We start from the raw sequence: 60,930 nt of genomic DNA, 5'->3' as shown, positions 1-60,930 counted from the left end.
TGTTATTTATATTTCTTAAAATTAAAGGAAAATAAAAGTTACACCCACTAGTGGAGCCAGTGTAGCTGCATTCATGGTCAGTTAAGCTGCATTCATAGTTTGGATTATAAATTGAATTTGTCTCAACTAAAATAATTTTTTGACTACATCCCTGGCTCCAAGGGTTGGGAAAATACTCGTGTGCACCCTAGGTTTTTAATAAAGGATGCCCTTTTGATTATAATTCTCTTTAATTTTTTTAATCCAAAAAATTTGACTCTAATATTTATAATAATAGAAATATAATATTAGAATAAATGTAATAATATTTTCATTTAAAATAATTTCAATATTTAATTTTTTTAATATTTTACTATCTATTAGACATATGTTATTATATCAAAGTAATTTTAATAATCAATAGAAACATATTATTAAAATTAATATATAAAAATTAGAATTATTTTGAATATTATAAAAATCATTTTAATATTATTGATATGTGAGATATATTTTATTAATAGTAAAATCAATTTAACCCAGTGATTTAATTAAAATCTTTATAATAATTGCAAATATATTATTAAAATAAATATAATAATTGGAATTTTTAAAATTACTTTAAATACTTATTATTAGTCTATTGAATATTTTAAATTATTTATATTATACTTATTTGTATTTATTAAAAAATTTAAAGTCAAAATTTTTAGTTATTATATTCAAAGTCTTGAAGTTCTTTATTAAAAACTCGGGGGTGTAAATGATCACTTCTTTGGACTTTGAGGGTATAGGTATTCTTTTTCCTCAAATTAAAATATTCTTACAATTAAAATCACCAAAAGATATTTTTGGGTGATAAACATATTTTTAAAAAAAATTGATATGATTATAAGTATTAATTTTTTTTAAAATAAAAAATTTTGAAAGTGACATGCGCATTCCTTTTAAGTGTTGTGTACACACACACTCTTCTTCTTCATATTAAAAATTTAACAAGTTAATTAATGTGATCAATAGAAATTTTTTAAAAAATAATAAATTACACTTCTTCTCTTTGAATTCATCACAAAAATAAATATTAGCATAACATCAATAATCATTGTAATACTAAAACTACTTATTTATTTAATATTCAACATTCAGACTTCAAATAAAAGTGGACTATTTTAAAATTTTCCATTTAATTTAGATGAAATTGTTTGACAACTAAATATATTAAAACTTTAGACTAAAAATGAAAACAACAAGCAACTAAAATACACATAAATCCTTCTTATAATGTTCAACATACAGTAAAATCTCAAAAAATAAATATTTGATAAATTAATAACCTTGATTAAATAATAAAATCTTTTGGTGCTAGCTTGGGTTAGTGTATTAAATTAATAATTTTGCTAAACGCATAAGATAATAACTTTTTTTGAATGTGTTTAGAGTCCAATGAAAATATAAATTAAAAATTAACCAAATACAAAATTAAATAATGAATAAATTATAAAATTCACAACATTTAGGATCTTTTTTTCTTTGCAACTTTAATTATTTGAATTCAACTCTTTGCAAACTATACATTTAAGAATCTAAAATTATTTATTTTTTCTTTGTTCTTAAATTGACTAGAGCATTATCCTTAATTTTGTGTAGAGCATGCATTGCGTTTGGTACATTTTCTTTATGTCTTTCTAATATATTCCAAATTTAGGAATAAGAACAAATTGATGTATATTCCAATAAGCATTATTATAGATATTATATTAGAATATGTATGTAATATGTTAAAATGAACTAGCAAGCATGATGGTTTATAGCTGTTGGAGGAGAAACTGTTGAACTGAGAAAATACAATATGTGCTCCTTCATAGGTAAGTATGTACAATGTATTAACAAAACTCATCTTAAAATAAAATATATTCCTAAATTAACAAATATTTATTTATCCATAATTTGTTAAATTATTCATTTATTGATAAATAAATAACTTTGTTAAAATAATATTTTTTTTTGTCAATCCCAACAACTCTATATATATGTTGGTCTTTGGAAATTGGTAAGGGATGGAAAAAAGAAAAAAAGTCATTTACTGACCATATGGCTGCCAATGAACCAAAGAACCCATGCTACTTGTTGAGTTATTTTTCTATTTTCAATTCATATCATTCTCTTCAATTCACCTCCAAATTGGACTCGCAATCTCTAGTTTTATTCAATTTCTCTCATTTTCTTTTTCCAGCTCTTCGAGTCAAGAAGCTCGTTGGTTCCTCGTTACCAAGCCAAGAATATATTCTTTCACACGTTTATTTGAATAAGGGAGATAAAAATTATCACGTTTGTTTGAATGGTGCAATATTAAAGTCCAACGTAATTTATAGTCAAAGAAAAACTATCTTAGTTCTCACAGTCAAGGCCAAACTAATCGCCGTTATAAATAGCACACCAGGTTCTGCATGTTGCATATATCACACGCTTTCATTTAAACTTCAGCAAATGGCAACCGCAATCAAATCTCTTAGCTTATTTTTGGTTCTTCTTCTTCTTCTTCCAATGAGTTTTAGTTTCTTTGGGACAGAAGCCGCCCGCCCCATCAACATATCCATGTCAAAGAACTATATGAGTGATGGGCTAGAGGGTTTGTTTGATGGATTATATCTTGAAGCAATCAAGAGATCCGGGCCGAGTCCCGGTGTAGGACACAAGTATAACGACAGGAATACTTACGGAGACATGAAACAGTCGGGTCCAAGCCCCGGTGAAGGACACAAGTTGACGGACAATCATACTCTAGGAAGCATTAAGCAGTCGGGTCCAAGCCCTGGTGCAGGTCACAAGTAACCCTAATTTACCTGTTACTCTCACACACCTGTTGCAAGGAGAAGCAATCTAGCTAGCTCTCTTTCTGTGATCCTCAGTTCGGTTATATAATTTTTTTTCTGGGAACAAAGTCTTTGTTCAACGTCTATACTTAGAAACACTGTCAAAGGCAGGCCATTTAATGTAATATCTTCTACTTTAATTTCAAACTAATTCATCATTTAGGTGCTATGCTTCAATGTTTAATTTATTAAGTAATATCCTTTGTTTTCATTATAGCTTACGTGAATGGGATTGGTAGTGTACCTTCCGTTTCATACATCATATAAATACCTGTGTGTTGTTGCTTCAAGTTAATTGAATCCTTCACTAAAATATATCTTTGGTAGGTACAGTGGGGCCACTCTTTAGTTGATGGCATCAAGAGCCGAAAATAAGCAGAGAATATTCTTTAATGGAATAAAATTAACAAAGTAATGCTTTGCTATAATTTCATTAGTCTCCATGTGTTCAGAAGACCAAAAAGAAAGGCGATCAAACAAACAGAACAACAATAGAGTCAAATTTTTAGCATAAAGCTACAATATACGAATTGTGTGACACTATTCTGTGCTTGTCGTATGCCTCGTTTTATTTGTTGTCAATAGAAGGGTTGATTTATGTGTTTTTATTCATCTAACACTTACACGCATATATCATGTCAGTTTATTAAAAAAAAAATTATATCATTGACATTTTAAATTCTAAAGTATATTTAAAAGTAATCTTAATTTCAGATAATTCTTATTTTTGTTTAAAAGATAAGAGAAAAATGGGGGTTTATTGATGAAATTTGGTTATGCGATCTTAACAAAAATGAGATAAATTAAGATTTTTAAAAGTAAAGGGTGATTTAAAAATGATCAATTCACAACGGATATAATATAAAATTACTTAATACATATTAGGTTGGGGGTAAATAAATAGATTTTCAATTTTCTGATGTTTAGAAAATGAAAAATTAGTATTTTCGAGTATAATTGAATTTCTCATGGGAGAAGTTAATAAAACCTTTTTTCATTATCCTTAAAGTATCTCAATAAATTAAATTCTTTTAATTTTTTTTACGTATTTATTTATTTTGTGAATAAATAAATCGTAATTAAGTGTCTTTAGAAGCTAAAATGAAGTGCCTTAAATATTTCTCGTGTAAAATGAGCCCTAATAATAATGAATACACACACATATATATATGTTTTTATGTATGTATATAGTATAAAATTAGGTCAAAATGTCCAGCTACTATGAATATATGTGTGTGCGCGCGCGAGTATATCGAACCAACAATGTAGGCGTCAGCTGCTACTAATAAACTAAATACTAACTAACCATGAATTTGTCCGATGGAGACGTGCTAAATATATAGTCCAGTTCGCACAGCCGCCTAAGTTTTTGGTCCCCTTATTATTATTTTCGAAGGCAATTTTTGACAAGCAGGCATAACCCCAGGGTGGCCGAAATTTTAATTTCCAGAGTCATAATATTTTATTATATCATATTCTATTTTGTTGGGCTTGTATCAGGGAAGAGAGTGGGTACAGTTGTAACATCATCCCACTTATTCAAATTTCGTAAGGCCAATGTTAGTGAGGTCCAGCCGACGTTGAAGCGGCCACGCAACAAGATTTTGAAGTTAGACATATATCTGCACCTCCTTGTAACTCAAATTCTACAACTCGATCACCCTTTGACTAATGACTAATCTGACTTTGCAAATTCGTGCTTTTGTAGTTTGGTCGGATAATTTTCCTTCAACGACACTACAACCGCAAGCTTTTTTTTTTGTGTTCACAACGAAGGATTTTCTTGATACCTCTTTCATAACATATTTCTATGATCAATATCAACATATTTCTACGTAGTTTATATATAGAAATATCTAGCACACTCTAAGAATTACTAGATATGAGAATTCTCTTTGGATCATGAGAACTCTTTAAATTTAGAATATTTTATAATTAGTTAAGTCTCCCTATAAATAGACTTGCCATTTAAAACGTGCAACAAGTAATGAGTAATTTAAACACCTATGAGTAAACTCTTTTTTTTTACTTAACTAATTACTTTTTTTATCTAACTCTTCTGCAAGCAACTTAGCTAAGTTAGTTAAGAAGTTCAAGGCTTACTTAACAACTTTTTGACAATAAATGTCTAAGTGCTAAATAGGTTTTTCGCACAAAATGTTTATCTCATAACATAGAACTACCAAACATCAATAACAAATAGGGTTTCGACTATAAATTTTGATTTCATGTATACTCATTTTAATATGCATACTCATATTTAAACATATCGATGACTACACTTGGCTAATATAATATAATTAGTTTCAAGCCACTCTTTAGTGTAGTTTTTAATCATTCACTAAACTGTTCTTAATGGCTTTCTTCTTTCTCTCCTCATTCGCATTCTACGCCCTAGTTGAAAATTACAACTGTACCAAACTTCAATGCATAATCTGAGTTTTGATGATTGGATTAGAAAATAGATAAATTTAATTAACATAGATTCAGTAGTAATCGCCCATCTTCAATCTTCCATTTTGTCCTAAAGTTATAATTACACTATTTATCTCTATTATTTTTGTAATGAAAAATTGGTTTCTATTTTGATATCTTTCTTATTTTTTAATTACCTGGTCGTGCTTTTTTAATAATCATAATTACCGATATAAATTTATTAGAACTAACTTAGATCAAACTATCACATTTTTATAGGAGATGTATCTACTTAAGCCAAATATTTATATTCAAGGGAAAAAAAAATTTTAAGTCCAGCATCAATGTTGGACTACTGAATTGATTGTTTTTTACTTTTGCAGTTTTCCATCGTAATTTATGATTACTTCATCTATGATATTGCATAAGATCGAAGCAACCAAAAAAATAAAAAGGACAAAAACGATAAATTCTAGTACTTTTTTCTTTAAATAACGTTTAACAAATATTAGAGTCATTCGTAAACTATTTTAAACTGAAGGTCTTAATTAACAAAACATATTAAATTGAGGGGTTCACTACTAATTTTTCCTCTAAATCACAGCTACCGCGTAGCGATTCCACTTCAAACAGTGGGCGAAACGAGAGAATAGAGAACAGCCGGGCGACGAGTCGCGGCAGAAGAGAATGACCTGCAGCTAAAATTAACAAGTCAAAGAAGAGATCATCTTCAGTCTGTCTGGCGCTGCTTCGAATAAGCTCAAAATGGGAAGCTCATCGAAGGACGATACCGGCAGCGATGGCGACACTTCGAGCAGAGACACGCCTCCGTCCAATTCCAGCCTCTTCTCCGAGGGCGAGCGAGTCCTCGCCTATCATGGTCCTTGCATCTACGAAGCCAAGGCATTTCTTTCTTTTCTCTATTTCTGCTTTGTATTTCTTAAATTAACGTTATTTTGGTCACTTCTTCGTGTATCTTTCTTAAATTAACGTTATTTAACTGTCTTTATTTTATTTTATTTTTTAAATTTATTTTGGCTTTATATGAAGTTATGATTTGTGTTTTACGCCCGAAATCTGGGTCTTCGACCTAGCCCTTTGGTTCTCGATAAATCTTTAGCTCATAGTTTATAAATTAGGTATGTGATATGTACTTAAATTTGTTTTGCTCGTCATTCATGTTATCAATTTCCAAAAGCTTAATTTGCGTTCCATTGCAGGTTTTTGTGTTGTTAATTGAGTCAGTGGCTATACTGAGTACATTTGAGTGGTTGTTTTAGTTCTGGAATTCCTAAATTTGCCAATATCGAGTCTTTTGCCTGTGGGTGTGTTTGTGTGTGTCTGTGAGTGTCTGTGAGTGAGTGAGTGAGTGAGTAAGTGAGAGAGAGAGAGAGAGAGAGAGAGAGAGAGAGAGAGATTAGATATTCTGATGTGAGTCAAAATTAAGCTATGGTTCTTTGTTAATGGCTTTAGAGCTTGAGTTTTTTGTGACATATATAGAAAATGCTACCGAAATTTGATTGAAATGCTATTATGTGGAGGCTGTTGTCCTTCATTATTCTGTTAGGAGGAATTAAGGGTCAAGGGAGCATCTGCTGCATAAGTATAATTGTTTTATATTGTGCCTCCAATTATATGTTGCTGAAGTGGATGTTTGGTTTTACAATTGGTAAAACGTTATAATTTTAATCTTAAAACCTGTTCTTGTTTTCCAATTGATTAATCTTTTTCTCGATTTCTTGTGCACATTTCAACTTTAGTGTTTCTACTCTGATTACTCTGTGCTCAATTATTTTAGGTTCAAAAAGCTGAGCTTCGGAAAAAAGAGTGGAGATACTATGTTCACTACCTTGTGAGTCTTCCCACCAACTACGTTTCTCTCTTTTAGTTGGCTACTTTGAATTATGGTATACTTTCTTTGGGAGCGTCTTTCAGTTACTGCTGTAAAGACAATGATATTCTTGCAATTTAAATGCTTGAACCACTGATATGGTGGGGAAACATAGGATTACCTCATATATACAAGTGATGACACATTTTCTGTATTGCAGGGTTGGAACAAAAAGTGAGTATGCCTTCTGTTGTATTCGTCTTACTTCATATTTTAAGTTCTGATTCCAAAACATGGTGAGCAACAGAGTGCTTGATTTGGAGGTCATCTTCTCTCCTTTGCTTTCTTCCTCACTATAACATTACCGAAATATTTAGTGCTTTAACAATCTGTATGATACAGACTGCACTGTTTCAAAAGTGCACTCTTTTAGGCAGAAACACTCAATGTAATTGCTTCTCTTTTCTTCATCAACTGTCAGTTCTTCACATTAACCTGATCTGGTGGTTAAACATTTCTAGATTGCATCTTCATATGCGATTTAGAAGTGGTAAATGCTATTAAATGAAACTGCACCTTGCAAACTTACCAAAACCATGCTATCATGATGGATCACATCTTCTTGTATCCATTTTTTTTAATTAAATAAATTGAGAAATTCAGTCACACCAGTTTTATTCTTTCAACATTTAATTATTTACTGGCTCTCCTTAATCAGTTAAACATATGAAATTGGTTCCTTGTCTTTTTGAAAGTTTCATTTTGATGGCTTGGGAGGAGCTACAGCTGCTGGTACATGTGCTAATATTTCTCTGATACACTTTGCCCATTACTAAAATTTACAATAGAAGTTCCTTTCCAAAAAAAAAAAAAAATTTTATAATAAAGTTCATTGTATGGACATGAGGCAATTCTACTTGGATGGAACTACAATGAGAAATTTTATTTCAGAGAAAAATCTTTTCCCAGTGAGACCAGGAAAATTTGCTTTCATTAATTTTTATTGCCCTTTTCGGAAAGGGATACAGAAATCATTACTATCGCTTGGACATCTTGCCAACAGTTGGGACGAGTGGGTAGGTGTGGACCGGTTGCTGAAACATACTGAAGAGAATGTCATGAAGCAGCAAGCCCTTCAAAAAAAACAAGGTGCAGACAGGAGTTCAAAGTCTGGACGGTCAGCTCAGACTAAGCAAAAAAGTTCTACCGGTTAGCTTAAAGCCTTTTTATCTCTTACGCTTAAAAAATCCATTCAATTGGAAGTCTAAGTTCATTCTTTAGATATTATGTTTAGATATGGTGTCAGATGGCCAAGCTTATCTTTTCTATGGCATCACACTAATTGAATATAGGTTCATCTAGACTTTCCTTTCTCAATATTTTATAATTTATTTCAATTATCTTTTCTGTTACTTTAGTTTTTTGGGAGTTTCAAGTGTCGGACCAATTAATATTTGGTGCCTTTTATGCTAGTTATTGACTGCTTATATTGATTATGATGTTGTAGATGTGAAGGTGGAGAAAGAGGACATCAAAAGCTATGGTATCAACTTTTCTTTTCTCCCTTAGTTTTAAAATATCTCGTCATCTGTACCATTCATTGGAGATCTTACTGAAGTTATTTTTGTGATACTCATTTTGCCATGATGCATGCGTGTGAAGCAATTGCCTTACACTATATCATTTACATGATAATATTCTCATAATGTATTTCTTTTAATAATTAAAATAAAAAACAACCTTCAATGGGGAGATGGATATATGTGTCTAATCTTATTAATTTCACGATGTCAAATTCTGATTGGAGCCATGAAAACCTAGTTAAGTTTGTTGTCAGGACTTCACTGATAATTATAACATACTTTGCTTTTATGTTTGTTATGAGTTCAGTTTCAATGCTAACTTCAGATTAATATTTGGCACTCAATATAGTGGTCAACAAAGGTTTTGGAGTGCTATGTCATTCTGTGGGACAAGATTATTTGAAGATGTTGGGATTACAAGCAATTCACCATTATAATCCTTCAGCCTTGAGAGATCCATAATGTCTGAAAATTTTTCAGCATTCTCTGTAATATTTGGCACTCAATATAGTCTCTTCTCTTTTCTTGATAAGAATATAGTCTCTTTTCCGCTAAATGCATTTTGAAACAAACTGAAATTTCACAGGATGCTGAAGCACGGCCGTATATCTACCTTTTGCTTGCTTTGAAGTTTGTTTTTGTTTATCAATATGAAAATGACATGCTATAGGAGGACTCTGAACTTTAGTTGTAACATAAGCTAATTTTGTGGCAGTGGCAAAAGGGAAGAAGCGAAAGAGTGACTCAGGCACAGAGGTCTGGTTTGTAGATAATGCTTTAATATATATCTTTTTGTTTTCTGAAGACACTTATTGAATCCATTGCTTCTATGGCCAACTGCAGCATTTGAGCTGCTGTCCTATTTACTATTATTTTATGATTAACTTTTATTGAACTCCTTTCAATCCACAGTATGTATAGTAGTTCTACATAAGCTGTGAGGTTAAAAGTGATGCATAAATTGAGTTCTAGTTTCTATATGCTTAAATGTAGCATCTCGAATCAGTTGTGTCTTAGTTTCTGGATGTTCATCTGATGCACCAGTTCGCACCTGCTACCTCTATCGGTTGCTATATATATTATTTTTTTAACTTCCCTTGGATATGGTTATCTATATGTTGTAAGTTCAAATGTGATTATAGGCTTCAGAATACAAATAGGGATATTTATGATAAGGAATGCAATGCGATTTTCCTTGTTCAAAATTAAATTACTCAGCTACTTGTATTTTTGTCACACTGCTCAACTTAAGTTGAATCTGGCAAAAGATGTGTCTGCATACAAAAATGCTCCATTTGAGAGTGCTTTCTTGTATTGTTGGGCTAAGTGTGATTTTATATTTGTTAGAAGGACAACGTATCTGTAGAAAAGCTTGTCAAGATCCAAATCCCTTCTACACTAAAGAAGCAGCTTGTTGACGATTGGGAATTTGTTAATCAGCAGGACAAGGTATGTCTGTTACAGACTGTTGAAAAAGTTTCTGTTTTCCTTATGTTAATGGTGCTTGAACATTGATATAAAGTCTTGGAAGTTGAAAGCTTTCTTAACAGCTGAGTTTAAAATACATATATCTGATTCTGTGATAAATTTTGCTGATAGATTACCCTTTTTTCTGCAGCTTGTTAAACTTCCACGTTTGCCAAATGTTGATGATATTTTGACGAAGTACCTTCAATACAGGTCAAAGAAGGATGGCATGTAAGTTTTACTAGTAGTCTATACAGTAGTTTTATTATTTTGTGCCTGTGCTTGTCATTTGTACAGTTGTTGATTTCATAATCTGTTTCCAACTGTGACATGGATATGATTCAAATTTACCCAGTATCTTTTTGTTGACAAGGTAATTCTTTTCTTGCTTGCTGGATCCAGATATAAAAAGTGTTCATCTCTTTCAATTGTATAGAGAATAGAATCATCTTTAACTTCTTACTAAAAATCTTTTAAGATATTGAAAATACGTCCAGCTTAGGCTTTTGATTCTTTGGGCTCAGAGGTTCATTTACACACACACACACACACACACACATACACGTGGGTCAGCAGGCCCGTAAAAATACTCTCAATTTTACACATTAATATCCATTGGATTTAAGTTGAATCAATGGATGAAATTTACTGAAATTAAATATTCTAAATTTTTTATATTTTCTCTTTCCATGTGACCCCACCCCAAATCTTTCTTGTCTTGTATTTTCTCTCTCCCTTCAAGTGCTCTTTACCTACCCCCCAACACTCTACTCTTGTTTCTTTTAATCTCTTCCAGAAACCCAAAAACAGAAAGGTGGTGCAGTGGGTGAAAAGTAAGAGCCTATCAAGGTGTGACTCATTGGATGACAAGAAGTCAATTTGATTTTTGCAATCTTGTGGAGTTTTGTTGACGTGTTTGATTCTATCAACTGATAAGCTCAACAACGTTGCTTCCAAATTGCTCAAATCCAACCACTGGCACCGATTACCAAATCTCTCAATGGAACAAGTCAAATCACTGTTATCGGTCTTGAGCTTTCAATTGGCGATTTTGCGCTTTCAATTGTATGCGGAGAGAGAAAATAGATGAAACAAAGAGCTGGAGATGAATTTGGAGAGAGTAAAGAAATTTTGTAGCTGAGGGGGAAAAAAACAAAAAAAAAAGTAGAGATTATAAAAAACAAGAGAAGGGAAGTGGAGAGAGCACGTGAAGGGAGAGAGAAAATACAAGAGGGGAAAAGATTTGGGGTGGGCTCCACATGGAGAGAGGAAATATAAAAAAATTCTTGGATATTTAATTTCAGTAAATCTCATCCATTGATTCAACTAAATCCAATGGATATTAATGAGTGTAAAATTGAGAGTATTTTTTATTGGACACCCTCGTTTTCGTTTTTTTCTTAATGCGGACACTCTGTTAAACCGTGTAATCTAATAGAGTTATTTTTTAATGCAATATAAAATCATGCGTTTTAATACCATTAAAATCTAACTTTATTAAACCGTATGGCTTAAAAGTGTGTCTGCATAAAAAAAAAAAAAATGAGGGCATCCACTGTAGAGAAGGATACGCACACACACATTGGGTGAACCTCAATGGTACGGAAGCTTTATTAATGAAAAATGATTTTAGTATATATCAATTCTGTTCTTTACTGCTGGAGTTAGAACTTGGCTTCCTTCTCATAGTGAATATATCAACGCTATTTTTTACTGTTTTCTTCCTTATGTTTAGAATTGAAGCTTATTTGGATTAATTTTCTTAAGAGAAATGAAAAGACATGGAGCCCCTATCCATGGATTTAAATGGTTGAATCTGGGTTCCTCAGCTTATTGAGAGTCAGCCTGTACAAATTTTAAATTGAATGGAATATTTCTGAATTGAAATCAAGATAAGGGTATTGTATATTTAATACTGATTTTATGAGGATGCTGCTGTCCTCTTCCCTGAGCAGAGTTTGGTGTTGTCCTCTCACTCTATGCACTCACATAAACACAAACATTTCGATTCAAATGAACAGATAATTTTGTTGCCGAGGCATTAATTGTTTTCTTGGGCTTACTCATGTAAACTGCCTGCAGATGTGTCCACAAGTTTAGTGTTATGAACTTATTTTCTGAGTTTTGGCTGTACTGAATAAGTTGAAATCAAGTCGTCACTTTTAACGCTCCAGTATATAATTCTGAAGATTACACTTTTAATGGTCACATGGATCATATTTTCTTTCAGGATGACTGATTCAATTGGAGAAATCTTGAAAGGCATTAGATGTTACTTCGACAAAGCATTGCCTGTGATGCTCCTTTACAAGAAAGAGCGCCAACAGTATCATGATTTAGTTGTGGATAATGTTTCTCCATCAACCATTTATGGTGCTGAACATTTGCTACGCCTCTTTGGTAAGTATGCTTTTGGAGCAGTTTGAGTGTCATAAATATGCTGTTTTACATGTAATTCTATCCACGGCATGAAACTATATAGATTGTGAGATTTTGAACTACATAGATTATCTAAATAACTTAATGCTATCCACGGCATGAAACTAACTTTGTTTAAATGTGAGTTACTTAATGTTATAGTTTTCCACACGTTTGCAGTTAAGTTGCCTGAGCTATTGGCATATGTCAACATCGAAGATGAAACACTTATCCGCTTGCAGCAGAAAATGATTGACTTTCTCAAGTATTGAATCCTCACTCATTAGACTCGTTACCTAAATGCTCAATTGGTGTCTTTCATTGCTTGAGATATAACTATATTATGTGTTTATGCTCAATATATTGCAGGTTTATGCAGAAAAATCAGAGTACTTTCTTTCTTTCTGCTTACGATGGGTCGAGAGTTTCTGAAGGTAAAGGCAAAGGAAAAGATGAGTAATGTTTCTGCAGAATCTTCTCTGCCATCTGCACACTCATTGTTGCCGATATTAGATGGTGGAGTCAGTCATAGAGCTTCATGACCATCTTGGCGTCAACAACCCAGAGAATACGGCGTCCAATTGTTGTAACTATAGAATCTGTTATTCTTTCTCTCTTTCAGACGGTGAGTGAGATTTATTTGTATCGTGAAAAGATTTGATTGCAATAGCCAAATGTTTTCTTATTACAAACCTTGTTGATTAGTTGATGTTAGATTCAATGTGAAGCCTCCTGGTGCTTATCCCTCTCTTGGCATTTTGACATTTCGTGAGATAACCGATTCTTCTCACACGTTTAAGTGTAAGAGAGAATTTCCCTGTTCTTTATATATAAACCTTTGTTCTTTACAAATGTTTGGGACTTCATTGGCAACCACAAACAAACTGAACTGATATTGCAATATGCCCATATTCAGTTACTCACACTGGAGATGAATTTCAGGACAAGCAAACACTTACCTGCAACTGAAAAAGTGAGTAAAAGCAAAACTCAGGAAGGAACCCCGTTGTCAACTTGTGACATGAATCGAGATTATTTCAGCATAATGAAAACTGAAAAGCCAAAATTCGAAATTATTTTAGAAGTGAAATTGCCCTTGTTTTATAGACAACCGCATCATCCAAGGTTGCTGCTGCTGCCACCGACGTCCAGCACGAACCTACACCTCGTATCATTTCTTTCCATCTTCTCAAATGCCCCGCTTTCGTAATCAATTTTAACCAACTCTAACACTGACGTCAAACCCTTCTGTCCCCAAAAACCCAGTAATTCCTGCGACTTTTCCATGCTTCCGACATAACTTCCCGTTACTGTTTTCTTCCCTAATTAGCAACATTTATTTAACCAAATTTTGTGTAGCTTAACTGGAATGAAAATTACCAATAACGTACAAAGAATTAGGTACGCTGAATCAAATTGTAGGGGCTTTGAAGCAACGCCAACTAAAATGAACTTCCCTTCAACCTTGAGAATTGTGAGGTAGGATTGCAGAGGGTGAAAAGCTGGAACAATGTCTAGTAAACAGTCAAGGCTGTTTGCTGGTTTCTCCATCTTTGCCCCATCGGAGCTTACCAGAAAAGGATCAGCGCGTAGGTGTTCTAGCGCCTCGTGGCTCGTCTCTCTTTTTGCTAACTTTTTGATAAAATAAAATATATCTGAAAAAAAATAATTAAATAATTAAATCGTGTTATTAATTTATATTTATTTATTATAATTATGACTGCCCAATCACTAATTTACTATATAGCTAATGTTCTTATTAATTATTTTTAAATTAATTTTAATTATTACTCTTAAATATTTTAATATGATATTATACTAAATATAATATAATATTATATAATTTAATATAATTCAATTAAAATTAATTCAGTACAATCACAGTATTTAATTGAATGTAATGGCAGCCATATAAGACAAGCAACAAAGCAGGCCCAAAAATGAGCTCATAATGTGTAATCATTCTCTCCAACTACAACCAAAGCTTGAGCCCTGACTCTTGAGCACGCACAAACGCAACAGTCATTGACAAAATACTACGCAGACACAATAAGAAGAGAGCAGTGAGCACCACGGCCTTGGCCTCCATTCCATTTCGAATTAAATAGCTTTGTTTACTACTACTACTATGCTAATGACCTGAATACCACCATCAATTTCTATAACAATGGAAACAACTCTTCTTCATTCAACCATCCACGTCGCGAGTTTCCCGTCTCCGACTCGCTCCATACGACTCAAACGAGTCAACTCACTCAAACCAACTCTTAGCTTCACTCATCCCGTAATTCGCTTCAATTTTAAACCTCTCAATTACCGACCAGTTAATTGCCTATCTCATCCTCACATTAATCACCAGCACCACTATCACGATCATCATCATCATCACCGTCACAATGATTGTTCGGAGCTGAGCGGACCACAGAAAGCGGTTATTAAATTTGCTAAAGCAACTAGATGGTTAGATTTGGCGAATTTTTTGAGAGAGCACCTGCAGCTTTGTTGCTGTGCCGCGGCACTGTTTCTAGCTGCTGCTGCTTGTCCTTATTTGTTACCGAAACCAGCGATTAAGCCTCTACAAAATGCATTTCTCGCCGTTGCTTTTCCTCTTGTTGGCGTAAGCATTATTATTATTATTATTATTCATATGTTTTTGGAAATTGGAACTTAGATTTAGATATTAGGACTTACTTGAAATTTATTTTTATTTGTATTTGATCATGAATTATAATTATGCTGAGTATTTACTTATAGTAGTATATAACGTTGCTTTATTGTCTGTGCTGCCAACAAACGTAAGCACAAGTTTATTATTATATGGACTTCATTGTGCTAATAATGATAATTCAGGTGTATGAGCTTTTGAATCTGGAAATTGATCATGTGTGCCTGTGCTCCTTTTTTTGCGATCAATCACATTCTTAGGTTGCATTTGGGAGTACACTCTAGAAAATTCCTTCTATAGTTCTTTTGTATATTTCCTCCAATCTCATTCTGTTTTTTAGAATTTTTACTTTATCTACAATGAACTATATCAGGATTTGTGGAATGTCACATATTTTGTTCAGGACCTGATTGTCACCATTTTCATTGTTCCATATACTTTATTGGATTCCTCTCAGGTCTCAGCATCCCTTGATGCTCTAACTGATATTGCTGGTGGGAAAGTAAACATTCATGTGCTAATGGCTTTTGCAGCCTTTGCATCAATATTTATGGGAAACTCCTTGGAAGGAGGATTACTTCTTGCAATGTTCAATCTGGCCCACATTGGTAAGCTTTTCAAACTAGGGGATTGTCAAATATTTCAAGGCTAAGTTATGCTTCGTACACTAATTTATCACTTGTGCAGCTGAAGAGTTTTTCACTAGCCGCGCAATGGTAGATGTTAAGGAGCTGAAAGAAAATTATCCAGATTCTGTCCTTGTGCTAAATGTTGATGATGACAACCTACCAGATGTCTCTGATTTAGCATATAGAAGTGTACCCGTGCATGATGTGGAAGTTGGCTCATATATTTTGGTTGGCGCTGGCGAGGTCTGTGATAACAGAAACGATTACATTTTTCTCCCGTACGAGAGCACTTTTCAGCATCACTTTGTGCTATTCTAATTGAAAGTTTTTAACCTTTTCAATCATATACTAAATTATGGAAACTTCATTTGGTCTGGAACTGTATTCAGGCTGTGCCTGTTGATTGTGAAGTTTATCAAGGTACTGCAACAATTACTATTGAACACTTGACTGGGGAAGTCAAGCCACTAGAGGCTAAGGTTGGAGACAGGATTCCTGGTGGTGCAAGGAATTTGGATGGTAGAATGATCCTGAAGGTATATTTATTTTCTTAGCTTCATACTTCTTCCAGAGGCAGATGTGTGGAAAGAAGTTCTTGTTTTCCAACCTCTTGTGAAACCCTTGAGTGCACAACAGTCAAAGCTCTTGTTGTTTTTCTTCTTCTATCCTTTTTGGCCGTTGGTGCTTATTTATGTTCTCAGGTTACACATCTTTAAAATTTCCTTCCAAATTTCTGTCAGGCAACAAAGACATGGAAAGAGTCCACACTTAATAGAATTGTGCAATTGACTGAGGAAGCACAATTGAACAAGCCGAAGCTTGAAAGGTGGTTGGATGAATTTGGTGAGCAATACAGTAAGGTGGTAGTTGTTTTATCACTGGCTATTGCTCTTATTGGGCCATTTCTTTTCAAGTGGTCATTTATCGGCACTTCAGGTAATCTAGTGAAAGAGCTCAAATTTTTATGTATATTCTTCAGTTCTTTCAATTATCTAGCATTTTAATTGTGCAATTATCGCAATTATGAGCCTTACGTCTGGTTGAACTATTTAACAAGGATGTTTTTAGCTTTATAAATGCATACTTCTTGTCTGAAAAAGGGTCTGGTCTTCCATCTTTATCATAGCTGGGTGCTTCTGTTTCTCACCAATGTCCTAAGAGGTTTCAAGCATATCACTAAAATTTGGCATTTTGGACATTTTTATCTTCAGTGTTGTTTGACTCTTGTTTAATCATGTAGCATGCAGAGGATCAGTCTACAGAGCATTGGGGCTCATGGTGGCTGCATCACCATGTGCCTTGGCTGTAGCTCCCTTGGCCTATGCTACTGCAATTAGCTCCTGTGCAAGAAAGGTACCTATCATTCAACTGCCATAATTAAGCCTCTCTCTTCTTTTTGTTTTTTTGGGTTGTGCATTTGGAGGGTGGAGTGAGGTTACTCAAAAAGTTGTGGTTGGGTTTAAGTTCCACAGGTGAGATGAACCTCTTATGTGGCCATGACACAATCCTTTTTACAGGGGATACTGCTTAAAGGTGGACAAGTATTAGATGCTTTAGCATCTTGCCACACTATTGCATTTGACAAAACTGGAACATTAACAACTGGGGGCCTTATGTTCAAAGCAATTGAACCAATTTATGGGCATTGGATTCGAAGCAAGAAGACACATGACATCTCCTGTTGCATTCCCAATTGTGAAAAAGAAGCCCTTGCAGTAGCAGCCGCCATGGAAAAGGGTACTACCCACCCTATTGGAAGGTACTTTTTCACAGAAGTATGCATTCCATGTATAGTGTCTACCTGAATAATCTATTCCTATGATGTGGCTTGAATGATAACTCTTTGTAAATACTTAGCTTCCAGCATTACTAGTTGCATGACAAGTGCGCAGAAAGCTTTCTGTGTACATCATCTGCCATTCTAAATGCTTAGTGCGAAACGGATGGAGACTTGTGTGCTTGAATGCAATCTAGTCTTCAACTCATCTCTGTTATTCATGTCCTTCCTCACTCTTAGCCCTACTAATCTAATTAAATTAAAAGAAAGGACTTGCATGCTTGTCCTTCTCCATCTACATGATACAAAATCTTACTGGGAAATAGCATCTGTGGTGATTTTTACTATGAACTAGATTAAAAATGATTTACACATACAGTTAGTCTTCGGTGATTGCTTGGTTTGCAATCTTTTATAATGGAAGTGCCAATGTGAACTTTCCACCATGCATGGTACCAACATCAAATATGTGGTTTTGAAGTTCTTGATCATCTTGCAACTGGTCATTCATGTTCTCATCATCTGATTCTCAAGTTTGAATTTGCTCAAGTATTTGATTCTGTCCATATGATTACTCTTTGCACAATCCAGCTGTTGGAGCTTTGTTAGATTATAAGGTTGGTAAGAATGTTACAACAATTCTACAGTTTAAACTTTTAGGAAAACACTTTTCCCACAGGTTGAGTTAAACATTTTTCTGGCTCAACATATTTTAACTTTGGTTGTTTAGTATGTCAAAGACTTAAAATTTGATTGTCTATGAATGAATGTCTAACTAATTTTCCACCATTTATGAGTGGACAATTTATATTTGGTGATGTTGTGTGGTAAATTTGATGAAGTCGGGTGTGGGAATCAAATCTTTAGAATTTTCTTGTTTTCCCTTGTTACCATGTGATGTAATGAGCTTTATATTGGTGCTGAATGAATCCATCTGTCTTCCATTCAATTGGAATTTCGTAATTGTTTTTTAGGCTATTATTTTAGATGTTTTCAGTCTTTAGCTTTCATATCAAACTAATTTACCAGTCTTCATTTGTTTCATGCAGAGCTGTGGTTGACCATAGTATAGGCAAGGACCTTCCTTCTGTATCAATTGACCGTTTTGAGTATTTTCCTGGTCGAGGTCTCACAGCAACTGTAAATGGCATTGAGGTACTAAAAAATATATTCTGATGGTACCTTAACCCATGTTTGCTCAATAAGCAATATATGATTATCTTGGCTGAACAATGTAAACAACCTTCTAACTTATTTGAATCTTGTATTAGAATGGTGCTACTGGTTCCAATAATATTCTTTGTCTTCTTTTTGGTTAATTTTGTCCCAAACTATGAGAAGGTAATTATACATTCAAATTAGAGACTGAAACTTACAGCTCTCAATGTAAGTTTTTCATCTCTTTAATTATGACTTGAGTCTATTTATTTGACTGAGAAAACATCTTATAGTTTGACAGGAAGCTTTTAGAGTCTTTATTGTAAAATATAAAATCTCTGCAAAAATATCATTTAAGCCTTTTTTTTTCCTTAATCTTTCCCATTCCTTTACATAAATATATACATTCTCTTGTACTTCCGTATTCATGTAGATCACTAAATTCAATCTCCCTGAATTTATCAATGTAAGTAATTCAGATTACCCCCTCATGAAATCACAATCTTCAAAATACACCCTAAACTATGTTAACCTTAACTTACCCCCCATTTTTGTTAAGAAAACAAAAAAATTGCATCAATGTGCCCCATTTTTCCTTTATCTTTTAAAAAAAATAGAGGTAAGTTGAGGCTTGTAATAGTTTGGGGGATATTTTGAATATTGTCATTTCACAATGGAAGTAATCCGAAATTTACCCTTAATACATAAATGGAGATATCCAGATATTTCACTTCAAAACCAGTGTTGTTTTATTTGGTTGTTCTTCAGGAGATGGGATGGATCACTGAGGTCTGTTGTGCGCAAGAATCTGTACAAATAAAAGAATATTTGTATATTGCGTATCCTAGAAGGACAATGCTGTTGGTTTTAACTGAATACATGTTATTTAATTGAGTTGTCATTTTTTAATTTATAACATGAAGTTTGTAATTAATATGAACCCCATGCACTCTTATACCAACAAAAATTTTTATATGTATGTTATCAAAAAGTTCATGCTGGGAATTGTTATATTTCCCCCAATATTTGCTCTGATGATAATTTGGATTTACAATCTTTTGTACTTTGTTATAGTCAGGAACTGAAGGGGGTAAAGAATTGAAAGCATCTCTGGGTTCTGTAGATTTTATAACTTCTCTCTGTAAATCTGAAGATGAATCAAGAAAGATCAAGGAAGCTGTGAATGGTTCTTCTTATGGAAGGGGCTTTGTTCATGCTGCTCTTTCTGTTAATGAAAAGGTGTGGTTCGCCCTTATGCTAATTTAGTTCCCTCATTTTGTTTACGTTTACGTTTGCTGATGGAGAAACTTTTCTAGTTAATGTGTGATCCTAATTTTAGTGCTGCATTTAATTTTCTGTATAATTGTGCCAACTTATTTAAGTATCGATATGATACAAATGCTTAAATTTGTAGATGCTCCCTAATTATTTATTTATTTATTTAATTTCTACATAATACCCCATCATTACAAAGGTCATGAGAAGTCATGTATCTCATGAATCACTTGACGTCCGGAGTTGAGATTATGTTTGCCTCCAACTCTGCATAGGTAACATTGATTCACCTCGAGGATAGGCCTCGCCCAGGAGTTTCAGATGTTATAGCAGAATTAAAAGATCATGCAAGATTACGTGTGATGATGTTAACTGGTGACCATGAGTCTAGTGCGCAGAGAGTAGCAAATGCTGTTGGCATCAATGAAGTTTACTGCAGCCTGAAGCCTGAGGATAAGCTCAATCATGTGAAGAGGACCTCCAGGGATATGGGTGAGCTCCTAAGCTTTAATCATGGTTCGAGATCATTATATTGTCTCTATGTTTTGGCTACCTAGAACTCATAATAGCATGTAAATAAGCATTCATTAAGCTAATTTTGTATTGTTTCATTTAGTAGTTACTGAAACTAACAGAAACACAGATGAAGAAAGACCACCACCTTCTTTCCCCTCTTAGTACTTGTGCACTTATATGTATTATTTTTTGCTTATACTAATCTCCAGCTCTACCAGGCTTTTGTCAGATGGAATCACATGCTTAGGGTACTGAAGCTCAAATCAAAAAATATATACTGCTATAGTTTGACCACTAGGTTTCCTGTTATGTTCCATTGGATTTTTTATTTATTTATTGGAGAAATCAACTAGATGTTACTTTGCGATTTTAATATGTTGTCCTATAATTTATGGAACCCAAAATGTTTTTTCTCAAAAAAATTTGGATTTTGCTGCAGGAGGAGGTTTGATCATGGTTGGTGAAGGCATTAATGATGCGCCAGCACTCGCAGCTGCAACTGTGGGAATTGTTCTTGCTCAACGGGCTAGTGCAACTGCTATAGCTGTTGCAGATGTCTTGCTCCTGCGGAACAATATCTCTGGTGTCCCATTCTGTGTTGCCAAGTCTCGCCAAACAACTTCGCTGGTATTTGCTAACAAATGGCTTGCTGAGTCTTTTAGTAATTTCTGCCCTTCATATTATTGATCTTTTGAGAACGTGTGCTTGCAGGTCAAGCAGAATGTAGCCCTTGCTTTATCCTGTATAATTTTGGCATCTCTTCCATCGGTCTTGGGATTTTTACCCCTTTGGTTGACGGTATGAATCGATCTAATGATTAGCTTTCGGGACCTCTTTCCTTAAAATTATTGAGGTGGTTTGGTTAAACTGATCACCAAAAAAGACCCTCGATTATGTAATATGGTTAAAAGTTTTCATGAAAATGGTTGATTGAAGCGAGAGTGTTATCATGTAAAGAAGATGCATCCACCATGGTCTCCCTAAAACTTATGTTTTTTTTCCTTATTTGATCACGAAGGCAATTTTCCTTTTCAAGTTCGTTTCTCTCCTGACCAAAACTTATAGCTCTCTGGTTAATCTTTCTTGGCCTACGTGCAGGTTCTTTTACATGAAGGCGGCACTCTTGTTGTTTGCCTCAATTCAGTACGTGCTCTAAATGACCCGTCGTGGTCCTGGCGACAGGATATACAACATCTCATCAACCAATTTAAATCTAAGCATTCTGTGCTGCAGAAAAAGGATGCTAGATCAAATACCATGCCGGCTGCATCTTTGTAACTAAACGCCCTTTGTAATCCTCCTCTGCTCCTCTTCTCTACTCCAATCATTATGTAGCTACTTCATGCATAAGCAAGCTCTGGATGATCCGATATGTTTTACCGATCGTGTATAAAAGAGGTCTCGAAATCCAAATATGCACAGGATCTATCTTATTAGGAACAAGTTGACTACAACGATCTAATAAAACGTTTTTCCATTCAAGTTAATATGTCGGGACTTGGTGCCTCTTGTTAATAAACGTGCCATTAACCGATATACCGTAACAACCATGACATCAGGATCAACTAACGCCTACCATCTTCGAAGTAACTTCTACCGCCAAGCAAGCAACCACTACCTTTAGTTAATCAGCTGCTCGCAGATGTGGTCAAATGAAAAATTGGTATTTTATTCTGTTTCACACTTATGTACGTTGCAACTATTTCATCAGGATGTCATTACTTTCCCATATGGAATGCCATCGGCTCCAATAAACAAACTAATTCAGATCTTTGTGTCTTTATTTAAACCCATTAATGAAAGAGAATGAGACTTCTATTGGTACTTTTTCTGTATTGTTTTGACTCCGATTTGTGATTTTTTATTGGTGCATATCATCGTCCCCGATTGGGAAACATGATAAAAATGCAAAATAAAATAACTTTTAACAATGAAAAGGAGGAATACGCAAAAATGTACACGCCATTTAGAAATTAGAACTTTAAGGCAAGTTGAATTAATTAACAGGACATAACTTGCATGTTTATGTCCTGATCTATAAATTATTCAAAGGAAGGAAGTCCATAGATCCATAGAAATTTCAACCTTTTTGGTCTATTTATTCTTTTTCTTCTATGTAAAGCTAAGTACCTCTTTGATATGGTTTGTGTAATGACAATTAAGTATTTATTTAATTTCATAAATTCTTTTTTAAATTTTTTAATAGAAATTTAAAAATTAAATAAAGGTAATAACTCAAATTTTAAAATTTTGATAATAGAGGTTAAATTATTTTAAATATTAAAATATTTAAAATATTATTTACTTATTTGATAATATTATTTTATTCTTTTCAATAAATAATTTTAAAAAATTTGTCTCTTAAAATAATTTTACAATTTTTAATAAAAAATTTTGGTTAACCCCTAAATAACCAATTTTTTTTTTTTTTTTTTTTTGTGAAAACTCAACTTACAAAAAATCAACTTAAATAAACTGTTAGTTAAAAATGTATACGAAACTTAGCATAAGACCACCATCAATCACTCATTTACTCATCTCCAACTCCATCTCCCTATTTTGTACATTCATAAATTATTCACAAATGAAATAGCATAAAATAGAGTTCAGTTTTCTCCCTCGCACTGTCTGCCTCATCACTTCATCAACTAATTACTAACTAACCCATCCTCGATCTAGACACCAACATTCCTAGAAATCCACGGAAAGCACGCGCCACCTCTCTGCTGTTCGAGCGCCGCCACGTAAGTCCTCACATTCTGTCTTACCATCCACTAGTCCCTTCGGCGGCCCACTTTCATTACTCACTGGAGCTGCTTCTGAATTTCCTCCCCAAGTTCACTCATTGACTTTGTCAGCGCCCGGAAGGGACAGACACAGTGAAGTTACAAGATCGTCGGACCACGACGTCGTCTCGCTCTCGGTCTCGGGCAGCACATTAACGTTAACATTGGTACCGCCAGATCTCGCCACAGGTTTGTATATATTACTACTATTATAACTATTATTCGATGACAAACCAGGCGCGCTAGAATCGCTGACGTCAGAGCCCGATGGACTACCGGGCCTCATATTCATATATATACAAACTCCCGTAGTGACGGCCACGGGCACACCCGATACATCGGTCATCGATCCTTTCAACGGCGGACAATTTTCTCCCAAATCCCCACAGGATTCCCTGTTAAGGAATATGCAGGGAATATACTCTTCAGTTAGCTAAGGATGGTGATGTGGCAGTACAAGTCAGCGAGTTAGTTATAGGTTTGTTATTCAGCTCAGTTCGTTAGCACGATTATGTTACTTAAGCTCATGCATTTGGCGTGTATAGAATATTCCAGATGTAGATATAAAACGCCTTGTAATCAGATTCATTGTTAATGAGACTTACTGATTTTTACTTCAATCAGAACTTTTCTCGGCAACCAAACAATACAACTTAGCTAAATAAACTTTGATTTTCCCACCCATAACAGTTCCCATTATCGAAGAGCACTAACGTTTTAACGTCGAGTTCCAGTGATTCTCAGTAGCGTTGTCGGTTCGGCCGTTAAGAATCTCCACTGCATTTTCCTTAGTATTTCCCCTTACCCACTCCTTCGTGACGTGTAGGACAAGGAGCGTCCGCTCCCCCATCCAATCACTGCTCACTTTGCTAAGAAGTTAGTGTGTTACGGAGGTGGAGCGGTGATTGCTTTTGGCTTTTGCCTCATCATTTTGAAATTTAACTTGGATTAGCATCTAGGTGAACTATTTTGTATAAATTTAAAAAATTAAAAAAAAAAAAAGAAAGAAAGAACGCAGTACAAGTTTCAAAACTAGCAAAGTCTACGTTTTAATCAAATTTCAAGGGAAATTGATGAAAGTTTTTGGAGCGCAAGAAAATGAAATGTTAATGGTCGTGAGTAGATGTAGCAATATAGATCGTGACATGATTACATGATGAGATTTGACATAATTTTTCCAAATTTGGGTTGACTTAAATAAACACTATTACTAAATAGATTAACAATATAAGTTGTTATCGTACCATATCCGTGCCATCGCCTAAATGTTAACTCATTTTGACATAAATATCAATTAATATATAATAATATTATTGAAAGAATAACTAATGTCTATATTTAGCCCTAAATCAATTATTTATGCCATAAATGTATTTGGTACTTTTGTCATGTCAACATATTTAAGAATACTATTAATATATTTTAAATTACTTTTTGACATTAAATGTGTTAATAAATAAATAATATTAGCGTTTTGATTTTTTGACACAATTAGTAAATGTGTCTTATTCATAATAGATTAAATTTGACTTGTCACAACGACATGAATTATCACCCATAGTTATGTGTGGATGAAAATGAAATTTGTCTATTTTTACTATTTCTTAATACAACGTAAGTGATTGTGTCAATCCAACCGTTTTACAAAAGATTTTCTCAAAATTTCTGCAAATAATTATTGAAAATTTTGTCTTTCGCTATATTGAGGAAGTAACGTTTATTTTTACTGGTATATTTACAATTAAATGTTTATTAGGTATAACGTAAATCAATTGTATCATGAGAGGAATATAACTACTCTGCCCAATTTTGGGTGCCGGTGGGCTCGCGAGATATTTTCAAACATGAGGAATTTAACTGAATGATTTGGTATGTGGTTTACATAAAATTTAGGCAAACTCCGGGACTTGACTGTAATATTACTGCATGACTGGTCAAGTACAGCCTGTAAACCTGACACCACCCTTAAAGAATCTTCACCGACACGTGGCAGCCACTATTCGTTCTCCTAACCAGATAATATTTGTCGCTTCCGATCTCCATGCACAGGCCGCCGGATTTTCCTGGTCCAAATTTTAAGAGTAAATAAAACTTAAAAATTAAATTTTTAAGAATTAGAAAATGATGTTAAAAAATTCATAATAAACCCGTAGAGAAGATATGAAAGACAGCACTGTAGCTGTTAGTTAGTACTCGTAGTTTCATAACCAATTACCTAATACCAGTCTGTTTTGTTTTGTACATCTGTTAGTTTTTCTCTCATTGTTTTATTTTATTTTTATTTTTATTTTTATTTATAAAAAAAAAGGTCGTTTGACGACAGCTTTCTGTTTGGTAGTGGTAGGCACTGCCATGCCAATCCACGAGATTTTGCTCGCAATAAATTTGGGTGCGAAGCAGATTTTTTTGAAAAGTGCAGGGGGTACGTGTCCGCTCTTCTGCCTTTTTTAATGATTCTAATTTATGAGAATGATGGATGGAAGGCTTCAAAATACGGTTCAAAGGTAGGGGACTGGCGACGTACCTTCTTATCCAGAGGCTCAATTTGAAAATACAAAAATTAATTAAACGTCTGTAATAATAATAATAATAATAATAATATATGTAGCGGCAACTTTTGTAGTCTAATCTAATAGACGAACTTATGTAAATTGGGGTGTGACACCAACCTCTTCAACTTAGAGCATTATTTATTTATTCATTACATAGAACATATCTACTTATTTATAATTTTTCAAATGTCTCACTTGTGCCAAGGGATAACATAATAAAGACTAATCTATAATGTGTGGTATCATTATTGATATATTTCTTTATTTTAAAATCTAGTGACTATAGGTGCATGTTATTAGTTGGTTTAATTACTTAAATGTTTTAAACAAATAAAAATAAATTTGATTTCTTATAGTACTTAATAGACAATTAAACGATCGAGTGACTATTATTTAAAAGCAAATCACACATTGTAACAAAAATTAACTTCAAAGTTTACATAGACGTGGACGTAGGGTCAGCTGTTTTATATATACATGAAGTAATAGATTTATTCGACGCACGTGACTTTCATCCGAAGGTCGAGTCTCCTTAAATGGAAAGTGGTAATTGCCTTAACGAGATACGTGAGAGCAATATTCAGAATAAGTACCGCATGGGTAGTTGCCTAGTTGGACTAATCCCGGAGGAAGCTAGGGAAGTACGGTGACAGATTTACTTTATTTAACTCACGTGATTGTCCACATCATTACATAGCCTCTACTCTACTCTACTCTACTCTAGGATGTTTTCCTGGCATTTATCTTTTTCTGGGCTGTCACTCACTCGATCCTTGGCAGAAAATTCCGTAATTTGCCGGCATGCAAAATGTTCCACAAAAAATAAATCATTTTTCAAAATATCCATCACATTATATATTTTTAAAAAAGTTATTATTTTCTTTATTGATCCTTGTTTTTAATTGGACCGATGTTTTTAATTTCTTGGTATTTGAGAGAACGCAGATCCCACAAATACAAGTCTACAAATATCTTCCCCAAAAAAAATTAAATGGCAGTGATAAATTGTACGATTCCAGCAATGAAGTTCTTCATTCATTGCTTCATTTATTAAAAAAATGAACGTCGTTTATTAAGAATCATGCACAATAACTTTTAATCAATTTTCAAAAATTCTCGAGCATAAGATTATTCATTTTAATGATAACAAGTAAATTTTTTTAAATTATTAAATTACACACCCATGTTTTTTTTTTTTTTCCACCATCCTCTCATTAATTGAAATCAAAATTAATTCTTGTTTTCATTGTCACATCGTCGCAGAAAAAGACATTTATTTGAAGAAAAAAAAATTGCAAAAGGGTGAAATTGAAAATGAGGCCGAAAAGCCCTGCACCGGCCAGCGATCTCCTCACTTCTCTCTCCTGACTTATTAATATCCCCAATTTTACTGCACGCGAAGCACGAGTTGTCGCGAAGTGAGCAGGTGCAATTTGAACCACATGTTGAATAAGCCTTATTAGTTGGGAAGCTCCATCTTATTAGTTCACACAAGCTCCGGCATCTCACCACGTAATCATATTAGTTGAAGCGGCCCCCACCGGCATTTTGTCGTTTTCGCCTTACGTGGCAGATCCATACGTCACCGTTATGTGCCCCACGCTTTGAATTAAAGAGAGGAAATAATTTTTTTTTGGCTTCCTCACCGAGATGAACGACTGTCGATGGATTGGGGATGCCACATGGTGGAGCGAGAGGAGTGTTGCCAGCTATAACGCAATTGCCGCTTTCGGTTTTGTTTATTATTTTTAGAATAATTTTCAGTTTATCGAAAAAGACAGCATCTATCATGGGGATTCGTTATGGCATGATATTACCTAATAATAATATTGATGCCTTTACCTTCGCCATCCCATGATTCACGCTCTCTGTAATCCGTATGCATCCATGGTACCATATATGTACGTATATATGTATTATATAAAAGCGTTGTAGAGTTACTCGTATTTTCTAATTTCAGATTGGTTTGTTATTATTTAAAGCTTAAACGATCAATTAATTCAAAAATCTCCTATTGAAATTTGTGAAATTTTGCGAAATTGTAATAACTTTTGATTAGCCAATTAACTCCTACCATGCCTCCAAGTGTGCTCAGGTATTTCGTTTTAAAGTTTGATTTTTATTTTTATTTGTAAACTGTGCTGCGTTGCAGAGGAAATTGTACCATATAAAATCCCGACGACAATCTTTTTGAGCTTTTTTCATTTTAACTCACGCTCGTGATTAATTTAGATGCTGGACGGCATTGAAGCGACCGTTGTCTATTAGTTATTAACTAGTTTTTTATGGGCTGGTTGGTTGTGTGTTATAATAAGACATCATAGCCGTTGCTTTGGTAACTTGGTGGCTGATGATCTTGAGCAGACTCGTTATTGGCTGATACTGAATGGCAAACTGAAAATAAAAGATTTAGGATTGCATTTATTTGTCTCTATGACTTGCCATTTTATAAGAAAGAATAGTACGAAACCAAGCCATTGTTCTTGAATTAATTTGATATTTACTTTTCTTATAACATCTCAGTCTACAAGATCAGGCACTCTGAGTCAAAGTAATGGACTCGGCGGGGTTGTGGCGACAGGCTCGCCTTATTGCAGAAAGAGAACACCAGCTGCGCATTTGTAACGACATTTCTTCTCCTTAATCCAATTCTTTTTGCTGTTGACTGTAGCTATTTAATAGTGAGTGGTAGATCCTTATATGTTGGATTGGTCAATTGCTTGTATAAATTGAGGTAAAATTCATGTGTTGGTACTAAAATTTAGGTCGACAATAAGGGTTGTAAAAGATTTTTTTTTTTTTATTTAGATAACATACTGTAAGAAAGTTTAATATATTTAGAAATAAAGAGTTTGATGATCGGAATCCTATAAAATAATAACTCATCAGGGGTCGCTAGGGGTTACAGGCATAGACCCTCCGATACTTAAAGTCAAAAATCGAAAGCGACATAATAACAAATGAATAACAAGAGAGATAAAGAAAGAGAGTAAAAGAAAATGCTTGAAAAATATTGTATCTAGTATCCCCTCTTTTGGTGTGACTATTTCTCCGCATCTCTTTTATACTTGTACCTTTATTGATACTGTATGTTTGAGTGGTGACTTCTTTATACAAGAGAAAATAATCAAAAATATAATTAAGTTGGAAAAATTTTATCTATTATCTGGTAGGATTTGAGTTTGACAAGAATTAAAAATTGCATTGCTTTATCCTATTGAGATTAAGACGTGTTTTAAAATGTGGGTCGTTTATATCTTCGGATTGAGTTTGGTATGGGGCATAACACAATGCATACTTGAGTTAGTGAATAAATGTTTCCTGAATTGCACAGAGTTGACCTTGAAGCCCTTAACAATCAGTCCTTAAGTTTCCTATTTCCGGGTTGTAGTTTTTGTTCCTCCTACTGAACACAGATGGCGGAAAAGCAGAAGAAATAGGAGTTAATACATGATCTCTTTATCCATGTAAAGACACTCCATGATATCCGTCCGACCTTTTTTTCTTTTTTCCCTTTTTTCGAATTTAAATTTGAACATATCTGCTTGCGCTGAGCCGCTGAGATTCATCAATGGTGAAACATAAACCATCACCGTTACCAAATGGATTCCTCTAATAACCGTAAACCGCTACATACCCCAACCATACCAACTAACACCGAACTATCTTTAATGTTTAATTTCAACTACCAACTGCCTTCTATAAGACTGTTTGACAGAGTCATCTTCTACCTAGCTGTCTATTTTTTAAGTGAAACTCAAATAATTATCTGAAACTTTGACCAATATGAATCTTCCTTTTGTTCAATCTATAACCACCAGTAGTATACATAACACCAAACCGTTTCAGATCATTGAAAGGGCAACATAAAAAAGAAGGTACATATCGTCAGAAAAACGGATCAGTATTTGCATCATTAAGCTCACAAATAAAAGAGAACTGAAAATTTAGTTACTCCATTATAATTAAGGTCCCTGATTTGGAAACCCTTGCTCCCTCTTTACATATTTTCCAGATGAAATTCGAACTTGAAAAACATTTAACCATAAAAACTGACAACATCGGTAAATAAGACAACTTCACTAACATTTCTAAGATTTTTTTTCCCTTCTTATAATTATATATATATATATTTATTTATTTATTTATTTTAGCAGATAGTTTTGTCCACTAAATCTAACCAACAGGCCATTGATTGATAGAAAATCCCTCTCCCAGTTTCTCCATTCTTTCATTCATTGCCCATCCCTCCTCCCTCCTTGTAGTCTAGTCTGTACACTCATCGAAATTATTTCCCCTAAACAAGAGAGATAAAACACAAGCCTAGTTTTTTTTTTCTTTTCACTCTCTCTTTTCAAGTTCTATTTGTCATCTCATCTCTCGTGATTTTTTTTTTTTTTTTACTCACTAACCAGTCCTTTGCATGGCAACATTCCTTAAAACCCCATCACCGCCCCCACCACTACCGTTATAACACGCGCCACCTCTCTGCTGCTCAAGCGCCGCCATGTACGTCCTCACTTCCTGCTTTATCATCTCCTGCATCACAGCCATAAACTCTTTACTAAACCCCACTAATCCCTTCGACCCACTGTCACTACTTACTGGAGCCGGCACCGAAGCTTTTGCGTTCACTGCCTGAGTTGACTCACTCACTTTGTTTGAAACTTCTGAGGAGGAATCCACACCAGGAAGGGACAGACTCAATGAAGTAGGAGGGTCATTAGACGACGACGTCGTTTCCGGCTCGGGCACCACATTCACGTCCACATTGATACCGCCAGATCTCGCCACGGGTTTGTATATATTGTAATTCGATGACAAACCCGGCACGCTTGAATCGCTGACGTCGGATCCCGATGGACTACCGGGGCTCATATAAAGTCCCGTGGTCACGGGCACACTCGATCCCGCACTCACCGATCTTTTCAATTTCAACGGCTGTTGCTGAATACTATTCCCAAAATCCGCATCGTATCCATTACAATTCAAAAAAATACCGTTCTCTGTCAACATCGAAGAGCACTTACGTTTTAAGGTCGAGTTCCAGTGATTCTTAATCGCGTTATCGGTTCGGCCGTTGAGAAGGCGCGCGATGGTGGCCCACTTGTTGCCAAACCGAGCGTGGGCTCGTATGATCATCTCGTCTTCTTCGGGCGTGAACGCTCGGTGCTCGACTTGAGGTGACAGCTGGTTGCACCACCGTAGCCGGCAAGACTTTCCCGATCTTCCGGGAATTGATTTGCTGATTAGAGACCAATTTCTTGGGCCGTGTTTTTGAACCAGCTGCTGTAAGGCTTCGTCTTCTTCGGGGCTCCATGGACCTTTGATCCGATCCACTTCTCTTCTATTAAACGCCATTAATGAACAATTAAAAATAATTTAACTTCAATGAATGGGTGTTGATCATGCAAGAGAATTTCAGTTTTTAGCTTCGAGAGAGGTGGTTCTTTTTTCTTTTTTAGCCCCAGAGGAAAGACTAATGTCCAGAGGGCTAAGCTGAGGAGATATTTAAAGGAAAGACAAAGGTAACTGGGAGAGCCGGTGGTAATTGGGATTACAAATCGTTATAGGCACCGGTTAATCGAGGTAAACGGTTGTTTGCTTTGGGGTTTGGGATACAGCTGGCGAGGACACGCGTCGAAGTTCAGTTGCACTGATTTACATGAGTCGCTCTCCCTTAAAATCAATCCGCCCTTTTTTTTTTTTTTTTGTAACTCTCCCGTCAAGGAGCGTCCATTCCACTTTCTTTCCTCTCAAGTGTGTTCATTGCATGGAGCGGCTCTCCTTATCAATTTGAATTTTACTTCAAATTTCAATTGGAGAGCGACTGTTAATGCTATAGAAGAAGACTACTTGTTTTTTTGTATCATGGCAGATATCTGGTTAAAGATTACTTTGTTTTGGATTTTTTTTCCTTTTTTATGGAATAATTAAAAACTAATCTTAGCAGTTAAGATAATTTGAAATTTTAGTAGTTTTTTTTTAATATTATGAGTACAAGTGCGGTGAGTGTTGACACGCTCCGCATCGGAGCGTAGTGTACTGTCATGCGAAATCTTATTCCTACAATAATTTCTCATTATTTTCCCACACTTAATGTTCTGGAAGTTAAAGAGACAAACCAAACTCTGAGAACCATAATTATCAAAAATAAATAAAACAAAAACTTTTAATATCTGAGGATAAAGATGATAACGGTTGGGTAAGGTTGATTTTGAGTCTTCGGTTTGACTGAGGGCGCCAGCCTGTATAGCATTTCGTGTAAGATTTTTCTTTTTCTTTTCATTATTATTATTATTATTATTTTAAATTAAAAAGGAAAGGCCGCACAGAATTGCTGATCTGGCACAAAACGACAAGCAGCGGTCACCGAATCGAAGATCGAATCATTACTGCTTCCTGCCAAGTCCAGCCTGTATATCTGACCCCACTTTAACGGCCTATCAAACGACACGTGTCGGTCATTCATCGTTTCCTTCACCATCAAATGCTCCTTTATTCCGGAATACCATCTGCCCTTTACCGGTACGGAACCGGTAAACGATATTTAATGCACACGGGACCCAGACACCGGGGATCTTCCCCACGTCTTCCTAAAATCCTAATCCAAATTATAATTAATTCTTGGGATTTACAAAACAATTTTAATAAGTTAGTAATCAATGAACAAGATATCATCGACAAACCGTATCTGTTTCTGTTACTAGTACATTGTACCTACTACCTAATTCCTGTTCGTTGGATACAATTTTTACGCAAATAGTTGTATATTGATTAGATTTTATTTGATATGTACTATAAAAATTCATAATAGTTGGTAAATATAATTTTAAATAATAATTTTAATAAAAATTAGATTTAGCATACTCAAAATGACAAGCAGTGAGTGATGATCATAATAAAGTATCTCACTCGACGAGTCCTAAAAACGATCTTAGCTCACTCACCTTAGCTAAAATTTAACATATTTTTCAAATTACAATAATAAATGTTTTAAAACAATTCAGTGTTATAATTGATTAACAACAATACCAAACAGAAATAAATGTTTTGAAGAGAGATTAGATGAAAAATCAATGAAAAAATTTACTTATTTAATAGTATGAAAATGCATTCATTTCTTTTGCATCGATCACAATTTATGATAGTATTGGAGTGAAACAAAATATCTAAAGAAGACCAGCGGCTAGACTATATATTGATTATTTCATCACAAGCAAAAAAAAGTACATAAATAATCATTGATTGCTTTAAATTTTAAAATTAATTGTAAGGTACAATTCTATTTAGCCATTATATTTTAAGATTAGTGACCGTTTAATTCTTATATTATGAAAAATGCTCGGAAAACCATCAACTTAACTTTCGCTACCCTTAAGTTCAGATTTTTTAGTGAAAAATCTCGAATAATAAATACCATGAGAAAAATCTAAACAAATAGGTTCCAATAGCACTATGTAAAGCTCTTCATGGTAATTAGAAACTTTCTGAAACATTTTCTTTCTTTTATGTCACTACTTGCTTTTTTCTGCCCCTTGGTCTCTTCTGGGCGGCTGCTACCAACATTGAACGGCCTCGGTCTTGGCTTCTTTGATATCGAAATATGACGTCAATTTTATGTATTTTATGAATTCATACGCAGTATTCTAAAGCTTATGATAGAGTTAATTTGTTTATCTTTGTGTTGGCAAATTCAAAATAAATTAACCAAATCGACAATTTAGTTAGAATTTTAGGAAGAGATAGGGAGGAGGCTTATGATCCTAATTGTTGAGTCTTTAGGCTTATAAATATCCCCTAAATCAATGAAGTCTTTGGAAGACACAATCATCATGGTGAGAACTTCATGCTTATCGGCATTGTCCTTTGGTCTAATGAAGGGATTGAACTGCACAATGATATAAAGACTATCGAAAACTTGGTTAATTTGATTAAAGGCACTTTGGGGTTAATTTGTAATTTAATTATTTTTTCTTTATTAATGTCAAAAAAAGAAAAGAAACATTACTGTAAAATAGTATTAAGCGAACTTTCACCCTTAATTTAACAGTATTGTATTTTGAGATATTTTTCAAAATAAAGGGATTAAACGGGTAATAATCTTAAAATATATGAATTAAACGAACTTTCACCCTTAATTTTTTAGATGAAATAGAGAATAATATGTCTAGTTCGTGACAAATAGTATGAGATTTAAACTGTGAATCTAATAAACAAGAGGTCTACTCTAAAACTAAGAGAAATTATATTTTCACATGCACATAATCGAAAGTCACTTAGACACTCAAATAACTCTGTTATTTTCAAGATTTATTTGCGCCCATATTTTCCAAAATTTTCGTATATAGATGTATGTTCTTACTCACATAAACAACGAATCATATAGCTTGACTCGAAATCAAGGCTCGATGGGGTAGCGAAAACATTGAAGAAAATAATTATTGTTGAAAAACATATTGATTATGCCTAGTATCGTATATGCGTATAATGTTTCAAAGGATATACATTTTACAATAGAAAACAAATGCATGAGGACGATTACTAACGTAACTAAAACTATTGAAAAGTCTACAAACATTTAAGTGGTACATCAACACCTTTAAGTACGAGAATTGTTGATGTATTACACATAACACATATATCAACATAATACTTTAGGAGATTGTTAATTTTTTTCCTTACTGAAATTAATTTATACCGCTTCTCGTCCACTATTTTCATAATTGCTAATAAACTCCCAACATAAAAATTTAAAAGAAAAGAGTGGTAAATTAGTTATTTATTTGATATTTTATCTTGAAAATATAAACTATATACTTAATATAAAAAAATAGTTTTAAAATAACAAAAAATACAAGAAAAGTATCTTATTATAAATTAATTTTCTTGTTCTCACCGAAACCTAAAAGAATTTTTTTTTATTTTAATTTTCGTTTATATGATTTGTGTAATCAACAATCAATATAAATAAAAGTATATTTGAAAATAAAGAAAATATTGTAAAAGTACGGTATCATGAAATTATTGTCTATTATAAAAAATAAGGAATATAAATAGTAACTATTGATTTCAGAAGTGGCGAAATTAATAATCTCCCTAATACTCCCGCATGGAGATAATGCTGCCCCTTTATGCCATATTATATTTGTCCATATTTTAAAGGAATGAAATATTGTGTTACGTTTAAGCGTAATTCGTACTATAACTTTTATGGTAAATTTAAAATTTGGAATTGTGTAGATAACTCCATCAGTTAGAAACTAATAAATCTGAATAAAAGTTTAATTATTGTAATATCGACCACTTTGTATTAAAAACATATATTGTGACCACTTTCATTGTAAAATTTGTACACAGATGTAATTTAATTTCTTCTTTTATTATGATTAATTGATAATACATCTAAAATTTTATTATTCATTGATCTTATGATATCGTTAGATACCTACTTAAAAAAATCAACCAAAATCATTCAATTCAAATTATAATTAGTTTGATAACTTTACTCAGCTATTATAAATATAACAAGTTGTACATATCTAACAATTATTTAATAACACAATAGTTAAGGTTTATGATTTATGACATGGATATATCAATTCATTAACACATGTACCGTTATTTGGAATTGTAAACTATAGCCAATGGTTGAAAACTTGTTAACATCCTTGTTAGAAGCCCCCATTTATGTGTTAAACCCTAAACTAAATACATTAATTCTCTTATTATTGAATCAATAGTGAGTAAATAAGAAGAAAGAAATAAAACATCTGCAAAATTATTTTTTTTTAGAATCGATTGTTCATGGGAAATGTTTAAAATATTTTAGAACAATGAGAAAGAAACTAAAAGATTTGGTTTCATTTCTAAATTAAGGTTTAATTTTCTTATTTAAATGAGTGTTATAAAAACTTTATATTATTTCCAAATATTTGAATTTGGTAAAATTAAAAAAAAAAAGATTTAAAAAAATTCAATGGGGATATAGATGGTGAACTCGTTAAAAAATGACGAAATTATGGTTTATTGTCCAAAATCGAAATTGACGGCACGTGAAACACGCTGGTATTGTACGGGGTCCGGGAACGACAAAAAGACAATCGTTGGGGGAACAACATGAGAAAAACGTGTTCAATTCCAGGATGCTCCGCGTGGACACTCGAATTCTCGTACACCGCCACCCCAGCTTGTAGGTTGTTTCGTTCTCCTAAATTTTTGCCACGCCTTCAAGTTAGTTGGATCGGACCCATCTCCAATTTTGTCATTTTCTGCTTGCCCAGCGGATCAAAAAAATCGCCCGTGACTGTGAGCCCCGCGCATGGAGCTAAATCAATGCTAAAAAACCAAACCCGTCAATGAGATAAGCGTTAGAGATGCGATGAAACAGAGACCTTTGCCAGCTATACCGCATTACTAATTTTTGTTTTTAATTAATTTATTTAATTTCATTTTTTTTTTTGAAATTGCTTTTCGTTCTATCGAAGCACCAAACATCTACTATAGGGATTCGTTTGAGGGACGATGATACCCGATCCCTTCACTGTCCCATGACTCTCGCTATCGTACGCTGTCTGCGTCGTTTAAGGGATGATGATGATTCCAAATTTATTCGTTAAGTATAAAGAAAATACAGTGATGATCGAGTAATCGTTGCTTTAAAATCTAATAATTAATGCGGTTAGAAAAACCCACATTCCTCGTAACACAAACCTTTAATTAGTGAAGCATGTGATCCACGCATTCATGCGACAAATATACACATACGAACATATGTATGTGTACGTGATGCCTTCTTAATGGTGATTTATTATATTGATTCCCTTTCCTTCAAAATAAAAATCAACATTTTCAGTATGGTAGGTGAGATTTGACCTAAATTAGATTCTACTGTATATAAATATGATATAATTGCATAGACTGAAACAATGCTGCATGTAACATATTTAACTCAGCTTCAATCTTATTCACAGACATGTTTTAATAAATAAAACTCAGTCTTGAAGCTTCTTTTTTTTTTTTTTTTAATAATATTATGGACATATATACATGAACGGTTTTTGTTCAATGGCACATAGAAAACTAGAAAGCGACGCATCGATAGTGCCCACCCAACCACTCCTTTCACTGTCTTTAGAGTAATTTTCCCATTATATATATAGACATTTTAATTTCTCATGAACCATGTCAACTATTCTAAGTTGGTTCTAATTTTTTAATTCCGTTTCGTATTTGCTTCCACCAAAACTTTCAGTTTCTAATAATTTTGTTGACCTTTTATACATACATACTGACATTAGTTGAAGACAAGTCAAAGGGGTTCAGGAAAACCAGCAACTCTACAAGTCTACATTCTGAATATCGGTATCTTAACGTGTAATAAGTTCTTATATCCATGATTCTCCCAGTATCAATCCTCTAATTTTTCCTTAATTTCAATTTTCCCGATAACTATATGCTATTTCATTTTTCATATTTTTGTGGGAGAGTTTCCCCTCTTCACAAGCAGATTTTTTGAGCTGAGCTTCAGGCCTAATTTTGCGAATGCTATTCATAAAATAATCCGATTATATCTTGCTAATGAAATAATAAGCTATAGGCAAAAATGTTAATTAATTATTCGCTAAAATACGCTATTTGGGCCCCCTCAAACTGTGGCTGACATGTTAAAAGCACTTAGTTTATAAGTTTTAATAAAAATAGTAATTGATAAATACTTTAAAGCCTACTTAATTCATAAACTTTTCCATTTTGGTAATATCTTTGAAAAATAAGTAGACAGATGTTTTTTAAAAGTACCTTATTAAATAACCAACTATATACTTTTAAAATTCCTATTACTATGTTAATTACTATATAATTATGACCATATTTACCACAAAAACCTACTATAAAAACCGTAACCCTAAACTATCATATTACCACAACTTCATATTACTTTGTAATTTTATTTAGATTTATATGTAACATTATAAAGATCATTAGATTTTAATTAATTAAGTTTTTATTTTTACTTTATGTAAAATTGTGTATTGAAAGAATCTAGAAAATGTTAGTTAAATTACTATATGAAAATAAATGGCAACTTAAACTTATGTCCAAATGTTGGATACAAATAGAAGGATTCTTTAAGCCCTTGAGGTATCCCTGAAGGCATGGTAAGTTTTTAGTGATAACAATATGAAATAGTAATTTAGTAATAAAATTTATTAAATGTACAAACTTCATTATTACAACTCACAGTAATCCTACCATCATAGTTTATTAAATATCTAATTGTCCTTTTGTTCAGTGACTTATTTCATTAGCTACAATAATCTCAAATTGGCTCTGAGAGTTTTGCAAGTCAAATTGGTTTTGAGAATTTTGTGACTTTTTAAAGTTAAATGTATATATTTAGTAAATTTTAATATTAAAGTGTGTCCTCATTATATCTATATTTTGAACAATTAGGATCTTTATTTTTTAAAATATAGATATTATTTGAAAAATTATTTAAAAATAGGAATAGCATTTCGCGTTTAATTAAAAAAAAAACAATACTTGGATCTCCCTTACGAAATAACATTAAAAAAAGGACCACCAAATACGTTTGAAACATAAATATTTATTCAAAAATTGCTTCTACAAAAGCACTTTTTGAGATACTTTTAACACACTAAATTGCAGACCATTCGGGTCACTATCAAAATAACAGCTTACAGTTGTAAACCAGTATTGTGAAATCATGAATGGCAGTTTGATTATTATGAATTAGATTAGAGCGGCTTATTTGCTTGTATTATATTTGATTCGGATAAAATATTTGACAAGGATGGTCAGAAGCTTTCAACTCTAAGGGGAAACTTTTCCTTTACGTTCATGCAAATTTAGATATGACTTATTTGACTGAGGTTCTGATTGTAATTGATGTTGAATAGTTATATATTAAAAATTATAATATTAAAATGTTTAATAAATATTAATGTTGTAGTTTAAAAATTATTATTGTATTATAAAATATCTATAATATATTTATTAATTTTGTCAAAATTATCATTTAAAAATTATATTCATTATATACCATTAATTTTTATTATATAATTATATTTTTTTCTACAATAATTGTATATTTTGAATTATAGCACCTTAATACCAAATAAAGTTTGAGTCGTCCGACTAATTATTACCTACACCGTTCCAAGTGTGAATATGAAAAACAAAATATCAAACTGAAGTTTTAAAGAATTATTATCATCTGACGTTTGGAGGTGATTACAATTGGACTTAATTTAACTAGTAAAACTTATTGGGTTGTACCGCATTATCGTAACAACGGGGATTAAAATTTCATTTTCTTTAACTCACTTTCATCTTTATATAATGCATGCATCAATCCATCTTTAAAAGAGATTGTGGGTGCAGTCAGTGCTTTTGCTTTTATATACTTTAATTAAGTTTCAAAGCTTAATATAATCAACTCAGTAATGGATGTCTAAATTTTGATAAATTGAGATCACGAGGACATAAAAAGATCACTTTACTTCATCAAAATTATATTCTCCTTTGTGGTTCTTTACTAAAACATTAAAGCTTATTGGCTAGTCATTCTTAAATTTATGCAAGGGCACATTGATGGGATCTAAGCAAATATTGCCTCCCACTTTGCATTGACACACACAGTTTTTTTACTTTCCAAAGCTCACTAGCGTGCGAGGTTAATTAACCACGTGATTTATTGAAGATTTAGGTTATACTAGGTCTTAATCTCATATTAATCTTCTAAATAATGGTATGTGTACAAACATTAGGATACATTATTTGTATCATAAAATAATATGTCATCAATAAAAAACGGTCAATTATTCGGTAATAATTGACTTTTTATACCGTCATTTAATGAGAAAAACTCACAATACTAACCGATCAATGACAATATCACGTGTCAAATCATTTGAGATTCAAACTTTATACACCAATTTTACAAGTATATCGTTACTCCAAGCTTTATATTAAAAGTACATCTAAAAGACTAAAAAGACAAGGAATACTATATGAAAGGCAAATGATCATTTTCAAGTACCTTTTCCTTTATTGAAATACCAAGTATTTTTCTGAACTACTTGTGTCGAGGACAAACAGTGCTTGTGACGCCCGAGTACCACGGCCTGTTTTTATTTGGGGGGAAAAAAGCGTGAAGGAGAAACAACAAAAGGGGCGGTGGATGAGATGGACATAAATAAATATGTTTATATTTGCCTGAAGTGTGACAAAACTAGTGGATGTGGAAATGGAACTAACCAACCAAGTTGATGATGTTTGTTGTAGTAAAAGCTAAAAAGTCAGTTGATGCAAACCACCGAGCGGGTCGTGTTGGGGAAAAAAAGCAGGAACGGGCACCGCCACCCAATTAAATTGAAATGGGCTTAGCCAAGAGCTTTGTCAATGTGGTGGAGCCATGTGTCACCTTACTAGTGGCCCGTAGTTAGGTAAGGAGTCATTATCCTTGACAGCCCGAAAGCTTATCTCCCACTGCCCACTAATCACTTCCGCTTCATTAACCTGCTAAATCATCATTCAAACGCTTAATGATCCATGCCGAATCACTAAACCATACCATTTAACACGTTTTTCAGTTCCTGTTTATCCCTCGATTCATATGATTATACGATATTGTTATCAAAATTAAGCTCACGTACGTATGCATGTATGTAAAGAAAGAAAGAAAGAAAGAAGTTTCAACAATATTTTTTTTATTTTATTCTTGTCCTGTAATGCCTTTTGTTGAATCATTTGGGAATGTAGGGTCTGTCATGTTTACTTATTAGGTTCCGTCTGCTTTGTTCCTTCCTGACTGCTTGAGTAGTTGAGTTCTGCTAATTATTAATTATTTTGATTTTTCTTTTTAACAAAATTGTCAATGACAATAAGTTTATACAATCCTACTTTTGATGGGAGGGAAGACCTCCATTGACCCCATATTCAATTGTGATTGAAAAAAAAAGAAATTCAGGTTGCCGAGAGTGAAAAGGGAAACAAACCAAGAGAAATGGAAATCGGAGTCTTCATGATTTATTTTGTAATTAATCTTCTGAATTGCGTCGTGACTGTTGTATTTTATTTAACTGTTGGGGAGTCGGAATTCAAAAAAGAGAGACTACATTGGAAGTGGAAAATGTGAAATCGTCTTTACCTAAGAAATAAAGAAAAGAATAATTAAAGTTTCTGAACATCGATCAATTTGGTATTGGCTGTGATTGGATTGGATTGGATTGGATTGGATTGGATTGGAGGATCAGAACAAACGAACTTCACGCTCTTTTAGAAGAGGATGTCTTATTAGTAACTTACTTACATCCAACCAAAGCCAAAGCCAAAGCCAAACCAAACCCTCCCCAAAATATCTTCGTTAATAATAATAAACGAATAAAGAGGAATATTAAAAAAATGAAAAAGATGGGATTAGCTCAAGCTGATAATTGATGTGCTTGCCATGCTACTAGTTGAACTGGTTAGCACTAATTACTTGATGATGCTTCTATTAATTATTAATTTCCACTAAAAGAAAATAGGAGGAAGAAATCAGTCAGTGACAAAAGCAATAATTCACCTGATAAAACAGATTTAAGATTGGGAGGCTCACTCTGCTTGCTTGTGGAAATGTTGTCCCCTTAGTGCGCGTCTTAAGTCCTTTTAAGTCCTCCTAGTAAAAGACAATAATGAATGAGAACAAGAGGATTACAGACACCACTATCACAGATTTTTCCTTATCTTGACATAATTGACTGAACATTGCTAAACACGCCTATCCTAACAAATTGATGGATTTCTGTCGTCCTGACAACTCATTTGTTATTGAAGTGGTTAATCCTTATCCATAAATCCTCTTAATAATTTTTAAGGCCACGACTATCTTAGAATTATTTTAATGCCGTAGAGCGATTCCAACACAACATAGCTAGAGACTAATTTTAATTCTGCCGCAAAGCTGTTTTACTGATCCATGACTATCAGATCAGACATTCAGCCTGCTTAGTTTGGTTTGTCATGCATGAGGGTGTCTGGTTAATTGCCATCTGGAGCTGGAGCTGGTTCTGGTTTGTGCCCGTTTTCCATGCTGTATATTACATTATTACTAGGCTAGAGATCGTTTACGTAACAATATTAAAAATGGAGTGCCTGAACGTGGGCCAACCACCCAATTTTTCAGGGGCTGTAAAATAAAGTAACACAACACTTAATTTTATTTTCCCTATTTTTCCTTCGGAAGCTCTGACTTGACGGTGTAGTATGTACCATTTATTCTTTTTTTCAACTTTTCTTTTTAAATTTAAATGAGTTTTGAGTATAAATATATAAATGATATATTTTTTTAATATCTGAATATAACTAACATTTTATTTTATAAAAAAAACGTCTTAAACATTATTATTTGACATCTACGTCTTTGTAAATCAGAATAAAAAAGGAATTAAATTTTCTAGTTTAAGAAATAAATAGATTTAATAGAAATATTTTTTAAATATAACATTTACTTCTTATCTAGACTTTTTTTCATTTAAATAAAAATTAGGAAAATTCACTTTTTTTTTTATTTAAATACAAATATTTGAAAATGAGATATAAGTTAGTTACAGAAACAAAAAGCAAGTAATTCTGAAAAATATATATATATATATGCCCAGCCCAAATTATAAACCATTGAGGCCTTATTTAATGATATATCTAAATCAGGTCATGGGTTTCCTTCCTAATATATGTTGATCCCATTTTGCGTGCATGACTGACAGACTCATTCATTACCTCGAAATTGTTACTATCTTAACCTCTTTAAACTCGATCGTTCTTTGAAATGGGCTTGAAGCCCAAGACCGACCGACCTTCGTGTGTTAGAGCACGTGTCAGCTTAAGTTGGTTACACAAATGGCCGCAACATTGCTCGCGCCATCGTCAGCTCCCACATATCTTCCTGGTCTCCGACTGACTCTAATAGGCTCTAGAAAATTGTCCAAAACAACCACCTTCATCAACTGCTCCGCAGCACAAGCATCACCTCCCATGGACGGCCAGCGCCACTCCAAAAAACACGTGGCAGTTTGCGGTGGCGGCATCATCGGTGTTTGCACTGCTTACTTCTTGGCCAAAAAAGGCGCCGCTGTCACACTCATTGAGAAATCCTCCGTGGCATGCGCCGCATCCGGGAAAGCCGGAGGATTCCTCGCTTTAGACTGGTGCGATGGTGGGCCTCTCTCTTCATTAGCCCGTGCGAGCTTCAATCTCCACCGTTCGCTGGCCGAAGAACTCAACGGCCCAGACAATTACGGGTACCGAGCGCTTACGACTCTCAGCCTCACCGTAACGGAATCGCAGCAAAGCGGTTCGAAACCCTCAAATAAGGCCAACTCTCTTATCCCTTCGTGGGTTGATGGGCCGGCTAGAAGTCCGACTACAATTGGGTCGACCCAGACAACGGCCCAGGTTCATCCGCAGTTGTTTACAAAAACATTGCTGAACAAAGCTGTGAATGATTATGGACTGGAGGTGGTGATAGGGAAAGTGGAGCGCGTGGGTGTTGGCGAAGGAGGGCGAGTTGAGTCGGTAATGATAGAGGGTGGGCGAGTTGTTGAGTCGGACGCTGTCGTTTTGGCGCTTGGGCCGTGGTCTGGTAAATTTGAATTGTTGGCTTCCATGTTCAGAGTGTCTGGTCTCAAGGCTCATAGTATCATTTTGGAGCCGAAAGAGGCTGATGCCATAACCCCCCATGCACTGTTTTTGAGTTATTATCCGGCTCAGGGAGAGGGTGGCAAGCCTATGGACCCTGAAGTGTATCCTCGCCCTACTGGTAATTTCGTTTAGACTCTAATTTATGTTTCTCTGTTTATTTGGTTTTTGATTGTGTTGAAGTTCAGTACCTTGATTCAGGAGTTTTAAGGTTGTGATGAGAACATGGCATTAGCATTGTTTAGGTTTGGTAATCATTTTATTGATGACAAAAATTTCATCTAGCATATTCAGTTTGCTTAGTGATGCAGTCGATCTTATTATAATATAACACAGAACTTGCATTGGATGGAGATTAATACGTTATCTTGTTATGGATTTTTAAATTATTTGACTCGCATTGTAGGAGTGCAATAACATTTATGGATCAAAATTGTGGTGATTGATCATTTATTGTCTTTGTTTTTATTAAATTATATAATCTTGTCTAGATAAAGTATTGTTGTTGACGATTAGGATGATACAGAGGGTTGCAATCCAAAATAGCCTTTTGCTTTTCTAGATATTAGATGGTTGTTGGGAAGAGGATGCACACTACTTGTTGACATTGATTTTTGGTCAACTAGAAAGATTAAATAAACGGGATGATGTAAAAGACGAAACACAGAGAATTTATGTGGTTCAGGACTTGGCCTACGTCTATGGGAATAGAGAGCAACTTTCATTATTCAATGAGAATTACAACAGTTTTTTTTTTTTTTTCCTTTGGCTGAGCTATTTGCCTGTGTATTTTCTTGTGTCCTCTATGTATCAAGGGCTTATTATTTATAACACAATTTTTTGGTGGAGCAAAGTAAAGTGGAGCAGCAAGTATACATGTGGAAAGCATGCTGGAGCAAAGTAAAATGGAGCAGGAGCAAAGTGATTTGAAATATGAAGCATACATGCTAGCTGCTGTCATGATGGAAGAAAAATATGGAAGCTTCAAAGACCCACTTTGAGAAAAAGATAAATACAGACTTCGAATAAAACTCTTAAGTGGTAAAAACCGATCAAAACAAGGATTTACCCACATCTTAGAATACTAAAAAACTGTGTTATAAATAGGGAGCCATTGATACTTAGAGGACACAAGAAAATCTACATGCAAATAGTTCAGCAGAAAAAAACTACGTTGTAATTCTCATTGAATAGTAAAAGTTGCCTCTATTTACCAAACCGCATAAATTCTGTGTTTTGTCTTTATATCGTCCCATTTATTTAATTTTCTACTTGACCAAAAATCATTGTCAACACTACCTAATACTTATGGCTGGGCTTTTTGACTACTCAAAACGAAGTTCAAAGAATCACCAACATATGATGGATTTTCAAAACTGCCCTACTCCTAGGAGAAGAAAACACTCATCCAATGAAATAAATTTTAGTAAGTACTGAAATTTACCATCTTAGAGCTCCATATTTTAGAATTGTACATTTTCATTGATCTAAATCACAGGGATATTCTTTTTTTTTTTTTTCCCTCCTCTGTTGGCTCTGTTCCTTTGGATATTCCATTTACTTTATGGTGACTGTTTGTGGGGCTGTTCTTTCTTTCTGGAATCAATTTGCTGTTCACGGTTACATTTGACTCCTTGACTTCTTGAATCCTGCTTTTTTGGACATATTTTTGACTTGTTTACAACTAGAGTTCTGACCTTAAATATCTTCTGTAACTTCTTGTCAGAGATGGATTTTATTAACTGGTTTTGCATTAGGTTTGATGTGATTGTAAGTGGTTGAAGCTTCTATTTTTGGCATTACCCACCCATACCTTGTATTAGCTTCTCCTTTTATCATCTAGCAATTTCCACTGTGCTAGAAGATGCTAGATTGTCCTCTTTGTCTTTTTTACAAGTAGAGACTTGTTGCATAGTTACTTGTGTCATGTAAATTACTTTTATAATTACTCATTCTATGCTAAGAACATAGCCTGTGGAAGCTCAAAACTGGTAATAAGTTGATTGCTTGAATTTTCAGGGGAGGTTTACTTGTGTGGGATGTCATCTGAGCAAGAAGTTCCAGATGATCCAGAAACAGTTTCAGGAGATCCTGCATCTATACAGGTGCTAAAGAGGGTGGCTAGGACAGTGTCAAGCCATTTAGGGGAAGAGGCACAAGTGAAGGCAGAGCAAGCATGTTTCCTGCCATGTACTGATGATGGTGTGCCTGTAATAGGCGAACTTCCAGGTATTAAAGGTTGTTACGTGGGTACTGGGCATAATTGCTGGGGTATTCTAAATGGTCCAGCCACTGGGGCTGCTCTGGCTGAGCTTGTGATGGATGGTTGTGCTAGCATTGTCGATCTTAGTCGCTTTAGTCCTGCAAGATTCGGTCGGCCGTCGGCGTAGACAAAATCTATAGACATAATTTGGTAGAAGGTGATTGATGAGAATAATGTTGTGATCATTGTAACCACTTGGCAAAATAATAAGTTTTAGGCCCGCCCATTTAATCGTGCAAGGGATCGGGGCCCATCTAGTCAGTGACTGCTTGTTTATCATAGTAATAGGTCCATTGAGAATACAGATGGGAAGGCTGATTGCGAAACCCAATTGAGTTTCGAGCTCTGGGTCGGCATACAGCAATTACAATGGCTCGGCGCGTGCATGAATGATTGATTTGCCTGAGCGCACGTGATCATTAAATTACTCTGGAGGGATAAGGATTCTGCCATGTTCGATCTCCCGAGATAATTCCTAAGGATGGATGTAAATGTATTGATAGCGTTCACGTTACTGCTCACAAGCTGATAGGTCCCAATCAAAGCCGTAAATTATATAGTAACGATAGTATTCTCTTAGGGTGAGAAAAAGACCACAATAATTTTAATTGGATTCAGCCTTCTTTAATTAATGACTATCAAAGAATTTAAATACAAAAGAAATTAACAATTATTCCTAATTCTTAGATAATATCCCTAAGAAATAGAACATTAACGGGTAGTTAATGATAATAAAATCGTCAAAGAGTATTCAAAATAAAATAATCACTACTCAACTTAATTTTAAGCTAATAAGCTAGTGGACACGTAGTCAACAAACCGTACTCAATAACATCCCAAAGTCCTTGCCACAATAATAGCTTTGCATGCCCCACGCATGACCAATCTCTTGGCTTAACACAAGCGATACTTTATTCCCAGTGGAATGGAATTTGGTTCCAAGTAATTACGGATACCGGTGTTCACAATCTTTTATAAAAGTCTATTTCCATGTTTTGTCTAATTCCAATCTATTGACACAAAACGCGAATCAAGACAGATTACAGAGCAAAAACAACCATAGGTGCTCACAATCACGGGCTGCTTTAAAGAAGCAGAAGTAACGTGGTTGTAGACAAATATTAAAACGGAACCGAAAGACCCGGTTGAGTATTTGGACGGGGAGTGGATTGACTTGTTATTACGGAGTTGTGCCTTCTAATTTACGGGGTCCCTTAGCTACATTTATCAAAGCTTAAAACCAGTAGATTTCCGGACTTCGATGTACAGGTCCTTATCTGTCTCCCTCTTTTGGTCTTATCTTAATCTCAAAATGAAAGTTAATTAATTAGTGGCTAGGCACGTGGGCTTACAGTAAAGATGAGATTAACTTTTTTGACGACTTTCAACTAGCTTTTTAATTGGATGCGATTAAAGTTACTGTTATTGTTAAGTGCCCATCAATGGGTGGAAATGGAATGGCTCTTCATGAGAATTGACAAAAGCAGGCTCCCCTTTGCCCTACCCTGCAAAGTAGGATCATTTCACCAATTCTGCTCGCAGGCTCTGATTTTCCAAGGTTAGAAAGTTTTGCATGTGTACATCCATTGACACATTGTTTTGACAATGCTGTCCAATCTTGTCTTTCTAAAATTTGGGTCCCAACTCCCCAACCCCACATCACTTTTGCTCTCCCATTGAGAAATGTCGGTGCTTACTGCTTAATATCATATTCAAGACCTAGAAGTACTTAAAAGAGGTCATGTTTAAATACCAAGAATTCTCATGTTTCATTTCAGATGTACGTAGGTGCAATCAGCTCTTTATTTTATTTTATTTTTGTCCTCGAAATAATCTCACTCTTATTTAGGTATCCACAAAACAAGAAAAAAACAATTGAAACATGGGCATAATTAAAGATCTTCATTAGTATATAAACCGATTGTGTAGCCCCTAATAAACACTAGCATAAGCACTATACATTGGATAAAGGGCATACCATTGGGAAGAGCTTTTACAGCCTCTTAAAAGCAAAAATGAAGATTCCAAATTGCATGGATTGTAAAGGATCCTACCTCATTGCCACTCTCAATTGTTAACGACTACGGGAATTAGAAGATATCAACAATTATTAGAGAAGGCAATAGGTTTCTGCCCCTTTTATTGGTCACGAACTTATATTTCACCAATTATTATTATTTGCACCGGAGAAGACGAGAGTGACAATGGACAAGAGACGTGTGGCGTGTAAGGTGATCTGTTTGTAAAATCAACGTCAAAGTTCAAACATGGTGTTCTGGGACCTCCCGACCACCCTGTATAAAACTAGATTAGCCACCAACAATTTGACAAGGTCAGCTTTGGCGCAACTGAAAGCATTTGCACAGACGCACAACAATTATTTGTTAGCAATCAAAACCAAAAACAGTAATTTAAGCTCTCAGTAGAATCAGCCGACGGACACTGGGGCTTGAAAAAGTTTTATACATTTATTTATTTCAGGATTTTAGACTTTTGTTTAAATTATATGATTTTATTGCCTTATTTTTCCACAGCCGTTAGATTTTTATTAAACGATTGTGAAAAAATTATGTATACTGCATGTTTGTTAATGTCAATGTCGCAACAATTTTTAAAAAGCAAAGAGTAACCTCCTTAAACCATAAAAGCAATAACTTAAAAAGAAAAAAAAAATTATTGTTTGTTTTGATTCCTTTCTTCTTGGTTTTGGTTCTTTACAATTCTATTTGTATTCGTAGAAATTAAAATTTTGCAAGACAATATTTTTGAGAGAAGAATAGGAGGAGAGAAAAATAATTAATAGTAGCTAATTAATTTTGCATTAAAACAAAGACTATAATTAATTTTGTCATTTAGTGCATAAAATTTTAAATTTTTTTATCTTTTAGCTAATCTCTGACTTTATTAAAGTCAGAAATTGCTAATTAGAAAACTATTAGGAGAGCTAAGAGACTGATAGACAAACTCTTCTAATGAGAGGTTGCCACCAGAATTGTCGTTCTCCTTATGGAGAATAAGGGAAAGCGACGTCGCCCATGTAATTAAAACTTTAGCAAGGGGATATCCTACTTAATATAGTAAGGAATAAGGTAAAACAAAAAACACAAATTACAATAGATTACAAAATAAAATACATTGTATTAGAATGCATATTATTTTATTTTATTTTTGTTTATCCCTCTGAGACAAGAGTGTGACCAAAGTACATTGATTGAATATCTGACTATATCAACTATCTAGAGATTAGAGATCAATAATTATATGATTGATCGCTATCATGTCTTCAAAATTGTACAAATTTTCCTTGCGTCCAAACAAAGAGAAGAAGGAACACGATCCGCTCATTGGGGTAAATAGAAGTAGAAAGCCAACAGATTCAAAGCAATTCCTAGACACGGAGTGTGTCCACTGCAAAATGTCAAACTTTAAGGCCTGTTTTTTTAACTTAGCACAAACGTTTTCTCCTTATACAAATACACAGTATTGGGGTTGATCTTTGATATGTATGAGAGAGCAGTTCTGAAATAATTAAAACGCTATATTGAGTCTTTATTAATGAACATTTGTCCTAAAACAACTTATGTTCAATTGATTAAATTGAGGTATTGTTAAAAAAGAGGGTGTTTTTGGATTCAATTTGCACAACAGGGTCCTTGTGTATTAATTTAATGTAAGATTTTGGGTATTTGATTATGTCATCGTATCGTATTGTTTTAATCAAGCAAACCTATTAGAATAGAGTATTGATGGCCATAGGCTTTGCAGGACTTCTTTGGACCTTTCGTAGAGTTTCTAATCTGGGTCAAGCACTAGAGCCATGGGCCAATTCTTGCTTTTAACCTCACTAGTTGCTGTCATCGGCTTTTCACATAAAGGAAACGTTCAATGCTTTAGAGCTTTTCTTTAGGTAATGTTTTCACTTTTTAAAGAGAAAGAAAGGCATTTTTATTGTCTATCTTTTCAATTTTTTTTTTTAATTGTTATAGTTTTTGAAAGGTAAAACTCATTTTGTTTCCTGAATAAGAATATATTATTATTCATCTTTAAAAAATGGTGTCTCATTAGTTGAGATTTATTTGGGAAAAAAAAGGCATTTTTGTTAAACCGAGAAGAAAAAGAAGCTAACATAATGGAGTGATACTGGTAAGAAAAGTGAGGCTTTCCTAATCTTGGTTATTGAACATGTAAAGTAAATGACCCACCAATGAAAGTGGCGCCAGATCTTTTAATCCCTGGATTTATTAATATAATAAAGGACATTCACTTAATTATTTTATTGGCTAACTTATTTTATAATCAGGTGAGAGAAAAAGGCTAAACAGCTGCCACAAACCATTTTTTTTTTTTAAAAAAAAAAAAAGGATGACGGTAGGTGAGATTATGCGTTGCATTCCCATGTGTTGATGAAGCTCAGATCTTGAAGTCGGAAATTCAGCAGTATTTCTGCTGTAATATTGTACAAAATCCAAACAACCCCACTGTAAAGTCTCAAAAAACTCCCTGTTGCTGACAATAAAGCCATTGCCAAATCTACGATCTGTTAATATATTTTCACAGAAGGGTCCAAATCCAACAAAGATCTAAAGTTCTCTGCCTGATATTCATCCACCGTCATAAAGGGGACAACTTTGGTAGTGGAACTGGAATCATAATAAAGAGCTTCAGCATATGTTCCAGTTAATCAGGTGTAAGAGTTAGAGTTGTTAGAGGACATGAGAACATGTCTTATTTGGTCCCGTTATCGGGGTGCTTAAATTGGCCTTCGGGGAGCTTTGGTTGCTGCAACAATGTATTGGAAATATGGGCAGCCCACAAACAAATTTCACTTGCCTTGATGAATGTGGTATCGTGGTACCATATTGGTGAGATAAAGTTCTTCTGAGTTGGCGCGGAGCCGTGACGTTTTGAAAAATTTTACTAATAATTAAGAGAAAATGTTTTGAAGTTTCTGCTTAGTCCACATCATTAAACAAAGACATTAATAATTTTCATTTAAAGTGTGAGATGCTTCATTGCTGGGGCATGGTCAGATTAGTGTTATTGAGAACTCCAAATCTACAAATCCACACCCACCAAAGCACCACTGTGTCAATACATGAGATAGATCCTAATGGAGTATCTGCTAGTCAAATTTGAAATGGGGAAGCAATGAATGAATGCCAAAAATTTTCATATGTGAACAATAATGATGCAGTGATGAAACAATATTAGGTCCCGTTCGGGACCCCTGCAATAATGCTGCCGATGGATATTATCATTATATAGTAACTTATGGACCATGATACCTGGTTTTTCTTTTCCCTTCTGCACTGCATGACAATATAGGCTAAAGTGAACAAATTTTTCATTTGCCTTCAATGCAATGAGATTGTACAAATCATTCATTATGGAATGTACCAAAATTCAAGAAAATTAAGCGGGTTTTCGATTTTTTTTTTCCTTGAAATCTTCTATATCCGTTTTCGTTTCAGAACCATACGAGAACACTTTTGGAAAAATGAAATTGACCCTTGATTTTGCTGACTTCTTAACTCTGGTGGGACGGGACCACTTTTCATTTAATATTTTATATATATTGAACTCGTACTTATTATTACCTATATACGAAATTAAAAAGAAAAAATCTCAAAAGCTAGAGAAAATGAACAAACATTCTCTCATCCTCTCTTTTTTTTTTTTTTTCTCATTGCCACCTCTCTTTTTTTAATAAATGACTAAAATTGAATTTTGTATTTACTATTTTATTTATTTTTATAATCAATTCAGTTTTATTCACTAGATTATAAAGATAAGAAGAGAAGATAACAAGAAGAGAAAAAAATAAAGAGAGAATCATAATCATAATAAATTAATATAAAATTTAATCTATTTTATCGAACTAGTTATCAATAACAATATAATAATAAAGAGCTTGTTAAGTTACAACCGATTATAACTTTCTCTTCTCACAAAAATTATGTGAGTTCCACCGCTGTGTTATTGTCTAACTTATCGCTGTATTACTGTTTATATGTGAGGGTTAAGTTACACACGGCTGTAACTTAGCATTTATCTAATAATAATAGAGGCCAAAAAAACATAAGAAAAAAAAATGTAAAGTCAATCTAAGTGAGAGCAGTGCAACTTTCCAACTCCACCCCGGTGTCTTGTAGCAAAGATGCTATTCGCATCACATTTCCTGCTTCTTAAATGTGAACAAAACCAACGGTGATAACATATTAATTTGTAGCAACGCCTTAATTTATTATTATCTTTGCAGACCTGACGCACAGAAAGGGGCGGAGAGAGAGAGAGAGAGCATTTTGGTAGCAAAGAAGTTTGGTTTGGTGAGCTGTGTTGAGTTTCCTTTCACTTCCCCCACCGTAGTACATATTCTTTAACCAACTTCCATCACATGGCCTCTGCACAATCATAAATCCACTTACCCTGCTCTCTCTTGTCTCTTTCTTTCTCTCTGTTTTTTCATTGAAGATATGCGGTATCAGTTTGAGAAATCATGAATTCGTCTTGTTTTAATCTCTATTTATGGTGGAGGGTTCTTGTTGTTTTAGTTTTTATTTGTGGAGTTGTTGTTCAATCTCTTGGGCTTAACACAGACGGTGTTCTTTTGCTTTCTTTCAAGTACTCAGTTCTCAGTGACCCTCTTGGCGTTCTTGGAAGCTGGAACTACAATGATGAAAATCCATGCTCGTGGAATGGAGTCACATGTGCAAGTCCAGGCGAAGGCAACAACGACTCTCGTGTTATAGGCTTGGCTCTTCCAAATTCTCAGCTGCTTGGCTCAATTCCTGCCGATCTTGGCATGATTGAATTCCTTCAATATCTTGATCTTTCCAACAATTCTTTAAATGGCTCACTTTCTTTCTCTCTTTTCAACGCATCCCAGCTTCGGAATCTTGACTTGTCAAACAACTTGATTTCTGGTCATTTACCAGAAACAATGGGGTCGTTACAGAACCTTCAACTTCTTAATCTCTCTGATAATGCCTTGGCGGGAAAGCTACCTGTCAGTCTCACCACTTTGCAAAGCTTAACAGTTGTTTCCTTGAAAAATAATTACTTTTCAGATGGTCTTCCTAGCAAATTCAACTCTGTTCAAGTTCTAGATCTCTCCTCAAATCTTATCAATGGATCTTTGCCTCCTGATATTGGAGGCTACAGTCTTCGTTACTTAAACCTCTCTTACAACAGACTTTCCGGCGAAATTCCGCCCCAATTCGGGGAGAAAATCCCAGTTAATGCTACAATTGATCTCTCATTTAACAACCTTACCGGGGAAATCCCGGAATCTAATGTTTTTATGAACCAAGAAAGCAGTTCATTTTCCGGAAATCTTGATCTCTGTGGCCAACCCACAAAGAATCCATGTCCAATCCCTTCTTCACCTTTTGATCTTCCAAATACCACAGCACCAACTTCTCCTCCTGCAATTGCTGCAATTCCAAAATCCATTGACTCAACTCCAGCAACAAACCCTGATGATGGATCGGTCAGTAAACCTCGGCAAGAAGGTTCGCAAGGGCTGAGACCGGGGACTATAATTGGTATTGTCATTGGAGATATTGCAGGAATTGGAATTCTTGCTGTTGTTTTCTTTTACGTTTACCGGTTAATAAAAAGAAAGAACGTTGAATCCACACTCAAGAAGGAGGCTAATTCAGCAAAAGATACTGTTTCCTTTTCGCCATCTTCTTCATCTTCAGAGTCAAGAGGATTCACAAGATGGTCATGTTTGCGCAAAAGAGGCGACGGTGATGAAGAATCAGATGCTTCGGTCTCTGATGTTGAAGATAATTACCATAGCGGTCGAAAATTAAGTGTGGATAATCAACGGCAGCAAGACCATGTCCATGAGCGACAAAACAAGAAAGGGACATTGGTGATCGTTGATGGAGACAAGGAACTTGAGCTCGAGACTTTACTCAAAGCTTCAGCTTATATACTTGGTGCGTCTGGTTCAAGCATAATGTACAAGGCAGTTCTTGAGGATGGCACTGCACTTGCGGTTCGTAGAATTGGGGAGAACAGTGTCGACCGGTTCAGGGATTTCGAGACCCAGGTCCGAGTCATAGCCAAATTGGTGCACCCCAATTTGGTTCGTATTCGTGGGTTCTATTGGGGAGTTGATGAGAAGCTTATTATCTATGATTTTGTCCCAAATGGCAGCCTTGCCAATGCTCGTTACAGTACGTCTTGTTTCTTGCATTATTTATTATTTGCTCTCTCTCTGTCGTGCATTTTGCATACGTTAGCAGAAATCAGTGGTTTTTGCTAAAGTGCACTGGGGACTGGGATTCGACGGTGGAGTAGGTGTAACCGAACGTCTGTTTTTTAATGCATGAAAGAAGTCAACTCCGTGAGAGAGAGAGAGGGAGAGTGAGGGGTTGTGTATTCCCTATCGTTAGCCCCACGGCGCTTGATAGCGGTATATAATTTCCAAAACAGATCACTTCTCTTTGAAAAAAAAAATGATGAAAATGACCATATATAGTCTTTTACTCTTTAGTAGTAGTCTTTGTCGCAGTTTTGTTATTTTGCGCCAGTAGATATGCTGGCTCTGGTTGATTGTTCTTCTTCTTCTTCTTGTTTTTTTTTTTTAATAATAATTTAAATTACTGATGGTGTTTCCGAATTTGGAAATTCCAGGGAAAATGGGCTCATCGCCTTGTCATCTACCATGGGAGGCCCGGCTGAAGATAGCGAAAGGAGTCGCACGTGGGCTGGCCTTCCTCCACGAGAAAAAGCATGTGCATGGAAATTTGAAGCCCCGGAATGTTCTTTTGGGTAACGATATGGAGCCCAAAATTGGAGATTTTGGTCTTGAACGGCTTGTAACGGGTGATACGAGCTCCTCCAAAGCGGGAGGGTCGGCAAGAAATTTCGGAAGCAAGAGGTCTACGGCGTCCCGAGATAGTTTCCAAGATCTTGGACCTGGGCCTAGTCCAAGTCCAAGTCCTAGTCCAAGCTCTTTAGGAGGCATATCACCTTACCATGCACCTGAGTCACTGCGGAGCATTAAGCCTAATCCCAAGTGGGATGTCTACTCGTTTGGGGTTATATTGCTTGAGCTTCTAACTGGAAAGGTCATAGTTGTGGACGAGTTGGGTCAAGGGAATGGGCTTTTGGTTGAAGATAAGAACCGTGCTATTAGGCTCGCCGATGCAGCAATACGGGCTGATTTTGAGGGCAAAGAGGAGGCCTTGTTGTCCTGCTTCAAGCTAGGATACAGTTGTGCATCTCCTCTCCCACAAAAGAGACCATCAATGAAGGAAGCTCTCCAAGCTCTCGAGAAAATTCCTTCTTCACCTTCACCCTACCTTTACGGTCACTAATGAGTAAGAACGACTTGGAGCCATTTGTATTGTAGAGAGATGTATGTATGATTGACTGCTAGGTCCTTATTTGTTCCGGGTTTGGACGTTGGATTGTAAGTTGTAACTGAGTTGAGTTTATGAGTAGCTGCTGTTGCTGTAACACTGATTTTTCTTCATAATTTTGGACTCTGTCCATGTCATTTTTAGTTATCCGTCCTGGGAAATTCGGGGTTGCTTTTTGTCTCTATTAATTTGATTTTGCTGTGTTTTTTTGGGTTCCAATTTTTTTTTTCCAGATTTGGTTGCTTTATTTGAGTACAAAATGCACATGCGTGGGTTATGAGGTAGTCCAACAATATGAACGCACTGAGGTCATTGTATATTTGTTGAATTTTCGGTCGATCTAATTTTGTGCAAATAATTGCATGCAATCAATAAACTAAGGATAATTGCATGCAATCAATAAAGTAAGGCCATTATCAAAGTCACATTATCTTCTTATTATTATTCATAACTGTCATTTTCTATCATATCATATAAAACACGGTGACATTTCTTTATTGAGCTGGAGATGCATTTCTCTTTTAGTTCTTTCAATTGGCAAATGTCAGTATTAGGCGCTTGAATTATGTCGTTGACAAAGCCTTTTGCCAAATGGCTAAATTATTGATGGGCGACATGAAGTGTCCTCTGGAACACATTTTCCTTGGGCTTGTTATATCATTTCTCTATAGAAGACAAATGTGTTGAAAATTGCGAATCAATGAAGTCTAAAGCTTTTCATTCAATGTACATATTACACTATTGTCGTTGGTATTTCATATAAAGCACTATGTTATCAGTTATAAGCAGGTAGAAATAATAATGGAGCTCTCCTAATAAACAAAGTTTTGAGTTGAGGAAAAGATTGATGTCATGTCCTAAAGTTAGTTGATCTAGTGCAGTCAACATCTAATAATAATCATAATCATCAATATAATGAACAAAAAAATATTTAAAAAATAAAAAAGCTTCTCACAAATTTTAGAAAATTTACCTAGGTAGCTACTTTCAAAAAATTATTATCAAAACTAAGCATATAAAAAATTTTCTTACATTCTTAATCGCTTACACTCACGTTGAACCAAAATACCCTCAAACAAATACTAATCAAACAACTAAACCCCTGTTCACGCAAGTTTCATTGATCATTACAGCCTCATTCATGTAAGTTTATTGCCTATTGTTAAGGAAGCTCATATGCATAGAATGGTCAGTGAAGCAGAGGATTGTAACACCAGCTGTTTACAGATACAAGTGGATGACATGGCTTGCCAGCTGGAGCCTGGTGGTTTTGTAATCTCTTGCACACGTGAAGATTAATAGAATCTGTTATAGTCTTTCTTGTGCAAAATAGTTAGTTAGATAATTAGCTAATTAGCTTTTATGATTAGTTATAAAAGTTAGTTAGTTAAAATCACTACTGATGTATATAAAGAGAATAATGTACAGATTCGTTGTATTGTGATTTTGTGAAAAATAAACAAATTATGTTTTCTCTGTTTCAATATTATTGATTTTCTACTTGGTATCAGAGCCAACAATGGCGTCTGCAAATCTTGCTTCTTCTTCCTCATACCAAACTCAAAATCTTGCTGCAAATTCAACTACTGTTTCTTTTACTTTTAATACACCAGTCAAGCTCGATCAATCCAATTATCTCATATGGCGATCACAAGTTCTAGCCTCAATTCGTGGAAATAGGCTTGAAAAGTTTATCGATGGTTCGATCACTCCTCCTTCATCTCATATAGCTCAAAGAGTTGATGATGAACTCAGATCTGTGGAAAATCCAAAATTCATAACATGGAGATCTCAAGACCAGGTGCTGCTTGGATGGCTGCTCTCCTCCATGAGTGAAGGAATCATAAGTCTAGTGTTCAACCTGGAAACATCACTTGAAGTGTGGAAAGCAATTGAGGTACAATTTGGCTCGCAATCTAAATCTAGACTTTTCCATTTAAGGTACATGATGAATTCTACAAGGAAAAATGATATGAAGATTACAGACTATTTTATTAAGATGAAAAACATAGCTGACAATATGGCTGCAACAGGAAGTGCTTTAAGTAGTGATGATCTGATTTTGCATGTGTTATCTGGACTATGACCAGATTATAATTCAGTAGCTACTTACATTACTGGTCAAGTAGGAGTTAGAAAAATGAATGTGAATGAGGCATATGTCATGCTCTTAACTCAAGAGGCTAGGATTGAACAACAGTCACAAATGCTTGCTGGCGTAGATATGAAGAACAATTTTGAGGCTAATTATGCTTAAAACAGAGGAGCTAAGAAGAATAACATGTCAGGTGGAAGAGGTTTTAGTGGTTATGGTTATAATTCTGGAATTGGAAATGGTGGTTATTACAAAGGAAATTTTGGTACTGACTCTGCTGGTGCTGGTACTGGTTTTAATACTCAGTTTAGAGGCTATCAGTCAGGCAATCAAAAAGGAGGAGGAGGAGGTAACTGGAATAATAATAATGGAGTTGGCAACTTTAACAATGGCAAACCACCTATGAATTCTAAACCTCAGTGGAATACTTCAAAACCTACTTGCCAGATTTGTCTCAGGCCTGGACATACTGTAAACATCTGTTGGAAGCTGGAAGAATTCATTATTTCAAGTGCTTACAGACCACCACCAAATAGAGGACCAAAAGCTGCTTATTTAGCTAACATGAATGCTCCAGCTGATACAAATTGGTATCTTGACAGTAAGGCTACTCACCATCTCACTAATGATCTGAACAATATGCATATGGTTGAATCTTTTGCAGGTACTTCTAAACTTGTCATTGGAAATGGTGTTGGTTTATGCATAACACATACAGGCTGTGCTGTTTTGAGAATGCAAAGTTCTGTAAATAAATTTGAGCTTAAGCTGAACAACATTCTTCTTGTGCCTAAAATAACCAAAAACCTGATTAGTATATCCAAACTAACTAGAGATAATGATGTTGTGATAGAATTTACTAATGATTTCTGTTTTGTTAAGGACAAGGTGAGGAATCTGATCATGTTGTAGGGCAAAGCTAAAAAAAGATTGTACAGATTGCTATTAGTCTCAGCAAACAAATCTTCTTCTTATTTGTTAAACCAGGGCCTTCTTGCTCATGTTGAGTCAGCTGTCTCAACTCAACCCATTTCAATGTTTTTTGCTGTTAGTTCTAAGTTTCAGAATAAAACTGCTTCTCAGTCACATACTGAAGCACAGTATAGTCAAAACTCTGATTGTATGTTGAGTACTATGATTTTACATCAAAAATTAGGTCATCATAATGCTAGAGTATTGAGTCATGTAATAAACTCTTGTCCATCTTTCAAAACTATCAATGGAAATAAAGGTTTTGATTCTTGTGATGCTTGTAAGTTGGGAAAAATGCATAAACTGCACTTTCCAGTAACTGAAACCAAAACCAGAACTGCACTTGAAATTCTACATACAGATCTATGGGGGCCTGCTCCTACACTCTCTTTACAAGGTTATAGATACTACATCAGCTTTGTTGATGATTTCACAAAATTCACCTGGATCTTTCCTTTAAAAACCAAATATGAAGCCTTTCAAGTATTTAAAGTGTTTAAAGCTCAAATAGAGAAACAATTAGATAAATCAATAAAGTGCCTTCAGTCTGATTGGGGTGGTGAGTATAGATCATTTGTTCAATTTCTTCAAAAGGAAGGAATTCAGTTTAGACATTCATGTCCTTATACACACAATCAAAATGGTCTTGTGGAAAGAAAACATAGACATATCACTGAGTTGGGTTTAACCTTACTTGCACAAGGCAAGTTACCTATAAAATTTTGGTGGGATTTATTTCATACAGCTACCTATATTATCAATAGACTTCCAACTCATGTTCTTTCCTTGAAAACCCCTTATCAATATCTTTTCAATCTAAAGCCAGATTATCCATTTCTCAAAACTTTTGGTTGTGCTTGTTTTCCTTTCTTAAGAGATTACAATCATCACAAGTTCTATTTTCATACTTCTAATTGTGTTTTCTTAGGGTACAGCCTTTTACACAAAGGCTACAAATGTCTCCATTCATCAGGGAAAGTTTATATAGCCAGTCATGTTCTCTTTGATGAAACTTATTTTCCATATTCTAATGATCCCACCTTCTTGCATTCTATGCCATCAAAGTCCTCTGACTTTTTTTACAATTCATTCCAATCCTTTCATATTTCAATCCCTAATAGCAATCAGCATCCTTTTGAAGTTGCTTATGCAGGTACAGATTCCCATACCTCAAGTTCTACTCACAACATCATCCCACTCCCTTTTACCACATTACCAGCTGCAACCTCAAACACCACACCAGCTGCAACCTCAAACACCACACCGGCTGCAACTTTCAACACCACACCAGTTGCAACCTCAACCATCACACCAGCTGCAACCTCAAACATCACACCAGCTATAATCTCAAACATTACACCTTTACCTACAATAAATCAAACCTCTCCAGACATGCCATTATCAACTTACAAATCACTTTCTTCACCTCCACAATCCATCATATCTACTCATCCTATAATTACCAGAGCTAAAGCTGGCATATTCAAACCAAAGGCATTCTTGACAGCTCATAACAGTTTAGAACCATTTAATGGTGGTAAAGCTTTGTCTGATTCTAAGTGGAAGGCAGCAATGCAAGATGAATTTGATGCTCTCATTAGAAACAAAACTTGGAGCCTAGTACCAATGGATCCAGAATACAAGTTAGTAGGTTGCAAGTGGGTTTTTCGAACCAAATATAATACTGATGGTTCAGTTTCTAAGTACAAAGCTCGTTTAGTTGCAAAGGAGTTTCATCAGACAGCTGGAGTCGATTATTCAGAAATTTTCAGCCCGGTAGTAAAGTCTTCTACAGTCAGAGTTATTCTTAGCTTGGCAGTCATGCAAGGCTGGAATGTTAGGCAAATTGATGTCAATAACGCATTCCTTAATGGGGATCTCATTGAGGATGTGTTCATGCAACAACCAGAAGGCTTTGTTTCAGAGGGAGGATATGTCTGTAAACTAAACAAAGCCCTTTATGGCTTAAAACAAGCTCCAAGAGCCTGGTATGATAAGTTTAAAGGATGTCTTACAAGCTGGAATTTTACTAATTCTAAGGATGATACTTCTCTATTTATCAGGCATGATGTCAAGAGTATAATTCTTATCTTAATATATGTGGATGACATTTTGATCACTGGATCAGATTCAGATCTATTGGAATCTTTCATTGCTAAGCTCAGCAAGGTCTTTGCACTAAAAGACTTGGGTCTAGTGACATATTTCCTTGGTGTAGAAGTCTGCTATACAGATAATGGGATGCATCTCTCTCAAACTAAGTACATCAAGGATCTGTTGTCTAAAGCCTTAATGCAAAACTGTAAAGAAACTGACACTCCTTTCAGCACAGGCTACAAGTTGGAAAGATCAGCTAAGGGTTCTTTGGGTGCAGAATTTGAGAATGCAACTCTATATAGAAGCATTGTTGGAGGGTTGCAATACTTAATTCCGGACCAAACATTGCATATTCGGTCCATAAGCTTAGTCAATATCTAAGTGCTCCTACACTTCAACATTGGTTAGCTTGCAAAAAGGTGCTCAGATATCTTCAAGCAACTGTCACTTACGGTCTCTACATTCAGAAGGAGGGAACCTTGGAGACTATAGGATTGACAGG

The 60,930-nt window shown here is 34.6% G+C and overlaps 6 protein-coding genes and 1 non-coding gene across 10 annotated transcripts; 6 read left to right on the top strand and 1 right to left on the bottom strand.

The window, feature by feature from the left end:
• Window positions 1-2,466: 2,466 nt before the first annotated feature.
• LOC127903736 (PAMP-induced secreted peptide 2) lies at window positions 2,467-2,811 on the top strand. The gene has a single exon (XM_052444413.1). The coding sequence runs from the start codon at window positions 2,467-2,469 to the stop codon at window positions 2,809-2,811; it is 345 nt and encodes a 114-aa protein (XP_052300373.1).
• Window positions 2,812-5,840: 3,029 nt separating this feature from the next.
• On the top strand, window positions 5,841-13,314 carry LOC102625664 (protein MRG1). 4 transcript variants are annotated; one of them, XM_006466479.4, is made up of 11 exons: window positions 5,841-6,170; window positions 7,066-7,119; window positions 7,319-7,332; window positions 8,162-8,307; window positions 8,606-8,641; window positions 9,397-9,437; window positions 10,029-10,130; window positions 10,300-10,379; window positions 12,379-12,548; window positions 12,747-12,831; window positions 12,936-13,314. In XM_006466479.4, exons 1-11 carry the CDS (start codon window positions 6,033-6,035, stop codon window positions 13,024-13,026), a joined length of 957 nt encoding a protein of 318 aa, XP_006466542.2. In that variant the 5' UTR covers window positions 5,841-6,032; the 3' UTR covers window positions 13,027-13,314. The 4 variants fall into 4 exon arrangements, with proteins under 4 accessions (XP_006466542.2, XP_006466541.2, XP_052300878.1 ...); XM_006466478.3 differs by having other exon boundaries at window positions 8,119-8,307; XM_052444918.1 differs by lacking the exons at window positions 5,841-6,170; window positions 7,066-7,119 and adding an exon at window positions 7,157-7,174.
• A 1,191-nt stretch (window positions 13,315-14,505) lies between these two features.
• LOC102626343 (probable cadmium/zinc-transporting ATPase HMA1, chloroplastic) lies at window positions 14,506-22,073 on the top strand. The gene is made up of 13 exons (XM_006466481.4): window positions 14,506-15,183; window positions 15,689-15,839; window positions 15,919-16,103; window positions 16,250-16,396; window positions 16,601-16,796; window positions 17,101-17,213; window positions 17,378-17,619; window positions 18,687-18,792; window positions 19,870-20,034; window positions 20,346-20,562; window positions 21,026-21,213; window positions 21,298-21,384; window positions 21,685-22,073. The coding sequence occupies exons 1-13, from the start codon at window positions 14,734-14,736 to the stop codon at window positions 21,862-21,864; spliced, it is 2,427 nt and encodes an 808-aa protein (XP_006466544.2). The 5' UTR covers window positions 14,506-14,733; the 3' UTR covers window positions 21,865-22,073.
• An 8,258-nt stretch (window positions 22,074-30,331) lies between these two features.
• MYB8 (putative R2R3-Myb transcription factor) lies at window positions 30,332-31,285 on the bottom strand. The gene is given in 1 exon segment (NM_001288927.1): window positions 30,332-31,285. A coding segment is annotated over 1 exon segment (954 nt).
• An 11,477-nt stretch (window positions 31,286-42,762) lies between these two features.
• On the top strand, window positions 42,763-46,148 carry LOC102626934 (putative oxidoreductase C1F5.03c). The gene is made up of 2 exons (XM_006466483.4): window positions 42,763-43,745; window positions 45,644-46,148. The coding sequence occupies exons 1-2, from the start codon at window positions 42,827-42,829 to the stop codon at window positions 46,012-46,014; spliced, it is 1,290 nt and encodes a 429-aa protein (XP_006466546.2). The 5' UTR covers window positions 42,763-42,826; the 3' UTR covers window positions 46,015-46,148.
• A 5,857-nt stretch (window positions 46,149-52,005) lies between these two features.
• Window positions 52,006-55,407, top strand: LOC102627203 (probable LRR receptor-like serine/threonine-protein kinase At4g37250). The gene is made up of 2 exons (XM_006466484.4): window positions 52,006-54,073; window positions 54,534-55,407. The coding sequence occupies exons 1-2, from the start codon at window positions 52,384-52,386 to the stop codon at window positions 55,217-55,219; spliced, it is 2,376 nt and encodes a 791-aa protein (XP_006466547.2). The 5' UTR covers window positions 52,006-52,383; the 3' UTR covers window positions 55,220-55,407.
• Window positions 55,408-57,302: 1,895 nt separating this feature from the next.
• Window positions 57,303-57,439, top strand: LOC112496452 (small nucleolar RNA Z247). Its single transcript, XR_003063013.2, has one exon. It is a non-coding gene; the product is annotated as a small nucleolar RNA Z247 (small nucleolar RNA).
• The last annotated feature ends 3,491 nt before the right edge of the window (window positions 57,440-60,930 follow it).

The sequence above is a fragment of the Citrus sinensis genome, chromosome 7, assembly GCF_022201045.2.
Source record: "Citrus sinensis cultivar Valencia sweet orange chromosome 7, DVS_A1.0, whole genome shotgun sequence".
In the NCBI taxonomy this organism is placed as follows: Eukaryota; Viridiplantae; Streptophyta; class Magnoliopsida; order Sapindales; family Rutaceae; genus Citrus; species Citrus sinensis.
Note: the sequence above shows the minus strand (reverse complement) of the source record. Positions and strands in the feature narration are given on the sequence as shown.

Bases quoted from the DNA above. Each gene is read 5' to 3' on its own strand.
- LOC127903736 (XM_052444413.1), top strand. From the start codon at position 2,467: ATGGCAACCGCAATCAAATCTCTTAGCTTATTTTTGGTTCTTCTTCTT.
- LOC102625664 (XM_006466478.3), top strand. From the start codon at position 6,067: ATGGCGACACTTCGAGCAGAGACACGCCTCCGTCCAATTCCAGCCTCT. The intron at 10,131-10,299 runs GTATGTCTGTTA...TTTTTTCTGCAG, and splicing joins TTGTTAATCAGCAGGACAAG to CTTGTTAAACTTCCACGTTT. The intron at 12,832-12,935 runs GTATTGAATCCT...AATATATTGCAG, and splicing joins AAAATGATTGACTTTCTCAA to GTTTATGCAGAAAAATCAGA.
- LOC102626343 (XM_006466481.4), top strand. From the start codon at position 14,734: ATGGAAACAACTCTTCTTCATTCAACCATCCACGTCGCGAGTTTCCCG. The intron at 20,563-21,025 runs GTGAGCTCCTAA...ATTTTGCTGCAG, and splicing joins GAGGACCTCCAGGGATATGG to GAGGAGGTTTGATCATGGTT. The intron at 21,385-21,684 runs GTATGAATCGAT...GCCTACGTGCAG, and splicing joins TTTTACCCCTTTGGTTGACG to GTTCTTTTACATGAAGGCGG.
- LOC102626934 (XM_006466483.4), top strand. From the start codon at position 42,827: ATGGCCGCAACATTGCTCGCGCCATCGTCAGCTCCCACATATCTTCCT. The intron at 43,746-45,643 runs GTAATTTCGTTT...TTGAATTTTCAG, and splicing joins AGTGTATCCTCGCCCTACTG to GGGAGGTTTACTTGTGTGGG.
- LOC102627203 (XM_006466484.4), top strand. From the start codon at position 52,384: ATGAATTCGTCTTGTTTTAATCTCTATTTATGGTGGAGGGTTCTTGTT. The intron at 54,074-54,533 runs GTACGTCTTGTT...TGGAAATTCCAG, and splicing joins CCTTGCCAATGCTCGTTACA to GGAAAATGGGCTCATCGCCT.